A 72089-nucleotide genomic window follows, 5' to 3' on the forward strand; every position below is an offset into this window, starting at 1 on the left:
TATTAAAGTTGATCTAAGCTCTGACAGGGTTTCCTTCCCTTTTCTTGGGAAGACACACTTGTGACGTTCACAGACTTCAGGTTTGCTAAGGCAAGCACTGAGGCAAAAGGTTCCACTACCAATCACGCTAAAGACCACACTAGAGGGCTGCAAACCTCCAAAGCTGCCGGGCAAGATCCACAAGCAGCTGTACTGAGCATCTAGTAACTGTCAGTCACTTGTTTTATAGACCGGAAAGTTATCTTATTTTCATATTTATATTTATCTTCAGACCCACCCACTTGAGAGGGTGGTTGAAGTCATTTGTTTCCTTTAGAAACTCCAAGGCTTCCTCAGATACAGAGCAACTTCAAGGCCTCCTTGGTCTTCATGCAACCCTGTCCAAAAAAGAGAAGAGAAGAGGGGAGAGGAGAGAAGGGCAGGAGAAGGGAGAGGAGAAGAGGGGAGGAGAGGGGAGGGGAGGGGAGGGGAGGGAAGGGGAGGGGAGGGGAGGGGAGGGGAGGGGAGGGGAGGGGAGGGGAGGAGAGGAGAGGAGAGGAGAGGAGAGGAGAGGAGAGGAGAGGAGAGGAGAGGAGAGGAGAGGAGAGGAGAGGAGAGGAACATCACCCTTGATTATGCCAGGTTCAGACTAAATGAGAAGTCTGTGTGGCACAATGGAACAACGGCATCTGCATCTCAGATGTTTGGAGTCCAGCTCTACCAGAACCTCTGAACAGGATTTCTGTTTCTTTGAAACTTGGCTTTCTTTCATCTTAACAAGGAAACAAAGGATTCCTACTTCACAGAGAGCGAGGAGGACAGAGCCCTGTGTGGCACCTGCATACAGCACCACCACCCAGTGGCGGCTCTTTCTCTGTAAGCTTGGTGCAAATGTTTGAATCAGCATGATGCTCCCAAGCTGGGCCAGCCACCCTCTCATTCTGCTCCTCCCTGAAACTTGCCATAGTGTTGTGCCTTCTCGAGGGTTCCCTGGTGCTCTGAAAACTTACTATTGTACTTAGAAAAATCCCTGTGTGTTTATCTTCCCTTTTAAATTGTACATGCAGCTAAAACTATCTACCTAGAAATCATAAGCACATTATCTCCCAAAGCACAGTATGTCATATATAAAAACAATTCTTAAAACACAACTGAATTAATCTATACATTGTCTCTTAAAGTGCACCAAAGTAAATTGTAATAACCTTTAAAATGTCACCAACCTCCTTGGGTTTTGTTTTTAAATAAAACTAAACATCTACCAACTGAGATGCCTAGGGATTGGACTCCAATATGATGGCAAAGAGCAGCAGTGTCTTGAAGGAAAGGAAAAGGAACTGATTAACTCAACCAAGCTTGCCTCAGCAGCATTTTAAAAAACACCTACAATTCAAGTTAACTGCAGGCTCCATGAAGCACAATCCTGATTCATGCTACGAAAATAAAACCAGTCAACTAAACAAACATCCCCCCAAAGTTTTCTTAATCTAGAGGTAACAAATATGACCACTTTCTTGCAGTTTATCCTTGGTTTCGGGATCAAAGTACTTACCATTCTTTCTTGACAACACACACATACACACACGTGCATTCACGCAGGCACGCACGCACACTATAGAAAAAAACAATAAAAGTTTAGAAGCCATATGAAAAGAAAATTCAGTCAATAGAGAACCATAACGACTCCAAATGTCTCCGAGTTCCAGTATTCACAACACCGTCCGATGCTCCGCACACACGTAGACAGCACTGGGGCGTATCCGTCGCCTTGTGTGACCAGGGAGGCGTGGCAAGAACTTGAAAGACTTGGGCATCATGTCCAAGCAGGCATCATGAAATTTCTTAATCCTCCAGTAGTATATCAGGGGGTTCAATGCAGACTTGAGGTAGCAAAGCCAGAGTAGCCAGGTGCTAATCTCAAAGAAGTTGTGCTGATAGTAGAAGTGCTTACTGAAGGTCGCCACAAGGCTGTACGTGGTGAACGGGGCCCAGCAGATGATGAAAACAGCGAAGAGGATCAAGATGGTGGTGAAGGCACGCGTTTTAAAGCCCATGTCGATGCTCATCTGGAAGGGTCTCTGCAGACTCATGAGACCAAGTTTGCTGGCCTGGCTGAGGCATATTCCTTCTGGGTAGCTGTGAATCCTCAAGGCATTGTGCCGAAGGGTGTTGAGGATGCCCATAAATGAATACAGTATCACCAGGAAAGGTATAAAGAAAGAAATGAGTGAGATCAAAATCACATAAGCCTGGTATCCAGAATTAGTTGTGTACCCAAAAACGCATTGTGGGGCTCGGGAAGGGATTTGCAAATCAGGATTCCCCACAGCCAAAGGGAAAGCTACGGAAAAAGCAGTTGCCCAGGAGACTGCGATAAGGACCTTAGCTCGGTATGGATTTAGCTTATCTTGCCTCTGAACTATAATCAGAAACCTATCAATGCTAATAATGAGCAGGATAGCAACCCCCTCTATCACAAACAACCAGAAAAACATAGCAGACAGCCTGCAGAAGAATTTCCCAAATATCCATCTGGTGGTAAGAATAGTTACCAGGGCAAACGGCATGTTCAGTACAGCAAGCAGCATGTCTGCAAAAGCCAGGCTGGCAAGAAGGATGTTAATGGCAGAACGCATGGCAGCTTTTTGGTAGACCATGAGGCAAACAACCAAGTTGCCAAGAAAAGACACAAACAGAATAAATATCATTATAGCCGAAAGGATGATCTGGAGAGCTAAGTTTAGGCTCTTAAAAACTGCTGGTGTCGGGGTCATGGCTGTGCTGTTCACTGCTAAGGAACTAAATCCAGTGCTGGTCATGGTTTCCAGACTGTATCTAATCAGCGGAGCAGGGCTGGGATGCTGAAACAGTGGGGATGTTGTCATATTCACATGGGAGTTTTCATAGACGACAAATGTCGTGTTGGATGTCCCAGCATGGGATGCAGTCAACACCGCTGAGACAACCATGGTGTTAGGAGGGCGGAAGCTTCAGGCAGAAATGTGGGTTCTCTCCAGGCATTTGGGTACAGCACTGTAGGGTCAGGTTCCACTGATGGGCTCGAATACACATTCTGGAAAACGAACAAAGTTCCATCTTCTGTAGGAATCCTTTTGCCTGAAAATAAGCCCAACACGGAACACGAGGTGAGATTAGTATACACATTTCACTCTGATGTGTCACAGCATCCGAGTACCAGCAAAGACTGTACATCTCTTCTTAGCTTCTGAGGTCAGAAGAGGCTAAGCATGTTTGGAACAGTATGGTACAGACACATTTGACTTTTCAAATATTTCATCCTATAGGATCACTCTTTTACCTTCTAAGCCTCTAAAACTGTGTTCTCTAACCTAATCGTCACCAAAAGATTACTGTCACATTGTCTTAACTAAATATGATGGAAATTTTATAATATTTGTATTATAAATACAAATATTATCTTGAAATACATTAATGAACCAAAAACAGAAGTTCAAACCCATGGTTGACGCTTTTTGAAACATTGCAGCAGCTCTCTCTAAGGTTCAGACCATTGAGGAAGAAGGGACAGAACGATTATAGGAGTCATAGGTTGGAGAGGTCCAGAGAAAAACTGTCCTAGATGTAGCAAGCACACTGTGTTCACAAACTCTCAGTGGCTATGGAAGCCTGCAGACCCGTACAAGATAAAGCCACTCAACATTCTAGCAGGGAGTAGCAGTGGGCTCCTAAGACCCCCATTTCTAACTGGGGAGCTCTGGGCAACTGGTAGCCTTTGTTGGGGGACAAACAGTTTTCTCTAAAGGTGTGGTTCTGTGTTCTACATCCAGAAGTAAATGGAGAGCACACATTGGCCTCGATGGGTTATTGAATCAAATAAAGAAGACACAAGTTTGGAGTATAGGGAAGGGGTGGTGGATTGAGAGAAGGAGCTGGGGTGAATATAATCAGAATATATTGTATGAAAGGCTACAAGAATTAATAAAAATATTAAAAAGTAAACTTCAAAAAATGGCATTAGCATCATAGCTTTCCAATCACTATTAAAAACCATTTCGCTATTTCTCTTAGGAGAACAAGTTTCAACAGCTCTTTCCTATGGGTTCTTATTCCATCTTTACATTAGCATAAAGCTTGATGGTAAAAATAACTTAACCTCAATTCCCAGCTTAACATGTGGTAATAACACACTTTAGTTTTGACAACGCTTAAAAGTAAGAATGGGGTGATTTTCAATTAAGATCTGAAATTGTTCTTTGCTTTTCTTCCCTGCTTTCTTCTCTCTACCTCTTTCTTGTTCCCCCTCTTCCTCCTTCCTTCCATCCGCCCCTCTCTCCTCATTTCCCTTCCTTCAGATCTTTGCTCATATCCATCGCCCCTCCAGGAACTCCCCACCAAGCACACTAGAAAAAGTCTTTCAGATAAAGGAATAATTTTTCCGAAGCTCTTTCTTATATTCTCTCCTTTCTTCTAAGCCTGTCCATTTTGTGCTTTACTTTTATTGACTCTGTGGATTGCACACCATGCGTCCTGATTCCACTCATCTTCCAGTCCTCTGTCCTTGCAACTCCCCCAAAACAGAACATTTAAAAGAAAAAACTAAACTAAACAAAGCAAAACAAAAAACTATATGAGAAGAATCTCATTGTGGAAGCTGTAGCGTGCTCTGTTGAGTCACACAGTTTACTCTTTAGTCTATTCATCTTTACTTGTATTTCTTGTCATGAGTCACTGGTCTGGCTCAAGGCCTCTGGCTTCTGCTACATCACTAGTAATGGGCTCTCATGGGGGCTTCTCTTTGCTATCCTGTTGTTGTTATTGTCCTGTGTCTTAGAGATCCTGCAGTTTTGCATCTGTAGGCTTGTTCCCTTTACATGCTCCAAAAGTTCACAGATGAGATCCATAACTCATAGCCCTGGTTCTGGATCTCGGTTGTAGCTGTGTTGGTCAGCTAGCTACCTAATTTTCTCTCATCCTCACTACTCAGAAGAGCTCTCCGGCACTGTCTCGACTAGCTCACCCAATGCAGCCTACGGCAAGAAGTAGGGCCAGTTCTCTTGCTTTCAGACCCTCAGATCCTGCCCCCCCCCAACTTTTATCACTAGGATCAGTTCTACTGTTTTGCCAAGGCAAGGTACAGGACCCTCTCTATTGCTTGCTGTAGGGGACATACAAGAGGGTCAGGTCAGCTCAGCTCTCCTGCTCTCAGGGTTGGCTCACCTGAGACCCTGACAATAGTATCAGTCGTTGTCATCTGGCACAGGTAGCAAAGGGTGGAAGGAGACATCATCTCTCCCTCACCTGTTCCATCACAGGGCAGATGGGGGACATCTCTGCTGCTCTCACGCCTTCAGGGCTGTCTCACCTGCATCCCAACAAGAGAGTCAGCTCTAATTGGTGCCCAGATGGAAAGCAAACACTACTTTCTCACACACTGTCCTCAGTAAGGGTCAGGGCTAGCTCTCCTCTTGTGACCCCAGGGCAGCTCTCTCACCTGCCACAGGTGATAATGGATAAGCAGAGGAGGGCACCTTTCCCTCATCCATGGCACCATATGGCAAATGGGGGGAGGGGGCAGGGTCAGCTTTCCTGCTCTCATGCCCTCAGGCTCAGCTCACCTGAGTCCTGGACCACAGGGTGTGCTTCCCAGGTGAGGAGCACACCAAGGTGAGGGGTAGGGCCAGCTTGCCTGTTGTATTGTCCAGCAAGAGGCAGAACCAGCCCTCCCAGGGTCAGTGAAAGGTGAGACCGGCTCAACACAGCATGATTCCAACGATCCCTGTGCTAACACATCACCACAGACTCCAGCTGCAGCAAGACCATGGACCCAGACATAGACCTCAGCAGAATCTCAGTCCGGACACCACCACAGCACTGGTTGCAGCACAGGCCCCTTTGATCAGCATGGGTACCAACATGGATCCAGGTGGCTGGCCAGACATCAGGCATCTACACAGTCCTCAGTGGTGTCTGGGGCCATGGACACCATCCTAGCCCCCCATCTCTGCTAGACATGGTCCTAGGCTGTCGCCTGTACCGGACATCTCCATGTGACAGTGCCAGCCCTCCAGATCAGCATGGCCCCAGGTGAGGTGCAGTCCCCAGACACTGACATGGTTCAAGGTGGCCAACCAGACCCTGGTCACCCGCATGGCCCTCAGTGACAACAGGAGCCCCAGACATCAATTCAGACCCTGGCTGCTATAGGGTCACAGACCCAGACCCTGGGCATTGGTACAGTCTTTGATGGTCTCAGGAGCCACACACATCAACCCAGGCCCTGGATTCGGCAGGGCCACACACACAGACATGGCCCTCGGCCACAGCTCTGATCCAAACAAATACCATGGCCTCAGTTGACAGCCCTGGCCACCCAAATCAGCCTGGCTACTGTAGTCATAGTCCTGGGATACCAACATGGTCACAAGTTATGGCCCATACCCCAGGCCTCCATGTGGGCCCTAATTGCAACATGGTCCAGGGACATCAATACAGACCCCAGCTGCAGGCCTGCCATTTGCATAATTTTTCTGATATGCAGGCTTCTATTTCTTCTCCCAAAGATTTATAGTCTGTTAGCAATTTGACAAGAGATGCTAACCAAGTAATAATGATGGAGTTAAGGACAATGGGAAGAAAAGTACCTGAATATCCAGAACATATTCAGAAATTTTACAAAGATATTTGCTCCTCATTTCTCAAAGACTTGTTTACTTTTTACTTAGCCTTACTCCCAGTATCTCACCAATTTATAGAGCCCTCAGTCTTTCGTAGGGGGAATTCCTTAATCTACGATCCTATCAACCACATTCTGACATGGCTTCTCCCTTATGCTGTCCTTAACTAGGGGGTAAGCTCTTTAGTTAGAGAGGACTGGGTTTCTGAACAGATTCCTTCAACAAGCCCTTAAAGCGAAAAAAAAATTAATACACAGAAGATTAAAATAAAACTACAATTCACACATTACATGGCCTTAGACTTAGCCATTGATATTTAAGGGTAAGTGTCAACATTTCATTCATCTGTTTCGTGGGGTGTGAATGGAAGAGATGGGATCTCATTTGTGAGAGCCAAGACTTAGTTCCCACGGCCAATCGTGATTTTCCTACCATCTATAACCCACTGTCCTATGTCCTTGTTTATTTTATAAATAAGAAAAATGGCAGTCAGTTTACATAAAATACTGATTTTGCTGTTTCTCCCATTTTACAGATTAATTTTTTTTTGTCATTACCAACTAGATCTTAAATGACCTCAAATATTCAGTTGAAATTACAGATCAACCTTGACAAAATGCTACATGAAATTAATAACTATCAAAGTCTATAATCCCAAAGGGGCAGCAGGAAAAGGAAGAAAGATTATCATAGTTTCCCACCATAATCAAGTCAGTCTATTCAGAGAGACCCCACATACGCAGTGTTATTATGTGCAGTACATAAATCGCTGTTGTACAGACCTACCTCCAGAGAAAGCCCTTCATAGACAGATACGTATGATAATCCTAAATAAACCATGTTTGGCAAACTGTGTTAAAATGTTTAAACCTGCATTTCCAAGATGACAAGATGCCTCAGTGAGGAAAGGTGCTTTATATATATACACCTACAGTAATTAAATAAGCAAATGTAATACAAAATTTTAAATTCTATTTCAACAACCATCTATCGGATCTGCAGTAGTAAGTTTGAAGTAATGTCCCTAAGGCTGGGAGGATAGTACTGGAGCCCTTTGCCTGGCATGCAAAGGCCCTAGATTCAACTCCTGAAACAACAAAATTAACTGACTAAAGGTAATTAGATTAGACTTAGGGCTTTTTTGGTTATGATGAAAAACAATTCAAATAGGAAGAAACAAACGAAAAATATTAAACTGTGCTTTTTAATGTTTTATAGTTCCATACTCAACCAAAGTGTCTTTTTGTTTTCTAAGCCTCCCATCAGAACACAAACTTCAAACTCAATTCTCTCAATTACCACTCAGCCTTCAGAGATTTATTGAGGGCATGCTGTGTTCCAGCCACTAAAAGGAAAATGATTAACAAATGCTTTTGGATTTGGAGTTAAAGAAAACAGACTGACCGAGGACACTAACTGTATTTTGAAATCCACTTTGAATGGATTTTTGTGAATATATAGATAAACTAAAATAAATAAGACGTATAAATTTAAAGTTCATTAGTAAATAATTTTTTAAAATGTTTTTAGCCAACAAACCAACCAACCAAGCAGATGCTGCTTAGGTAACTGGCCTAATAAAACAGAAAAGACAGCCTTCATCTCTAGAATGTCCAAAAAAAATGTTGTTTTGAGGAAAGCGAATTATCTGTAAACCTTCAGAGAAACTGATTAGCAGTGACCACAGAAAGCTCAGGTGAGGCTGAAAACAAGAAAGAGATGAAAAACTAAGATACTGGGAACCCAGCCAGGCCCGTCTCCCCTCACTGCACAATCAGAAACAAACACCTATCTCCCTTCAAGAAGCTCAAGGCTGTGGCAAATCTTCAGGATGCAAATGGCATCAAACAAGAATGCCAACACTCCACCGGAGTACTAGTTCTTCCTACTAGTGCACCTCCCTGACTGTTGGAATCTGAACCAGGCTACCACTGATGCAGGAAGCAGCCGCACCTGGGGGCAATGGATGCTCATGGTCCCCAGTCCAGACCACAGAGGGAAGTTCACTACCACAAGGAGGCACTGACCCATTCCTGGGGATAGATCCCCCAAGTACTAAAAGCCTCTTAAAAGTTCCACCACTTCTCAACAGTGCTATACTGGGGACCAACCCTCAACGTGAATTTCCATGGGAACAAACCTTAGTGCAACCATAACATCACCCTATAACTAACTATACAGAACAAAGGCAAAAAGTTTTGTGTTAGTACACCTAAGGAAGAATAAGCATTCAAAGTAAAATTCATGTATTTTCAAAGCAATCCAGTTTAGTTTAATTTTAGGAAGATAACTACAAAAAACAAATCTAGTAGCTTGGTCCTTTGCCTCTCATCTCCTCATCAGTTTCTCCAATTGCTATAGAAATACAGATAAGTAACATGTGTGTTTCTATGACCCAAATCAAACTTCTGAGTTTTAGCCTTACATCTATATGTGTGTGTCTATGTAGCGCGCCAAAGCATGAGTACAAGGACCCACAGTAATCAGAAGAGGGTGTGATATTCCCCTGGAGCTCTAGATACAAGCAGTTATGAGCCACCCAGCCAACCTACAGGAACCCTAAGAAATTCACTGGGGTCTTCTGCAAGTGTGTGGTCTTAACCATTGAGCCATCTTTCCATGCCTATGTACTGTCATTACATTCTGATGAGACTCTTCTCCGGCCTCTGTGTAACCCAAACTTGACTTTCATCTATCACCTGTTTTCAGTCTTAGTGAGCAGCCATTGCATTGTTTGCATGCTGCCAATTTGATATAAACCTGTGCATATCTCAGAAAACAGAACTTCAGTGAGAAACTGCCTCCCTAAGACTGTCCCGTGGACATGTCTGTGGGGCACCTTCTTGGTAGGGGAGGACCTAGCCCGCTATGGCAATGCCATCCCCAGGCATGTCATTCTGGATAGTTTAAGCAAATAGGCTGAGCAAGCCGTGGGGAGCAAGTCAGTAAGCAGCATTCCTCCATTTTCCTGCTTCAGTTCCTATTTTACAGATTCCTGCTTTGGCTTCCTTCCATGACGGCTGGTAACAGTAAGCTAAAATAAACTCTTTCTTCCTCAGGTAGGATTTGGTCTGTGTTTTATCACAATAGAAAACAGAGTAGGGCAGTCACGTACCACTTCCCCAAGCCATCTCTTCTTCCCACATGTTCATGCATGCCACTTGGAGAATTAATTCTTGGGAGGCAGATGTGATTTGGGGTTGAGGTGGGGTAAGCTGGAGTAGATACATTTTTTCTTAACCCAGTTAAAAATTCAGAATTAGTGCATGCTCAGCAAAAATCTACTGAGATATTAACTTCTGTCACTGCACTCAGAATCTGTTATCCTTTTTTTTTTTTTTTTTTGATTTCGTATTATAAAATCCTTAAAAGAAGATTTGGTTTTAGAGTCTTGCTTTTGGAGAATCTACTTTTTTGACTCTCAATTGCTTTTCAAGAGTTACTTAATGAAATGTTTGAAGTGCTTTATCTATTTGGAAAACAAGCTGCAGATACCAGGACAGCAATATTGATGGAACAGATGAGATCAAGTGGAATCTGCCTTCCCAAAAAAATGAGCCCAAAATGTAAATAAAAGAAAGGAAAGATATTAAATGAATAATCTAGAAATGGAAGTATGAGGTTCATACAAACTAGGAATACGGAGTTAAGACTAAACCTGACCAGTAAAAAACATTTAATAATATAATAAAAATCGTGGCATTATAAACTACAGAAACAGGAAACAATGAGGAAAGTGACTTGGGTTGAAAGTAGGCAACTGCTCCTATATTCCCTCCTGGGCTCCAAAAGTCCCCTGAACCTGTGATTCTTTCTCACAAAGGTTCCTCTTATTCCACTTACTTCTCAACAGTTACTGTCCATGCCCACTTTGGGGTGTGGGATCTGCTTTCCACAGGCTTCTCACAGTATTTCTGTAATCTAGTCCAAGAGGAGCCAAAAATCTCTGCATTTCATTCCTTGACTGGCCACCGGGTTCAAGGAAAGTTCTTCCAGGTCCTGCACAGAGCTCCTTGAAAACGCTGTGTGACTCAGCAAATAAGTGCTACTCTTTATTCCCGCCCCTATAGAGCAATCAGGAAGGGAAATCATGTGATGAAAGTCAGAAAAACATGTTCCTTTCCCCCAGCCTCACTTTCCCTTCCTCTCACTCTTGCTACTCTAGGACTACAAGCCCTAAAATAGCCCTCCATCTCACTGGCTTTGCCTTGAGAACTTAGCTTCCGGGAAACTCATCAAACGTATTGACTCATATTCATGTACCTGACCTGTGACCTGAGAGTCAAAGACCATTCATTTGAACATTTCTTCTCATCCTCCGCCAGCACTCAACTGTAACTATCCTGTCACTTCCCTCTCGGCGATTTTATTATAACAGCCCCCTCTTCACTGCCATATCACCTCCACGGTCTCACTTCCTCAGCCTTGCCTCTTCTTTTGCATCCACCCACCACATTGTAACTAGAGGAACAGTCTTATTCTATTGAAAGAGTCTCTCTATGTAACCTACCTGTCCCAGAATTCAAACTAGCCTTGAATCACAGGCTCTGCCCCCTGAGTACAGAGACCGACACTCAGCAACACCACATCCAGCAACTTGAAAAACTTTTTAAAAATTATTTTTTGAGATTAAAAAAACCCATAATTTTTCTTCCCTTTCCTCTCTCCAAACCTTCTCATTTACTCTCTTTCAAATTCATGACATCTTTTTTCAGTTATTATTGCATACATATATGTAGATACATATATATTCCTAAATCCATAAATACACCCTCAGTCTGTATAATATTACTTGATGTATGTTTTCAGGGACGAACTTTTAAAATTACAATCTTTTGAACACTTTATAAATCCCAACTAACTACAACAATAGTGGTAAATCTCTTTTCAGTTCTAAACAATATCAAGTTATCCAATAAATTCACAGCGGATAAAGTGTTTAGGGACTGAAGAAGACAGGGGTGCTTAAGAACCCCACTGTTAACGTCACAGTTCACCATGTCCAGATAGCTCTCTGAACTTGGTGCAAAATGGGGGACTCCCTTTCTCAGCAGGACTGCCTCTTTGTCTAACCTTAGGAGAGTGTCCCTAAACTCAGATGCCTACCATTGCTTGGCGGATGACCCTGCACAGAGCTACCTGAAAACTGAAAACGCTTTATGACTCAGCAAATGAGTGTTACTCTTTTTTCCTACCTGTATGATAATTTGGTGCTGTGTTATGATCAACCAGCCCTTCCCAGTTATAACCCTAAGAACTTTAGAACCGTTATATACCTTACCCCTGGAAAATATAATAAGCTGTCTCTCTGAAGCTCACCACCCAAAGTTCTTTCCACTATACTCATGGCCTTCTGAACCATGCTATCGCTTCTCCTCCCTTTTCCCACAAGGGCCTGTTGCCAATGACCCCTGAGGAAAAGGAGATTCACAAAGGAGGATCACCTACAAACCACATGTCACAGTACGTGACAGACAAGCATTCAGTTGGGAACTTCCTACCGCTCTTTTCTCTCCCAGATTATAGGTAATTCTTTTGCTTCTTAATAGCACCCTTCATCAAAGATCTTTTCCTGAGTCATGTGACCTTAGTCACATCATGAATAAACACTCCATCTCCATGAAGCTGTTGGTCTGAGAACAGGCCAATAGACCTGTTGGTCCCTGTCTCCAAAGATCTCCACTTTTATTGGGACATTCTTAACGTTCTACTTCCTTTAGAATATCGCTTTTTCCAGACATCCTTCTCAAGGCGGCAGCCTGGAGAAGGTGTAATATCTCTGCTCCAAGACCACTGTAGATTCAACTACTGATGAAGGCTGTGCTTCAGCGACGACTCCCCAGGGACAAGGCACAAGGTAAGAATTTTCCCTAGGTCTTTAGCTAAGGCCAAACAAAGACTTGACTTGTTTTTTTGTTTTGGTTATTGCTTGGCTTTTTGATCCAGCAATTTTGACTTTCTTAAATTAAATATATTCTGTAAATATAACTACCTACTAGTAAAATACTATCTCAGTATGATGCTCTTTATCACAAATATATATACATATAACATATGTATATATATGTATATATATATCAGAAATATCTTAAACACTTTCAAGATTTAGACATAACTGCAAACTTAGCAAGATATACTTGCTGTAGAATAATTTTTTCGAACACTGTGAAGATATTTTGCTCTCATTTAATAAAGACCCAACTGGCTAATAGCTAGGCAGAAAGAAGCTATAAGAAGGAGAGCCAGACAGGGAGAATACTAGGAAGTAGGGCAGAGTCACCACCAAGAAGCAGAGGAAGCAGGGGATGACTATGCTGTGCTGAAAAGGGGTACCACCACATGGTAGAGCATAGATAAGAAATATGGGTTAATTTAAATGGTAAGAACTAGTTAGTAACAAGTCTAAGCTATCAGCCGAGCATTTATAATTAACAAGTCTCTGTGTGGTTATTTGGGATCTTGCTGGCAGGACAGAAATGTCCGCCTACGAATACTTCCAAATAGAAGGAATAGAAAATAAAAATAGAAACAATTTCTGCTTTACATTTCACTACATATATTGCAACCTTGGCCACACATCAGGGAGATTTCAACCTAAAGAAACAATATTTTGGTGCCTTATTAAATGAGTAAGAGATGTTTAAGTAGCTTGAAGCAACAGACTTGCAAAACATAGAGGAATGCTTATAATGTAATGTTATTTGCATAGGTACTAATACTGTATATATAAATATACATATATATCATGAATATTACAGAGAGAGAGAGAGAGAGAGAGAGAGAGAGAGAGAAATGTGAAATATGGGCTGTTCTATTTTTTTGCATGAATTTTATTGTGCTTTGGTTACTCTTATGAGAAAAGAGAAATAATTGCCTTCTCCATAAATATGCTCAATGCCCTTAAAAGAAAGTATTAAAACAAAGCCTCAAAATCATCATTTAGTAAAGCCTGAGTCTAGAGGTTAGACAATTGCTCTCAGATACCAACATGCCTGCTAAGCACAAGGAGCTGAATTCACAGCCCCAGCACCCAACCACACAAAAAATTGAACGTGGTGGCACACACCTGTAATCTAAAGGTTAGAGAGATGAAGACAAGAGGTGCCCCAGAGATTGCTGGCAAGCCTGCCTAGCTAAATCAGTGAGCTCCAGTTTCAATGAAAGAGGCCCATTCACAAACCTAGAGATTGATAGAGGGAGATACCTGATGTCAACTTCTGACGTCTACATGTATGCACTGCGTATGCACCTGCTCTCTCTCTCTCTCTCTCTCTCTCTCTCTCTCTCTCTCTCTCTCTCTCAAAGAAAGAAAAAACATCCTAAATCTAAAACTGGGAGTGGTGGCTCAGGCTTGAAATCCTAACACTCAGGAGCCTGAGGCAGGAGTACTGCCTTGAGTCTGAGACCAACCTGGGATACCTAATGAGTTCCATGACAGCCTGGGCTATCCAGCAAGACTATCTCAACATAAGTATACCAAAAAAAAAAAATTCTAAGTCTATGAGAACCATTCATATAGCTGAGTGAGCCCTCTGACAATGAGGTTAATACAGGAACTTAGCCACCTCCCTGACAAAAACATTCTAACAAATATGATTCACTTTCTACTGTGCTACAATGTCATTAAATACACAAATCAGATGTGAGATAAGGAAGAATCATTCAGCTTCATGACACCTCTGCTGAACATCTTCAGAGTGCCCAAGACTGCAGAGACAGGTTCTAAATGCTTTGCTTTCCTCCGTGGTACAGGTGTCCCTACAATGGTGCACGCCACAGCAATCCACAGCAGAGCACAAACCCCAGGCAGTGCCCACCCCTGGTGCTTTCAGCGCTGAGTTGGGGGTGGGAGCTTGGGTGAGGACTGGATGGGGTTGGGCTGGAGCTGGGTGAGGGCTGGATAGAGTTGAATAGGGTCGGATGGGGTTGAGTGGGGTTGAGTGGTGTTGGGTGGGGATTGAGCAGTGTTGGTTAGGGGTTGGGTGGGATTGGGTAAGGGTTGGATAGAGTTGAATAGGGTCAGATGGGGCTGGAGCTGGGTGAGGGTTAGGTAAAATTTGGGTGGGGTTGGGATGGTGTTGGGTGGGTTTGAGGTGGTAAGGACTGAGTGAGGGGCACGTACCAGCCACTGACTTCCTATTGCTCCTCTGACTCTCAGTGACTTCAGCATACTCCCCAGCTTCTATATTCTGCTGATTCTCCTGGAGGGACTTCATGTCACCAACTATCAACTGCTGTCTCCATTCCCAGTGGCGTTCTCTGTTTCCTATCATTGCACCCACCTTTTTTTTATTCTCAAAATCTTTGTCTACTAAAAGATAAAAAAAAAAAAATGCTACTTATTTCTTGAGGGTGTAATTAAGAAATAACTACTCTTACTCTAGAATAGGTACTTCTTCTATAGGACAAATGTTCTTTCTTGAGATACTACATTCTTTATTCCACAAAAATAAATTCTAACTGTACTTCTTGATATATTTTATATATGTGAATATATATAAATACAAACATTTTAAGGATTTTAAGTATATTTTGACTGCTACTGCCTCTCTCAAAGTGACCAAATTGGGTTTTAAAAAACTTTATCTGAGCCGGTCCTAGGGAAGAGAAAATTCTAATTTCTTTTGTCATTTTTAAAAGCTCCTTTGAGGCTTTCACAGACATCTTAGAGTTCACAAATCATCTTAAACTATATCTAAATTATAATGATAGATATTTAAAATTTTATTTTTGACTTTATAATATAGTTACAACATTTCTTCCTTCCATCAATATCCTCCCTTCATACATCTCTACACACTCTCCTTCAAATTCATGATTTCTTTTTTTTTACTAATTAATAATATGTGTGTGCGTACTGTACTGAGGAGAGGTCTTTAATGTGAAATCAGAAGCCATCTTTGTTTCTTTTCCCTGTTACTTCTTCTTTGCAAAAATACACACGAAGATTAGCCAGCCTGCAGGAGCTGACTACTAAAGGGCATCCGGTAAACAGCAACCATCTGCTTGGAAGCTTTCCAGAAACAACTGCCAGGATCTACAGAATCGGAATTTCCTTTTGCAGGACATGGAAGTGATTTCCATGCACATGAAATAGAACAGATCCTTAGGCTTCTGGCTAAGCTGTTTCAGTCACCAAACATCCGTAGCACCACTTACAGAATTAAAACTGTTATACCTTCAGGACAGGCTACAGAATATCCCTCACTTTTTCTAATTTGCCATGAAATCAAGGAGTGTGTCCTTACCAGTGTCTAGGGGTGGAGTCAGCATTCATGAAAATGGCCAGATTGTCCATATCTGTACTCCAACAATGGGCTTTAGTTTTTCAAACACTGCTGCTAAAACTGGAGAAATTTAAGAGAAACACAGTTGGGAGGAGCAGAATCAACCCTTTTTTAGTGACTTTGACACTAGTATTTGGGGATCACAAACACTCAAGAAATGTGCACGAAATGCAAAGAGCTCTATCTCGTGTTTTCATATAAATCAATTCTTAACAAATCCACAGATGGACATAATAAATTAATATTAAACCAATTGTTGAGTCTTTTTGTTTCAACTCAAACCTATCTTTTCCAGGTTTTAAAATGGTCGCTGGGTTTTGGAATCTCAACTACACATCCAACCAAGAATCCCCCCCCCCCCCCCGCCAGAGGAACTCTGGTTTTGTTTTCAGATAACACGCAGCTAAAAGAAACAATGCAGGGATCCCATGTGTCCTGCTTCTCTGGGGCCTTGTAGCACTAGACAGTTTCACAACCAGAATGTTAACAGCGATGCAGCTCAGACACACAACAACTCTCACAACATCAGCATCAGTCTTGTTGACCTTTTGCGGACACATACCCATCAATCCTACTCTCCTACCATACCTGTGCTGAGACAAACATTAATCTTTGTTCTTAGTTTATAATTTCATTCTAAGAGTGTGATCCTACTGAGGAACTAGGAGTTAGACAGATCCATGTCAGGCAGATAGACAGAAAGGTGAGCCACAGATGGATAATAATGATGGCAAATTTCTTCTGGCTTCTTCCTCACCCTCCTGACAAGACAAAACAGCTTAAAACAAAGTCCTAGTAGGCTTTTTCTCCCACCAATAGGAGAAAGAGCAAAGTCCTGAAAGATATATGAGAGCTAGACAACATTATTTCTCTCTAGAAGCAGAAGGATCTATTCTTCACGTAATATTCTTCAGTTTTACAAAGATTAATCTGAGTTCGAAGCTGTCTTAATCCATTTTGCTGGTTTCTCACAATTCTTCAACCTAAAGATCCAGATTATTTCTCCAGCATAAGAAAAGCTTCATTACATATCTGACCATTCTAGATTTCCATCTGTTGCTGTGATAAAACAGAGACCAAAGCATAGTAAGGGAACGAAGGTGCTTATATGGCTTATAGGTCACAAGGGAAACCAAGGCAGGAACGACGACAACTCTACAGAAGAATACTGCTTCCTGGCTTGCTCTCGATGCTCACATTCAGCTCTATTTTTCATATCTCCTAAGACCACCTGCCCATAGGGTGGCACCATCCACAGTGGGCTAGATCTCCCATATCAATCAGCAGTCAAGAAAATGCTTACCAGTTAGGCTGATGGAGGCATTTCCTCAATGGAGGTTCCTTCCTTCAAGGTGACTCTAGTTAATGGCACTGACAGAAAACTAAACTACTGAGTCAACTTCTGATTATCTTTCTATATCTTTCAAAGTTTAAAGTATTATGATATCAGGCCACCTTGACTGGGCTTCTCATTTGGCATATTTTCTGATTTTCTTTTCCATTCTGTGTTGCTGGAGATTTCTTTCTTTCTTCCTTCCTTCCTTTCTTTTCTCCCACAAATTAGACTTTTTATTTGTCCCTGTTAAAAATCTGAACTTTAAAATGGTTCTTAGCATGGTGGTTCATTATCTGTCTTAGTTACTATTCCATTGCTGTGTAGAGACACCACGAACAAGACAATTTATAAAAGAAACCATTTAACGGGGAGTTTGCTTACAGTTTCAGAGAGGGTTGCCATTATCATCATGGTGGGGAGCATGGTGGCAGGCAGACATGGCTCAGAAGCAGAAGCTAAGAGATTACATCTAATCCACAAGCAGGAGACAGAGAGAAGGAGACTAGACCTGCCTCAAAAGGCCACTCTCAATGACACACGTCTTTCAACAATGTCACTCCTCCTAATCCTTCCTAAACAGTTCCACCAACCGGGAATCAAACATTAAAATACATGAGCCTATGGGGACCACCCTCTTCTACTCCCTGACCCAATAGGCTTGTAACCACAACACAATGCAAAATCTATTTAATCCACCTTTAAAAGTTCTCATAATCCTTCAGTCTCAACAAAGTTTAAAACTCCTAAATCCAAAGTCTCTTCTGAGACTCAAGGCAAAGGCAATCTCTTAACCACAATCCCCTATAAAATCAATAGAAAAAGAATTGTACTTCTAACACACAATGGCACATTTGTTACATATGCATTACCATTCCAAAAATGGAGGGAAAGGAGCATAGTTAGGAAATACTGGACCAAAAACCAGTTGGACAAACTTCAAATCCTGTAATTCTACATCCAATCTCAAAGGGTACCCTGGATCACCCATTCCTTCCAGTTTTGTTGACCCCAACAGACTTCTTTCTCTTAGGCTGGTTCCACTTTCTCTATGCAGTTTTCTTCAGCAGACATGCCAAAAACTCTGCCATCTCCAGCATCTTAGAATTTTCAGTGAAACCCAGTCTTCACTTACACAGCTTCATGCAATGGTCCCTCTGAGCCTCCATGTAGGGACACACCTTGCAATATCTTAGCAGCTTTCCTCAACGGCAGAGGACAATTCCACAACCCTTTATTCCTGTATCCGTCTTGATAAAGCCAGAAGCAGGTGGCCAACATTGCCAAATTCTACTGTCTGCTGTGTCTGGAATCTGGCACCTTCCTTGAATTACATTTGCATAAGCTTTGACTTGTTGATGTTTTTTACATGAAGAAAATCCCTCAGACCTTTTTCTTTCACTGCTTGCAGGATTAGCAGATTGGGGTCTCATCCTAAGGGCACTACTCTCTTTACTCCATTTAGTACCAGGACTTATTTTAAACTTCTCAACAACATGGGCACAGAATTAACTCCAACATTAAATTCCCATTGCTCTATTTCTCCTCAAACTGTATATTTTATATGTTTTTTTGGTCCAACTAGTTTTTTCACTGTAGAGTCACATGAATGATTACTAATAACCACACAACAGAGTCAGTATTGAGCTGTCTTGAAATCTCTGTTAATGAAATCGGTCTCAAACTCTTTAATTTAGCCTCAGCCAGATTCTTAGGACAAGGGTTAAAAAACAGCCACATTGTTTACCAAAATATCACAAGAATGTATCTAGGCCATTATTGTTTCCCTCTAAAACCTCTCGATCTGACCCTCCATGGTCCAAATTTCTCTCAGCACTATTGTCTTCTAAGCTCCTACTAGGATGTCCCACTAAGCCCTACTTAAAGCATGCAATCACTTTTCTAGTTCAAAGTCCCACATTCTTCTTTATTTCTCCTAGAAACATCATTGTCAGGCCTGTCACAGCAATAAACAATGCCAAGTACAAACTTTTCCCTTAGTTACTGTTCTAATGAAGTGACAAGACACCATGAAAACTTATAAAAGAAATCATTTAATTGGGGTCTTACCTATAGTTTCAGAGGATGAGTCCATGGTCACAATGGCAGGAAACATGGTAGTACACAGGCAGCATGTCACTGGATCAATAGTTAAGAGCTTATATCTGATCCACAAGCAGGATCTACAGAATGAAACTGGATCTGTCATGGACTTTTGAGACCTCAAAGCTCAACCTCAGTGACACACCTCCTCCACACCTCCTAATCCTTCCTAAATAGTTCCACTTATAATTGGGAACCAAATATTCAAATATAAGCCTTCAGGTATCCAATCTCTTCAAACCACCACAATATCCATCAGCTTGTTCAAATGTAGTACCTGTCTCATCACCAGTAGGTTTTCCAGAACCAACACCTTCACCATGGAGTTCCATTTCAAATATGGGTTTCTTTACCATGTTTACTTTACTAACAAAGATGTTGTAAAGAAGATAAAATGACTGGCAAGCCCTTTCTATGTCTTTCCCAATGTTGTCTGGAATCAAGTTATTAACTACTTCTGTTACATAATTTGACTGCACTTCTGGGGTCATGATTTTCATCATCTTCCTAGAGATCTGGCAGACCTGTTGGGGCTGTGCATAGAATGTGCTACTGCATATCTGGTTGTACTTTTTGGTAAAATCAATGCGGGGCAGATTGAACAAATAACTATCAGTTGTCTTGACATCAACAAGAGTGAGCTTCAATCATGGTCTGTTCCACAATGGAACACATTTTGTTCATGCCAAGGAACTTAATTAGGCAGCTTTTGCCTTAGGCATTCTCAGTAACTAGCTTAAGTTTTCTAAATGCATCTTTATCACTCTGTAGATCTGCAAGGCTCACTTCAAACACATGACCCATAGGCCATCTGATGAAATTTTGGTTTCATGAGTCCTTGTAACTAGTTTTTTCTTCCCAATATTTCTAATACTGAGCCTAGCTAGATCTTTCACATCATAGCAATCTTTCTTAGAAACTGAATCAACCACTTTCTTCTTGGCTCCTGTCTTGCCACTTTTTCTGAGGTGCTTGTTCCTGCTAACAACCACAGTGCTGCTAAGAGAGCTAGAAAGGGTGATTTCTACAGTCATTGTGTTTCTACAGCCTGGTGTGTTTAAACACTTGGTCTGCAGCTGGTGGTACTGCTCGGAAGATGAGGGAACTTCTGAAAAGTAATAGTCTGTCCTCACTTCCTGTCCCCTCTCTTTCCTGGACTGCTCATGCAGTGAGAGGCCAGCATCACACACACTACCATGCCTTCCTCACTGTGATGAACTGTGACCCTTCTGAAACTATAAGCAGAAACCCTTGCCCCTTTAAATTGCAAAAGAGAAAGAACTAAGCCAGTCATCTTTCTAGTTGCCAGAGAACCCGTTCCCCTTTCCCCTGGTGTCTTTGGTGCTCTGGTTGTTCCTATTTTATGATTGTCTCTCAACTTTCAGATGCTACCTTATGGAAAGTCCTCAGAAGGTTTCATTTATAGTCTCTCCTATCCTTGATTGGGCTCTCTTTCCTTCCAAATACTAACAAGACTGAGCCTACTTAGCTTCTGAGATCAAACAAGATTAAGTCTTTTGAGGATCATATAGATGTAGACAATTCCTTTTCTTCCAGGGACATTAATTTTATTTCGTTCCCACTTTTCCAAGACACATTTTTTTTCCTATCATATCTTGTGCCAATTTCTAAACTAGATTCTTTTCCCTTGAAGGCCATGACTGTGCTCTGTAGATTGATACACAGCGGTGTCTTTCTGCTGGTTTCTAGTGGACAGTTGGCAAGAACACTGTATGTAGAGACACTGGAACTGCTGAAAGACAGGCTTTACTTTGGGGTGAGCAGAAGCTATTCAGGAGTACAAACACACCCCTTCTTGCCTTAATTCTCCCCAAGTAGTTTTTGTGATTTCTTAGGGGGGAAAAGATTGTTTCTAAGTTTTTAATTTGAGAATAAAATGCTGGATTTCCATATTCTAATAAGTAACATTGTAGGCAGAGGGAACACAGTGTTAATAGTTGAACACAGCTCAACTATTCATTCCATCACATCCACTACTACACCTACTATTGTGAATCTCCTCTAGACTTAAAATACCTCGTATAGCCACTGAAACTCTATATTACAAAAAAAAAAAAAAAACCCTGGGGTAAACATTCTCTAAAAGACTATCAGTTTTAGAAATATTCTCATATCTCATACTAAGAAATTACTGAACCAATCTGTTTTTATTTTTTTCTCCATTAAAAATCTCCAAAAAGCCTCTCCTTGGCAGACATTTGTCTTTAATCCCTCACTTGGGAATCAGAGGTGGGAGTCTATGTGAGTTCAAGGCCAACCAGGTCTATACAGCAAATCAAGATAATGTTAAAAGAGTGGAGCGGGGAGGAGGAGGAGAGGAGGAGAAGAAAAAAGGAAGGAAGGAAGGAAGGAAGGAAGGAAGGAAGGAAGGAAGGAAGGAAGGAAAGAAGGAAGGAAGGAGAGAGGGAGGGAGGGAGGAAGGAAGGAAGGAAGGAAGGAAGGAAGGAAGGAAGGAAGGAAGGAAGGAAGGAAGGAAGGAAGGGAGAGAGAGAGAGAGAGAAAAAGGGAGAGAGAGAGAAGAGGAGAGGAGAGGAGAAGAAAAGAGAGGAGAGGGAAGGAGAGGAGAAGAGAAGAGAAAACTTTATAGACAACTGGGGAAATGGCTCAGTGGGTAAGATCACTTGCCATACAAGTGTTCGTATCCCTACAGCCAGTGTAAAACATAAAAGCCAGGCAGGGTGTGTGCATAGAACCACAATGTTGATGGACAGAGACAAGCAGATCCCAGGAGCTTGCTGGCCAGCTAGCTTAGTCCAAATGGTAAGCTTCAGGTTCAGTGAGAAATTATGTCAAATAAAAAAGAAAAGTGCAAAGCAGTAGAATGAGACACTCCAAGACACCAGAAGTCCTCTAGTCTTTGCAGGCACACACATGGGAAACTCACTGGCAATACACTGGCACAATACACAAATACACATACACACTGCAGAAACAGACAGTCTGGGTGAACAGAAAATCACTCTGCCATAAAAAAAAAATGTTTTTTCATTTCTCATCCCATACATGAACCTGATCTTGAGTCTGCCCTGTGAGTTTGTTTCACCTTTGAGATAAAAGGATGGAGCAATGGCTATGTTTTATTTAACTGAAGAGTGTGCCATAAGATGGCATTTGAATATTTGTTGAGTCTACCAGACATTGGATTTAAATAGAAACAAGGTCTCATCTGAATACTGGCATTACCTGGAATGTAGATATAAAAGAAATGATTATTTTTTTAAAAATCAACCAAAATATGGTAGCTCTAGTATTCTTCACACTAATTTAAAGTGGCAGGGAAAAGGGTATTCTAGACACAAAACTATTTCAGAAATAAGCCATAGACTTATTTATCTCCAATTTCATGTGTGATTCACATATTCTACATATGCACATATACTTGAGTGACTTTTCAAACAATGGCAGTGTTTGAGTTCTGGGAGAACGTTACACGGAAGTATTTTCTGCTGAATTATTTTCTTTTCACCCTCTTCCCTGACCAAGTAGTCAACAAAAGCCATTTTCCAAAATCATTCCTCCACAGTTTCCCCTACCAGTAAGCGAAAGCGAAAATCTCCGTGGCTCTGCCAGTCCGTCTCTGAAGAGCAGCCATGTGAACCCGTGGCTGTCTCAGGGTTGCCACGGAGGGAACTCCAGCGCACCCTCTGCTCCTGCTCTCAGCCCATCAGCTCACATGCAGCAATGCTGCCACTCAGCCTACCTCTACTCCCACAACCCTTATTCACAACAATATCTACTGAGTACTAGATTTCAATGTTCTTTCTCTACTAACTGCTCAGGGCCTTCATATTGACCAACTGCTAAACTGAATTCATTAAAAACACTGACGGCTCTAGAGGACGGGCATCAAGCACTATCCTCATTTAGAGATGAGGATCTGAGGGACAGAGAAAGCAGGTACCATGCCCAATGCCTCAGAGTAAGAAGCAGCTCTGGGCTGAGAACTCAGGTTACTGAGCTCTTATCAGTGAAAGGTTATCGTATAAAAATAAGCAAAAGCCAAGACTTATACAAAATACTTTTTAAAAAGAATACAAATAGGCCTACCAGTTCTTAAGTATCCTCTATATATCAGTCCTTAGCATATAGAATCAGTGGTGGTTTGAAAGAGAACAGCCCCCATAGGCTGATATATTAAAAGTTTGGTACCCAGTTGGTATACTGTTTGGGAAAGAATAGGAGGTGAGACCTTGCAAAATAAGATGTGTTTTTATCCTGGCGGATAAGGATGGAGGTTTCAAAAGCCCATAATATTCCCAGTTAGCTCTTTCTCCTGCTTCAGACAAGGTTTGGAGGTCTCAGCTATCACTATAGTACCATGCCTGCCAGCTGCTGCCATGCTATCCACAGCCATGCCTGTAAGCCTGCTGCCATGCTCCCCACAGCCATGCCTGTAAGCCTGCTGCCATGCTCCCCACAGCCACGGTTATGAGCTCACTCTCAGAAGCTCTGTGATAGCTAGTCTTGGTTATCAACTTGACTACACCCGGAATTAACTAAAACATGAAGCAGCTGGGTACACAGGTAAGAAATTTTTTTTCTTAATTAAATCATTCAAAGTGAGAAAACCCACTTTCAATATTGCATCTTTAAAAGTAGGAAGTTCCACATTCAATCTGCTGTACACCTTCTGCTGGCAACCTATATAAGGGACATGGAAGGAAACCTTGTTAAAGAGGTTTCATTAGCAACTAAGCTAGAAACCATACTTAAGATACTTTGGTGGCTGCTTTGGCCCTACTTCTAAGAATCTGCCTAAAGCTAAATTGAAAAGTTTTGGACTAAATTTCATTGGCACAGGAGATTTCAATACCACCTAGTATTGACTCTACTGCATGGTTATTAGTGATCACTCTAAATCCGATCTACAATACAAAATAGCAAATGAGGCAAAAAGAAACACAAAAGGTAGAATTTGAGGAGAGAAAGAACAATAGAAAATTGGATGTTGGAACCATGGTTTGTGCTGGAAAAGTTGAAGAGAAATTGAATACAAGGAATAATATCCACAGGGTAAGACCCCACCTGGCTAAACCTGCAGTCTGTGAAAAGAACAGGCCTAAGGGATTATCTGTTCCTAAAGAGCAGCAACAAAGAAAATGATATACAAATGTAATCCAAGGAGGGGCCAGGTCACATCCCAAGCAGGCAGTGGAGCTGAACTTGACTGCAGCAGTCTCTTGGTTCTGCTTTTAAAAGTCAGGGAGTATAAGAGTTATGAGTTTGTGGACTCTTCCTCCATGATTAAGAAAAGCCACTGATTCCAAGATTGTGCCTGGGGTAGGCAGGGTGTCCCAGCATGGAGGCCTGGAAAGACCATTGAAAGAAACAGTGAGAGTGAAGCATAGATTGTACTGGAGACCCTAAGACGTCTAAGATGCCAGAGCTGGATATCGGCCAAGGAGAGATGCTCACAGAGAGTGGGACCCAAGAGAGAGAAGTGTCTGCAGTCAGCAAAGCTGAACATCATCTAAGCTCTTTGACACTGGACATAGAGCTACAAAATTTAGAATTTATTTGCTGGTGGATGGTCTTGCTTTGTTTCTGTTTTGTTCCAATATTTTCTCACTATGTCCCCATTCCTCCCTTTTATATAGTAACATATATTCTATGTCATTGGGTATTTGAAGTATATCATTTGGGTTTTAATTTTATACGGCGTTACAATTAAGAGATTGCCTTAAGTCTCAGTCGAGACTTTGGACTTTTTAAACAACTTGAGACTGTGAAAACCTGAAAACTGTTGATGCTGGACTGGATGCATTTTGGATTATGATATAGTCACAAGCCTACAGTGGGCATAGAGTAATTTCAGTGGCAATGGTCATCATAGTCTTAGATATTTGGATGCTTGGTTCCCAGTTAGTTAAATTGTTTGGGAAAGATTAGGAGGTCTGGCCTTGCTGGAGAAAGTATGCCACTGGGGAGTGGGACTTGAGGTTTCTCTGCCTCTACTTGCAGATAAGGACTGAGCTTCTGCAACAGTGTCATGCCTGCCTGCTGGCTGCCATGCCTCCTGACATGAGAGTCGTGAACTCTAACCCTCTGCAACTATAAGCCCACACAAACTCCTTTCCAATAAATTGTCTTGGTCATGGTGGATTGTCACAGCAACAGAAAAGAAACTAAGATGGCATCTAATCCTGACAAAGTTCTCCACAGGCAGCAGCTACTATCTCCATTTTGAAGATAAGCAGACAAAAGCTCAGCAAGAGGCAAACTCGCAATCACAGTACCAGTCGTCTTGGCACCACCGCTCATCTCTTTTCAAAATGCCTTGCTGCCTCTCTCACCGTCCAAGGAGAAAGTAACTTTTTTGTCATCACTGGAGCAATCTGCAAAGTTAAAAATGCTGTCTCTACATCTGACCTACATCCCTGGCCCAACACCGTGTGGTTTTATTTTTAGAAAGGGCTTCCCTAGAGACTTCATTTTTCTTGAGAACATTATCCTCTGAGGGCTTAGGGCAGCATGAGAGCAGACAATGTTTTGTGCAGAGTTAATGAAATGACCAGTAAAGAAAGAAGTAGGACAATAACCAAGCAAGGACACTTCTCTGAGTAAAGCTGCAGTTCGGATTTAAAACGGTCCCATCATAGTCAGGCCAATATTGCACCAATATATATGTTACCAGGCAGGTCCTATTTTAGCTCACAGGGTTCACAGTTAGGTAAGACTGTTGATAACTTTCATTCCCCCAGAAGTTGCATAGTGTGTTTAGCACCTTCCAGTACTATGGAATCCAGCCAGCAGGAAGGAAGCATCCTAGTCCCATCAACTTGATTCCTACGATCAAAGTGGATAATACCTTCAGCAATTGGGTCTTACCATCAAGAGATGGTGGACATCCAAGAACCATAGCAGTAGCCTGTATTCAGGGTGGGTGTCCTGGGATGCCCCCGACCAACAATTAAAGAAAAGGCATTCCACACCTCCCATTTTAGCTTCGTATTTGACAACCTGTGGATTCTGAGAGAGGATCATGATGTCCTGTGTGTAGGTGAACTCCAATCAAACTCTTGTGTGTGTTTAAAAGGACACTATATAGCAGTGGATTTGAGGGCCTGTAAAGATGACTTAGCAATTAAGAGCATGATCCGATCTTCCAAAGGATCCAGGTTCAAATTCCAGCACCCACAGGATGGATTACAACCACCATCCATAACTCTAGTCCCAGAGGATCTCTGAGACCCTTTTCTAGCCTCCACAGATACCAGGCATGCGTGTGCTACATAGGCATACATCCAGACAAAATACTCACAGATATAAAAATCCAATTAATTAATTATTAATTAAACATTTAAAAATAGATTCCCTTGTGACGTTTCCTAATGTCCTTAGTATTAGTTATTGCTCCCCCAACCCTGCCTCTACCCTACCCTTTCTGCTTTCTAATTGAATTTAAAGCCTGATAAACAAAAGGAAATGCATGGTTGGGTTCTGTACCAAGAACCATGGCCAGAAAGCTCAAAGGCCCCTGAAGTAAATTTACTGCGATTCTTTTGTTAAATGGACATATTATCAAGCTGCCCTCTATATGCATATTTCTACCACAGAGTAGTGCAGCTCTCAAAGCTCATCACAGAAGTTTTGTTTGTGCAGCGGAAGCCTACAACTGGCCTAAGTACAGGGAATGTGAGCAACAAATGGAACATATATCAAACATACCCCCACCCCCTGTAGTAGGAAAGCTGCTTAGTCATTTCGGCTGCTTGGCAGCTCAGACCCGAAATAACCACACAGAAACTGTATTAATTAAATCACTGTTTGGCCCATTAGCTCTAACTTTTTATTGACTAACTCCTACATCTTAATTTAACCCATTTCCATTAATCTGTGTATTGCCCCATGGTTGTGGCTTGACAGCAAGGTTCAGTGTCTCTCTCTGTTGGTGGCTCCATGGCTTCTCCCTGACTCTGCCTTCTTTCTCCCAGCATTCAGTCTAGTTTTCCCCACCTAGCTAAGTTCTGCCCTGCTATAGGTCGAAAGCAGTTCTTTATTAACCAATGGTATTCACAGCATATACAGGGGAATCCCACATCACCCCTCCAAAGCTCGAGGGTCATCTCTAAAAAGGTATGGAAAGACGGTAAGAGTCAGAAGTCAGGGGGGTTCAGAGAGGAAACAGTACTTTCTGCCTATGATAGGACTGTTAACTCACAAACTGTATAAGACCTACATAAAATCAATCTAGCCAATGTTCCAGCTCAGAAAGTGGAGGAACTCAGCGGCCCCAACCCCTGTAGCTGAGGAGCTATTGGCAGAGGGATGACTCCTGGGGGAAGGAGTCAGTTTCTCTTAAGGCTGTGGCCCCTGGTAGGTGGATCATGCTTCAGTGGATGTGGTCCCAGACCCATGAGTCTATGGGAAGTACAATTAGACATGGTAGGTTCTTTTTTTAAAAAAGGAAATGAAGTTAGGGCAGAGTAGGATAGGGTTGTGGGGTGGATCTGGGAGCTTTGGGGAGCAAAGGGGGGGATAAATATAACCTGAACACATTGTGTGCATATATGAAAATTTTCAAAATATTAATAATATCATTATTATATTTTATATTATATTTTAAAAGGTAAATCAAAGTACTCCTAGCCTAAGGGAAAATCATGCTATCCTTCAAATACAGTATTTTAATTGAATTGTCTTGATGGGTTCTCGAAATGCAGATGTAAGGTTAGAGTCGGGAAGGGTTTGTGAATGAAGAACGTCTTCAATTCTTCAGCATTTTATGTGCATACTTTAGAGTTCTGAAGACAGTCTAAAACTGTCTTATTCATAACTGCCTTTCAACTCCAGTTGGTAAGGTTGCTCCTCAGCCTTTGTATGATGACTTGTAATAATGAGATGAACTTCACTTCATGTAAGGAAACAAGACATCTTATTCCCTCTGCACATTGCAAATAAGGTGCTCATCGTCAGTGACTGTGGGGCATCACGAAGAAGAATCCGACCTTAAAACAGTAACTTCCGTAGGTGTGAGAATGACGCGGATGACTGAAAGCGGCATGCCTCTGCTCCAGTCAGAGGAAGCATCTAAAATAGTTGCACCTGTAGGAAAAGCCTAACATGGGGGCTGCCGGGGGTTGTGTGAGGCTGTGAAAATCAGTAACTATTTCTCTACCGATATAAAGTGTGCTGTGCAAGTTAAAATAGCCACAACTCTTGCCATGACTCTTAAAATTGTGTAGAGATGAATAGGAAAATGGATTATTTTGAAGTCATTAAGGTAGTAATTTATCATTCTTAATGATTAAAACGATGTTACACGTTAAAGGTTCCTTAAAAATCCCATAAAAATAATGTTATAAGAAATTCATATGCAAAAAATGAAAAGAATAATTTGAAACAGCATTCAACCCCACTAGAATACAAATTTTAATGAAAATGCCTGTTAATTTCTGTTCAGCAAATCTTCAATGGTTTGTGCTTAAAATGAAGATAAGAGGAATTAAAACAGATACTCCATCAATGGAAATGAACTTTAACAGTAATTCAGAAAACTGCATCAGGTACCTTACAAACATCCCCAGGACTTCTCTTCTGACAAAGGCAAGCTATGGCAAACCAACAAACAGGCAAATAAAGACCAGGAAAATGAGAAACTCTTTAAAGACATCAAAGAGCTACCAGAGCAAGGGAACTTAAGAAACCAAGATTTCAAAGATTAAAATATAGGAAAACGTGCGGAGGCAACTCTGTAATCGGTCACACGTCTTCCCTATGCATAAGCCAATTCCAAAATGCCAATTCAGAGGGATTCCCAAAACAGCCGAGAAGCTGAGAGCGCGAGAAGAGGCAGCTGAAAGGCTCACGAGAAGCTGAGAAGCTGTGAAGTTGAGCAAAAGAGGCAGCTGGGCAGCTGGGAAACAGCAGAGCAGCCTAGGCTGGAAGAGGGGCTCAGGCTTATGAGAGCATATGGCTGGGGACCTGGGCGTCAATGAATGACTCGTGAGGGATGAAGAAACCAATGGGTCTATAGGAGGACCTCACCCTAGTTTCTCTTAGGGCAAGTCCCTTCACCTTAATTAAATTTCCTAATCAAAGTCACTTTTTTAAAACATAAGCCAAATGTCAAACACACTATAAAGAGGTTGATTAGTGGTCAGAAGGCACTGAGAATAAAAAAACCAACCCAGGGCATAGGCTCCTGCAACAAGACTATGATATGAATGGATATGAATCTTGATTGGTTTCCAAGAGCCTGAGTGTTAAGGGCTGCATCTCCATAGCCTGTGGCTCAGTTGGACAGTAAAAGACCTGTTAGGAGTCAGCACCTAATGAAAAAGAAGTTAGGGTGCTGTGTGTGCCCTGGAAGAGGCTGCTGGAATACCAGGACCTGCCTTTCCTTGAGTTTCCTGGCCACTGTGAAGTGACCAGTGGTGCTCTACCCTGAGCAATCATCCTACATGTCAATCACAGCCTCCGAAACAAGAGAGCCTAAACCATGGGCCTACTTTCCTACATAGAAGCTGCTGGCTCACATACTCTGTCATCGTGAAAGAAAGTTAGCATATGACTCATAATTTGAAATACAGAGAGAGAGGAGAGTGTGTGTGTGTGTGATAATTAATTTACATAAAAACACAAGCAATTGAGTTAAAAGAAAAGCAAAAGAATTAGCACTAAAACATTCAAATAGGAAAAAACAAAAATCATAACATATATAAAGATGTTGTCTCTCACCAATCAGCAGCGAAATACAAATAAAAACAGCACAAACCCCAAATGACTAAAGTTGAAGAAGTAACAGAGAAATAAAATACTGTGTTCAGGATGTAGTACCTACAAGACTTCCATGCATTGCTGTTGGGAGTGGAAACTGATGTGCTATGCTAGCTACCAGGTACTAAAAATATGCTATCTTATCATCTCTGCCATGCAGCAACCCCATGAAGTACTGGCTGAACAGAAATGCTCTCACCCATTATCATCTCTGCCATGCAGCAACCCCATGAAGTATTGGCTGAACAGAAATGCTCTCACCCATTTAATGGCACAAATGCTTTCTTAGCAGCGCTGTTTGAAATAACCAGATAGCAGAATAGCAAGATCTAGGAGCAGAAGAATTAATAATAAATCATCTATTCAAATAACAAAATATTTCATGACCCCTAAAGTGAGCAAACAACTCAGTACAACTCCTAGATGAATCTAACAAGAGTAATCTGAGCAGAAGACGCAGACACAGAAATACACTATGCTGCATAGCAAAGGCAGTGCTAACTATGGCACTAGAATGTGATGGGTGGTTCCGCTAGAGGAGGGAGTGATAAGGACAGGGAAGAGACGTACAGGATGTGATGACTGACTCCTGAGATGCTGTAACATTCCTTCAATCTCGGTGGTATATAATATAACTCCTTTTTCATCTTTCAGTAAGCTGTCCTTTATGGTATGTATATCTTCTGGTCAGTATGTGAAACTTCTACCAAAAAAAAAAAAATCATTAAAACATGGCATGTTTGAGCCTACCAGTAAGCCATGTCCTCAGTTGGCAGAGCAGCAATGGTGAGTTTGAGGTCAGTCTGAGCTTATGCAATGAGACGGTCTCAAAACAACAGGGCGTGGACCTCCAGCTCAGTGGTAAAGTGTTTGCCTTGCTCACACCAGGGCTTGAATTTCAGCCTCAGAAATAAAAATAATGTATTAAAATTTTCAGAATTTAACTTCTCAGAAACAACCTTTAAGAAGTCCTTTTAAAGCCGGGCGGTGGTGGCGCACGCCTTTAATCCCAGCACTTGGGAGGCAGAGGCAGGCGGATCTCTGTGAGTTCGAGACCAGCCTGGTCTACAAGAGCTAGTTCCAGGACAGGCTCCAAAACCACAGAGAAACCCTGTCTCGAAAAACCCAAAAAAAAAAAAAAAAAAAAAAAAAAAAAAAAAAAAGAAGTCCTTTTAAATGCTCTTTAAAGGTTAACATAGTTAAAGTATCTATATAGAATTTTGAGACCTTGGATCAAAGAATTCATAACTGACACCAAAACAAGTGTACATTAAAGAAAAAATGATAAATTTGACCCATCAAAATTTTAAGTGTTTACATTTTAGAAGACATTAAAATAATGAAAAATCTGGGACTGACCTAGACCCTCTGTGTTACAGTGTGTAGCTTGGTCCTCTTATGAGATTCCTAACAGTGAGACCAGGGACTGTCTTTGACTCTGTTTCCTACTTTTGGGACCCTTTTCTCCTAGTGGGTTACACTGTACAGCCTTAACAGCAGAGGAGAAACCTAGTCTTACTGCAACTTGATAAGCCATGGCTGGCTGACATTCATGGGAGGCCTGCCCTTTTCTAAAGAGAAAGGAGGAGGAGTGGATGAGGGTGGAGATGGGAGGAGAAGAGGGAAGGAGGGGAACTGTGATGAAGCTGGGGGAAAATCAAGCAATAGACTGAATGTGCTTTCAAATCACTTATCAAACAGACTTGTACCCAAATCCTACAAAGAACACTAAGGTCTTAGTTAGGGTTTCTATTGCTGTGACAAAACACCATGACCTAGAAGGAAGGAAGTTGAAGAGGAAAGCATTTATTTGGCTTATGCTTCCATTTAGTAGTTCATCATGGAAGAAAGTCAGAACAGGAACCCAAACAGGGCAGGAACCTGGAGGCAAGAGCTCATGCAGAGGCAATGGAGGAGTGCTGCTTACTGGCTTGCTCTCCACGGCTTGCTCGGCCTGCTTTCTTATGGAACCCAGGACCACCAGCCCAGTGATGGCATCACCAACAATGAGCTAGATCCTTCCCCATCAACCACTAATTTAGAAGATGCCTTATAACCAATCTCACAGAGACATTTTCCCGGTTGAGGTTCCCTTCTTTCAGCTAACTCTAGATTGGGTCGAGTTGGCACTAAATTAGCCAGTACAGCTTCTAATCAAGCAGTTCTCCAATAAAATGAACCAAACCAAATCAAAAGCGAATGGAAAATATTGGTAGACATTATCAGAATAATAGGCAAACAGCTATAAAGCTGAAGTACAATGTTCCACATCACTGCAATTAGGCACATGTATATTAGTATTACAGTCACCAGAATGACTACAGCGAATAAATGAGCCACAAAAATGTTGGAAGGGATCTGGAGAGAGGGTCACCCACACACTGCTCTAAGTATGGAAAATGAAGGAACTGCTTTGACAAACAACTGATCCGTTTCCCAAAAAAAAAAAAAGAAAGAAAGAAAAGAAACAAACTTTAAAAACTTAAACATTTCACTCCTAGGTATTCAGCCACAATAGGGAAAGGCCTGTCTAGTTTATACAAAAGTTTACCTGGGAGTGGTCACAGTAGCATTACTTCTAAGAACACCAAACTGCAAACAACCTAAAGGGTCCATCAGTTCATCAATGGATAAACAAGCATGGCAGTGCAGCTACACATGGAAAACTGTTTTTAAAAAACCAAGAGAAATAAACACACATGTGTGCTGTGTTATACATGGAATTCACAAATATTATATGCACAGATGCTCAGTCACAAGAAACCACATGACACAATTCCATGTACCTGAATGTTCACACAGGCTCAGAGCTGTTCTGTGAGTTTGACACTGCGCCTTTGTCTTTCATTCTCTAACCTCAGTTATGGAAAAAAAACAAATAGCCACTCTCAGCCATTTCTTTCCAAATGAAAAGTCAGGTAGAATCCCTACTCTTCCACCCCACCTCAGCACCGTCAACCAGGAACAACTTCTGACACGGTGTAACAGAACTACACAGTGCGCACTCCAGAGATCTTCAGGTCACCATAATAGGTGGACTTCTTTTTTGTGTTTTAATTGCTCCAAAGGTGTAGACGGTTCTATCTTCCCTATAGGTTTTCTAGAAACATCCTACCATAAAGGTAGTTTAGTTTATTCCTAGATCCCCACATGATAATGTGATATAACAGCAAGTTTTATTTCCAACTAATTATTCCTGATAGATCGCATCAAGCCAATAAATATGTCTCAGGTATCAATCGCATTTAGTCATTATGAGTTTGACCCTGGTCTATGACATGTTATATTCTAAAACCAAACAGGACTGGGGAGGTGGTTCAGCTTGTGAAGAACCCGCTGCACAAGCATGAGGCCTCGAGTTCATGCCCCCAGCACCCGCATTAAAGGGCAGTTGAGGAGGTGCCTGTCTGTAACTTCAGAGCTGGGCAATGTGGAGACAAGCAAGCCCAGGAGTTCATGGCTCAGCCAGCCCGACTACATGGAAGAGCTGTGGGTTCTGTGAAAAATACTGTCTCAGAAATTAAGTGGGAGAGGAACCCAGGAAGGCACTGGGGATCAACCTCTAGCCTCCACAAGCACACACACAAATACACATTTCTACCCACAAATATGCATGTCCACCTCCATACACCTGTACACATACCTACATAAACAATACACATAAAGAAAGAAAAAGATAGAACAAACAGGTGAGGAAATACTGCATATCCAATGCACTTGTTCCTACTACAGATCCAGACAACACCTTGGAGAGAGTTCAAGCATAACCTCTGAGAGTTATGTTGGGATAGTTGAGTAGACTCCACACCTCACCATCCCACCTCACCCCAGTCACGAGGCACATATTCTGACATGGTACAATAGATATTTCACAGCAAGCGCTTCGAAGACCTTCCCATCACCAGAGCCCTCAAATAACCTCAATTTTTATATACAATAACTGGTCAATAAAAAAAGGATAAACCCTTAGCCCACTGATTTTACATTGTGCAACTATAACTCAGTATCGCAGCAATTTCAATGACAAACACAGGGAAAATACAGAATTATGAGTTGCTTTTCCTGAGCAGGAAGCTAGAAAAGCAACACAAGAGGAGAAGAGCAGAGCTAAAGACCACACTGCTCCTTATCTGTCACTTCAGAACGGGGCTGAAGACTGTGCGAACGCACCCAGAAAAGTGCCAGGTTGGTGTGACCTCGATTCACCGCCATTTCTCAAAATAACTCTAGAAAGCTTAAGAAGATTCTGAAAAGTCTGAGGTCATACTTAAAATACTTGACGTTTAAATTTTTACAAAAGATGACTTTGGCTTTAGTATTCAAAGCTGTTATGAGACAAAAACATGATATCCAAAAAAAATACCTCAGCAAAAGAGAAACCCGTTAAAAGAAAATCTGCAATATTCTTTTTCAACTTTAAAAAAATCAAGGTAGGACAGTGAGATGACCCAGCAGGTGGCAGGAGACATTAGACACCTGGAGCTGTTATGTGACTTCCTCACGTGCATGCACACATGCACGCACACACACAAATATTTCAAAACTTGAAATAAATTTACAACGTATTTAAAAATAAAAGAAAATTAAAAGCTGAATTCCTTTTTTCTTTTGGTTTTTTAAAGACAGGATTTCTCTGTGTAACAGTCCTGGCTGTCCTGGAATTCACTATGTGGACCAGGCTGGTCTTGAACACAGATATCCACCTACCTATGCCTCCCAAGTGCTGGGATTAAAGGCAGGCACCACCGATGCCCAACTTAAAAGGTGAATTCTAAACACCAAAGAAATATATCTCATTAAGTGTCGCATAAATCTCAAGAGAAAAAAGTTTGAGGGAGGCCCAGTACTTGCCTGTCACCGAGGTTCCCACCAGTAATGACATAAAAGGTACCGCCATTCAACAAGACTTCTGCTGCTCAAAGACAAAAGAGCCAGTAAATGCTGGGCAAATTCACAAGTGCTGATGCAACTGATGTGAGACAGAAGACCCAGAGCCTGTAGGGAATTCACTGGCTCCGTGTCAAGTGTGCACACAGATCGCAGAACTGTGATTTCTGAATTGCTTCTGCACGAAAGAGGAGGAAAGAAAAAGCACTAAAGGCCATTCTGAACACTGCTATAGTTGTGTCCAGACAAGTTTCTGCAAGTTTACTATATCTTATTCACGCCCTTGTCATGTGATTTCCTAGCAGAATGGCCTATGAGAGTAACTGAGGCTACAAAGGGATGTATACGTAAGCATGTATGCATGCACCCAGTATATATTCAATACTGGCAAGACCCTCTGCAACAACATGGCCCAAGCATCAGAATTTGCCTAACAGCTAATGAAATAAATGTGAAAATTCTCTTGATATTCGTGGTTTCTGTTATGCAAAAATTTGAATAAGAAAAAGAAAAAAGATTGAATGGACCTCTACAAAATATGTCATTTACTGAATGACCATATCCTCATTCAAATCAGATATAAAGGAAGCTTTTCCTTTGAGCCAAACTGACCTACACAGTGGAGCCCTGGAGACAAGCCCCTTTCCTTTACCTGCCAAAAGACCCATTTTCCTGGAATCCCCATATAAGCCAAAAATGGGATTCTAGTTTAGGATTAAGTCTTAAACTAGATTCTAGTTTAACTAATCTAGTTCTAGATTAAGAGATGATTTTTATTCTGGTGCTTTTTCATGTAATGTAAGGAAAGAATTGGGACAAAAAGATTTTAATACTAAGAATGCAGCAACAAATTATTTCCTAAAAGAGCACAGCAGAGCAAAAGCTCAACTCTCATTATCAGTGATGGGCAGTCATCACTGATGAACAGAACAATGACCGAAATGGAACTCAGCCAATTGCAGTATTATCATTAAAGATCACTAGTGATGGATACCTTTATAGGGATATGTGCATATAAGAGCAGATACCCACATGGGCCAGGGGCTTTGGAAGCCCCTGGAGTTGGAACAGCAGGTGGCTGTGTGGCTCCTGACATGGATGCTGAGAGGTCCTCTGCAAAAGCAGTCTGTGACCTTAGCTGCTGAGCCATTGACACAGTTCTGCAGGTGATTTAAAGACTCTGTCATGTCAAGTGGCCCTCATATTTGGCATCTCACGGTAAGGGAGAAAAGCAAGACAGCTAAGCCTGAGAGACAGAGAGAGCACAGCTCACACACCAGCAAGAGAAGGTCAAACTTGAGCTGCAGAAATGACCCATCAGTGAAGAGCACTGGCTGTTCTTCGGAAAGACCCAGGTTCGTTTCCCAATACATGGTGGATCACAATTGTTTCTAACTCCTGTCCCACGGGATTCAATGCCCTCTTCTGACCTCCAAAGACACTGCACACACATGGTACACAGGTATGGGTGCAGATAAAACACCATGCATGTAAAATGAAACAGATAATTTTTAAAAAGAAACTCTTAGAGAACCAAACTCACATTTAAGAACAACACAGTTCATTTATTCTGCATGTAGATGTGTATGCCTGGGTATCTGCATGCGTGTTTGCACACATGTGTGCAGGAGCACATGCATGTGTGTATTCATGTAAAGATCCAGTCTTCATCAACATCCTCCATTTTATTTATTGAGGCAGGGTCTTTGGTGGAACCTGGCACTGTCAGCTGCAGTTATTCTAGGTAGCCAGCTTTGCCCAGGAACCTTTTGTTTTCTGCTGGGATTACAGGTGGATACCATGATTGCCCTACTTTTGCAAAGGTTTTGGGGATCCAAACTCTAGTCCTAACACTTGGACAGCAGTGCTTTATTTATCGAGCCCCCTCTAAAGCCCCATAACAGACTGACTGTTGCAGTAAATACTACTTTTGTGACAAGGACATCAGTACACTCATGAGAACAGAGATATCACAACTTAATCTCGAGAATTGTACTTCTCAACACTACTGCATTTTGGATTAAAGCTCCAACCTATAAATCTTCGCCTTTCTAAGACATGACATACTCAAACCCAGCACCAAGAACAACAAGAAGAAAATAAAATAACAAATAACTATTTCTTAAAATGTTTAGCAAGGTGTAATAATTTGAAATAAGCATAGAGTGATTACTTCTTCTCAAAACTGAACTGCCCAAAGAGTCCTCCAGTTATTCACCATTAACTTCTAAGGATAGAAATAAGGCAACACAGACCAGTTTCAACTTACTACCATTTTTAAATCAAAACACAAAAGCCAGAGTTAAACCAAACTAAGTTGGAAGATGAAGGAAGATGAAGCCAGATAGTTTTCTTTAAGGTCAAACATTTGAATCATATATATATATGAATCAACAGTTAAGAGCACTGCCTGCTCTTCCAAAGGTCATGAGTTCAATTCCCAGCAACCACATGGTGACTCACACCATCTGTAATGACATCTGGTGCCCTCTTGAGGAAGAGACCTGGTCAGTCATCCTCATCAACTTAGACTATGAAACCCAATATGGACAAGTTCAACAGAACCACCATATACAGGTTGCCCATGCATGCTTTTGTATTGCCAGGGCATATGTGGATTCATTCTGGGTTAAGAAAAATGAGGTCTAATCAAGGAAGAAACACTGAAAAATCTCCTACAGGCATAGATGGCCTAGATGATCCAGTGTTTTAGAGCATCTCTGCTGCAGTTTCTACAGTTCAGAACATTCTGAGTTCAAAATCCATTTTTCAGACAACAGGAAGTTGACTAAGAGTGACACCGAGCAAAGTTTAAGCAAAAGCCTGCCCCCACAGTGACACGCTTCTTCTAACAAGACCAAACCTACTCCAACAAAGCCACACCTCCTAATAGTGCCACTCCCTATGAGATAATGGGGGCCAATTGCATTCAAACTACCACAATGGAAAGGAATCACTGTGTCTTCTTACCTTGATAAATTAACATAGGTAGTGTTTTGTTTTTCCAGGTTTTTGAGACAGGTTCTTCCATAGCCAATATTATCCTCAAAACGTGTAGTTGAGGGCAACTTTGAACTCAAAACCCTCCTACCTTAATCTCTTGCGATCTGGGGTTACACACATACACCACCATTCCTACCTAAGCTTTTTATTTTCAAAACCAAAACCCCATGATGGTTTGATTGTGGTTTGCTTATTAATCTGCACCACAAAGATATCCAACCTTACATGTGTCTCTTTACCTCAGAAACAAAACCGCTTCTTCAGTATAATCAAGTCCCCACACCCCCACCCCAAAAAAACATCCTCCCGCAACAATCTGATTCAGCTATGCCCAGATGAAGATGGCACCCAAGCTAGTGGGGGTGCAAGCATGTCCCTGCTCAGGAGCTCACTTGCAGCGGAGGGAAAACACTACTTCCAGGCAATGGTAAAGGCTCATAGAACACCCTTATAGAACAGCAAATCAACCTAAGCAATGGAAGCAGTGAGAGAAAGAGGAAAGAAAGAACAAGGACACGGCGTCTTAGCTTTAACTGGCAGTTTAGCAAAGCCTGGAGTCGTGTGGAGGAAAGCCTGTATCAGATCGTCTTGTGGGAATGTTTGCAGGGGGTTACTGGTTAATGATTGATGTGGGCCATCTCAGCCCACTGTGCACAGCTCCGTTCCTGAGCAGGCTGTCCAGAACCATATACAAAGGTAGCTGGACATCAGCAGAAACTAAGGCAACAACAGGGCTCCTCCTGAGCTCTGCTTCAAGTTCCTGCTTGAGTCCCTTCCCTGACTTCCTTGGTGATGGGCTGCGACCAAGAAGCTAAACAAATGAGACGTTTCCTTCCCTGTGTTGCTCTTGGTCAGAGTGTCTTAACACAGCAACAGAAAGGAAGTTAAAATACACACCCACAAAGAAATTCAGGTGCAGAAATTATTAGACAAGGAATACATGAAACAGTAAGGGATTGATAGTAAGCAGATGTGGGGAAGTGCCAAATGATAATGTAGAAATTAAAAAATAACTGGTATTAAAGCTAAGTCAACGAAATGGCTCGTGAACTATACCTTAGAGCAGATACTTCCCTGGATGCTCTGAAGAGACATATGTGAGTGAGACGTGAATGAGAAGCAGTACAAAAGATGAGACAATGAGAAATACAGACATGTAAACAAACATGCAACTGGAGTGTAAGATGATCAGAAAATAGTATTCATATGATAACAAATAGAAGTTAACAGAATTACAAAAAATGCTAATATTCAAATAGATATTATTTGATCCCTAACAAGATCATATATGCTTGTTTTTTATTCCCACTCAGAAACAACAAAATGAAATTTATAACATACATGTGCCCACACACATGCACCCACACAGGAAACTATCTTGGTGGCGAGAATGTCTCTAAAACATCTTGGAAGAGCTCTGTTTCCCCAACAAAGGAGGCAAAACAGGCTTGGGTGCTTAATTCTCCATGGCAATAATAAAATGTAGAGGGTGCTGGAATCACATTTTGTGATATGCTGAAAGTAATTATCTGTCAGAAAGGAATTTAATACCCAGAGGATCTCTCTTCAGGAAAGAAGGTAATTAAAATTATTATTATAAACAAACTCTCCCCACACACTCACTCAGCAAAGGAAAAGTAAAGTATATTTGTTAGACAAAAACAGGTCCTCAGACAGAAGGCCTGATCCACACACAGAGAAGGCAAGAAAGATGGTCATGGCAATTACACATAAGTGCTGGATACAACACCAAAAAGATAATTTTAGAAGAAGGAACGCTAATTAAAACATTGACAAAAAATAAATTGGAGGTGGGGTTATATACATTGCTCTTAGGAACTGGTGATTTCAATAAGGAAGGCTGAGGTCTTATAAAAAATGCAGCATAAGTGGCTTAAACAAGAGAATATTTCTCACTGTTCTGGAAGTTGAAATGCAAGAGAAAGGTGGCATCAGGATCAGTTCGTTCCTAACCTGTACAACCTTCCCGAGTCCCTTGGCACAACACTTTCATGTGGCCTCTCCTGAAGGAGGGAGATCTCTGTGTCTGGTCTTACAAGATTGGGGTCTACCCGTAAGAGTTTATTTAACCTGAATTATCCCAACACAGACACAATCTCCAAACACATTTACACTGTGTCTGTGTGTGTGTATACACACACACATTTGGGAAGATACAATTCAATTCCACAATAGGGAACAAAGATACTAGTCATCACAGATGAATAAAAATGAAGTTTCATAATAAAATTATCTGGGTCATCACTAAAAGAATACAGAGCTTCCAGTCAGTGCCTTAAGTTCATTTAGTAAACAGAAAATTAAAAATGAAACGGGGGGGGGGGTGTCAATCTAGCCAAAAAAAAAGGTTAAGACAGGAAAGAAGATGCAAAAAAGACAGGAGAAATACATAACTATTGATCATAATTAAATCTAAATATAACAATCTTCACTCCAAATACAAAAGACCAAATTCTCCAGTTGAAAGCAGACTCAGATATATCGTATTAACAAGAGACACATCCAAAACCATAATGACATTCATCCAGTTTCAATTGCAGAAAGTAGTATAACATAGAAAAGCAAACACAATCTATGGGGAATAATGTATTGCTTCATTAATATCAAAGGAAAAGATTTTAAGTCAAATAACAGTACCAGAGATAAAGTCATCACTTATGACAAAAAGGTTTAATTTGCCATAAAAAAATTTTAAAATTTGAATTTGTGTTTATAACAGTCCTCAAGAAGCAAAACATTAATTACCCAGATGAAAATTATAAATCCATAAATAAAATCTCAGCAGCTGAGTGACTAAGCAGAAAACTTAATAAATGTAAAGAGCTGACCAGTTAGAAACAAAAGAATATAGATTACATGAGTGACATGTGAACCTTTATTAAAGCGGAGCGCCTTCTGGAACCCACAACACTAACAAGCATCAAAGAACTAGTACGATACGGAACAATTTTTCTGAGCATATCTCAAACAGTAATGAACAAGAACAGCAATATGTATTCAAAACCTCAGTCTTAAGGATTTGAAGCAAAACAAATAATAACAGGACCAGAAAGATCACTTGGCAATAGGTGATCACCCAGAGGATGCAGGTTTGAGTCCCAGCACCCACATAACCATCTAGAACTCCAGTCTCAAGGAACATGATGCACCTTCTTGCCTCCACTGGCACGGCACACATGGTACAAAGATGCAGACACGCAAAACACCCATACGTGTAAAATTATCAATTGGTTCATTAAAAAGACACCACAGAAAATACTTAGAGCTTCATGGGGTTTTTTTAGATATTCCGATAAAGAGCTCAATGGTGATATGTGGGAAATCTAAAGTCTTAAATAAAAAGCAGGTCACTGGGATAAGGTTCTTGAGGATGGTATCTTTTTGCTGGCTTTTCTCTGTCTCTCTCTCTCTCTCTCTCTGTCTCTCTCTCTCTCTCTCTCTCTCTCTCTCTCTCTCTCTCTCTCTCTCTCTCTCTCTCTCTCTGCTTCCTGGCTTCCATGGATAATGGCTGCCTCTCCTCCAAAGGCTCATTACACCATGAGGTTCCCCTCCCTTTAGGCTTAATGCAATAGAGACAGTGACCTTGGACTAGAACTCCTAAAACCATGAACAAAATAAACCTTCCTTCCATTAAGCCATTTTTATTAGGTCTTTATCCTAGCAACAAAAAGTCTTACTAATCCAGACACAGTTCTTCATGATATTAAAGAAAGAGGGAAACAATATTCATCAAAGCAATTTTTAAAAAAGCAAAATAAACAAACAAACAAAACACCTTGTTTTTAAGTGCAAAGCCATGGAAAAACACCAGTTTGGAAGAAAACAGTAAACTAAGTTTGACTGTTTGACTTAGACAAAGAAAGAAGCACCTGTTGTATGGTGGAAGAAAAAAAACTGGTCCAGAAAATGATATGGGGTGCTGCTCACTTTCCACAGCTGATGCTAAATTCTAAAACTAAGGGATGAGCATGAAAATGCAGCAGTGATGGACCCCTTAGAGTCACATTAGATGATTAAAGACAACTTCAGTTCTGAGTGTGAGGCGGGAACTCACTCATGTTCTTTTCCTGCCCATGCCCATTTTGCATCTCTTGTTCTGTTACTGAAATAAACACATTAACAATAAATAAATAACCAATATGACACTTATCTAGTTTTCAAAGATAATTTTTGGCCAAGTTATAGTTTAATGTTGTTGACAGAGCGAAGAAGGATCAATATAATCATGGATAAAATATACGCCCACACGTGCAGGCACAACTCAAAGCTAAGTTCCGTGCATCTAAATCTTACAAACTTATAATCAAAGTTAAGAGTCCAAGCGCTGGTTATCACAGGAAAGAGAAACAATCTTTAAGTTTTAAACATGACCACATAATAAGCAATGTTCATTTAATCTCAGAGCAGTTATGTGTGCCTCAGAGTGTGTAAACCTACGGTAGCCAAGCATGAATGAGGTAAAGGTGACTGAAATTGATAAAAGGAAACCATTCTTGCTGCACACTGTCAACTGCTGTATTTCTTTAGATAGCATTTACAGCTGTGACGAACACTAACGAATGGTCTGGGGATTAAGACTAAGTCTTTGTGAACACCCAGGACTATTTCGTTTGGATAAAGCGCTAAAAAGAAAGGTTTTGAAATTCTGGGCCTTCTATATGAAGAGGAACAAACCTTATAGAGGAGGGGGGGAGAGACAGAGAGAGAGACAGACAGACAGACAGACAGAGAGAGAGACAGAGAGGGGGGAGGTGTCACTAGAGTTTACACTGGAAATAATAAAGTACCTTTAGGTCAATGTCCTTATTTCTCCCACAAAACTCTGCAGTTAGGCTATTACTCAACAAAAATAACCTCAGATGAGTTCAAAAATTGAGCTATATAAAGATATCTCCTGGCCTACAGAAGGGAGAGGAGGTGATGGCAGAACCTGGAACAGGGGCAACATCATGTCTGTTATTATGACATGTATGCAATAAATCACGGTGCATCCATGGAAAAGCAGTATTCAACACTCACAATATTGCACATCATTCCATGATATGGGAAGTGGCTATAAAGCAATATGTAAAGTTAGAAATTAAAATATTTTATAAATGTATATGGAATATACAACAAAATGAGAACAATAATCACCTCTAGGTATAATTCTTTTTGCTTAGTTGGATTTTCTATAGTAATCATGTCATTTCTACTATGAGAAAACTAATATAGTGTGAAAGTGAAAAATACAGAGTAAAACCCTTAAATAGGAATATGCATGGGATAAAGAAAGAGGAGGAAGACATCAGCGTTATTTCAGCTGTAAGTGGGGACAAAGTTACCCAGATTATAGAAAACGGGGGGACCTTGAATTGAAAACTCACAACACATCATGAAAGAATTGGACAATGCAAAGAAGGTGAGCAAACACTGAGAGACAACGAACTGAAAACTCAGGACTGGACTCTCGCTACTGTCAGACACTGAGATTTTAAGTGATGTTTGGGTTCATGTGGGTTTAATCAAAATGGAGCAAGCAGAACGCTCCCCTCCTTACCTGGGTCAAAATGGAGACAAGCTAAAATGATGGAAAGAATGGTTTGTATTATACACATACAGGCAAACATTTACGTCTGGAAGGTCGTGGATGCCATGGCTCTTCCGACCCCAAACCTCTTTGTACCTGCATCCTTCCAGGGATGACACAGGAGAGCAAAGAACTGCAGCAGACACCTGCAACCTGGACCAAATATCTAGCACACCTAGTTGATTGATTCTTACATCATTGCCAGTCAAAACCTAACTATCATCCAAACTGTAGGCATTTTTAAATCCCTGTTGATCTTTCTCTAAAATCTCCTAAGCTTTTTATTTTTTTACTTTAAGAAAGTAGGACACGATGAGGGTGTCTCCGTTCAGGAGGTCACCACCACCATGCAGAATGATGTCTGCCTCTTCCGACCTCCTCCCCAACGTGGATTTCTCCCAGTGCTTTAGATACAGACTGAGCTCATCTGGTCAAGTAAAAAGTTAGCCAATAACCTTTGGTCAAAACTCCCCAAACAGTATGTAAAACACACAATAAAAGGATAAGAAGAGCTTCAACTGGAAATTACTTCTGAACCAATCGGCAATATTGGTCAGGTGATTGATACAGGATCTGGCTGGTTACCTTCCTAATCTCAGTTGGGCCTATTAATTTCAATAGGTGACCAGCAGTTACCCTCTCAATAGCAAACACACACACTCCTCCCCAAACCCACGGAGCTACATTAAAATCTTTCCTAAGTGCTCCTTACATTTACAATCATCATGAACTTTCCAGTGTACTAGAGTTTTGTTCTTTAGCTTCCTAAACCTGTCGCACAGACAGAAATGCACACAAATTACATTCATCAGCTTTGTCTTCAATCTGTGTAGAGGCAAAGGCATTTGATCCTATGTGCCAAGCTCAAAGACAGAAGCAGCCTGCTGTCAACTTGAGAAACCTTTTTTTTTTTTTTTTTATAATCATGACATGCTGCCTTAAGCCAACTAAACACTAAAGCATGCTGGGCTTCCCACACTGCAAATTATGTGGAATGTTCCCCATGTTTTGTGGTTGCCAAAGTACTGGGTTTGTGTATCATCCAGTTCAAATCAAAGACACATCTGACCTTAAAACAGAGATTTCCCAAGTAAATTAACCGGTAACTGACCAAGATCCCGTCAGCTTCAAACAGCTGTGAACCTTCCTAGACAAACGTTTCAAATGTGAGTTTCTTAAGGTAAAGAGACATAATGTAAATTTTGTGGAACTTTTAAATGTATCTCAAGAAAACACTAAGAACTCACAGGAATCTTGCCAAAAGCAGAGGAAGGGGAGGTTATGATGAATGCTACTTGCAACAACGTAAACAACATTTACAGTAAATGCAAATGGACTTCCCAAGTACCTAGCAAATTAAGGCAAAAATAAAAACCCTCTCATGGGTTATTGCTTCCACCTCTAATGTTCATGCAGATGCTGAAATTCTGAAGCATCAGTTGTGGAAAGTGATTTCTAGAAGTACTCCAAAGGAGGAAGATCTTGTTATCCTTAAATGTGACCGCAGCATTGTATTATGGGTACAGTTTGCCCAACCATCAGTGGGCCACTGTCAAATCAAACAGCAAAGACCATCGACATTTAAGATGCTTTCACAAAAGGGAACACAGAACACCCCCCACGTTTGCCTCTGAGGTCAGCTTTCTAAGTTCTCAGCATTTGAAGCATCACCAGTGGTCATTTCTGATGTGCTTTAAAAAAACAAAAACAAACAAAACTAAACACCATCTTGACGAACTAAGTTGTATCTAGAAATTACCTACCTACTAATGGCAAATTTTTGAAGCGGAGAAATGCCTGATTCAACCACCCAGTTGTGGGATCATGTTAATAGATAAATGTGTGTTTAAGATCACTGGTATAGGGCATGCTGGTCCAAGCATAAGAGTTCAGGTAAGTGCTAGAAAACAGTATTCATTGGCTAAAATGGTCAAAGCTAACACACCCTGAAAGAACTATATTTAGCTTCTAATCAATTAGATCTACTGTTCTTAGTGGACATGCACCATTGAAACCCTTGCTCGCTTCCCTGTGACCAGACGACAGAGATGGATGACAGTCATGTGTCTCACATCATTATAACGCCTACATAAATCCCTATGGATACACAGGTGTACAGAGAAAGGGTCTCAAAAAGAATCCTCATAAAATGTATATCTCAAGTCAAATACACCTATACAATTCTCAAAGCAGTCACACTAGTAAGTTTAATTCTAGGAACTCAGTCACAGCCATCTTTAATATCAATTCTTTTTTTTTTTTTTTTTTTTGGTTTTTTCGAGGCAGGGGTTTCTCTGTAGCTTTGGTGCCTGTGCGGGAACTAGGTCTTGTAGACCAGACTGGCCTCGAACTCCCAGAGATCCACCTGCCTCTGCCTCCCGAGTGCTGGGATTAAAGGCGTGCGCCACCACCGCCCGGCTTTAATATCAATTCTTACCATCTTGCCTGGAGACCAACCAACTAAAGGGACAATTGTGACCAGAGTTAGGGTTTTAAGGATGTGACTGTCATCTGAGTAAATTTTTCTTCAAGAATATTGACTAAAAATTACCAAAAAACACTTAAAATAATTGTGTTACGTTTCAGTTCCGGTATATATAACAGCAAAGTCACATCCAAGACAAAAATCAATGTTCCCGTTTTTTTGTCAAGTATTCGTGGCTATTTCTATCATTTCAAAACTTCCATGCTACCGATATGGCACTTCCTCCGCTATGGTGACTACATGAGTAGCAAGTATCTTTCCTTCACAAAACTGTCTAGGAAACACATGCCAAAGAACTTACTTTAAACACTTCAGGATACTTTCTGGAAGGGCCGGCGTTTTATTTTTATTGTTCAAAGTGAATTAGGTGATGCAATCACGTGTGTCACCAAAATGTGGGCTAGGTGGTACCATGCAACACAGCTCACAAGTCTGTCAGCACTTTTGATTTTCCCCGGACACCATCAGCTCACCTCAGTAACTGGAGAACACAGCACACAGGAGGGTAGTGAGGCCAGAAGGTGAGCATGTGGGGCTTCCTTCACATACGGGACACGTGGAGAAAGACTGTGCGTGTAGTAAATGAACTTTCTATCAGATTTTATCAAATGGCTACTTACCTCCTCCATGGGCAAAACTGTCTGAAGTAAAGTCATATTAGGCAATAAACCGGGTTTTGTTTGCCATTCTTAGAGACATCAGTCCTAAAAATCCTTAAGAAGTTGGCGCATTCTTAATCAAAGACTTGATGAAAAGCCAACTGGTCGATAAACAAAGAAAATCCAGTTTTTAAAAGATACCGCTAAACCTCACCCCTACCTCACCGAGGAAAAGTGTATCCTAAGGCGGATGCCCGTATTTCCTAAGTATTCTAGACTGTCTAAATATTTCATCAAAGACTAAATGATCACTTTGAAAATTGAGCCAGACCTGGGGAAGATTTCTCATAAAGCTGTGCTGCTGAGCTGTTTAAAACACGCCAACGAACATGCTGAGTCTTAGCCCAGAACCGAGAGCCCAGAGCGGGAAAGTTCCCGAGGGTCCCAGTCCTCCGCGAGGCTGTGCTCAGCGGGGCCCCGGCGGGAGCACCCGGCATCAAGGAGGCCCGGAGCAGCACCGAGCATCGGGCCGCCCCCGGCAAGCCGCGGCCCCGCCGGGAGCCTCTCCGGGGCGCTGGCTGCCGAGTCAACCGGGTGCTGTCGCGGAGACCCGGGAGAGCCGCGCTCAGCGCCACCGGTCCACCCGCTCGCCCGCCCGCCCGCCCGCCCACCCGGGACGCGCTCGCACCTCGCACAAAAGGCGCCGCGGCGGGAGCGCAGGGAGATGCCGGCCGCTGCCTCCTGGAACTTTGCGGACATCGCAGCGCAGCTCCGCGGCTCCGAGCCCCTGGCGCTGGAGGAGGCCGAGGCGGCGGCGGAGAGTCGGGGCATCGCCCGGCAGTGCCTCCGCCTCGCCGGCTGCCGACGGCTCCCGCCCCCGGGTACCCAGCGCTTGCTCTTAAAGGCGCCCGCTGCCGGTTAGGCCGCGAGGTAAGGGAGCAGAGAGGAGTGGGGAGGAGGCAAGGAAAGGGGGAGGGGGCAGCACAGAAGACAGGATTCCGGGAGGCCACAGCAGTCTAACCTCAGACTCCTCCTGGTCCAGGACCCCAGACCACCTCCCCCTATACTACTGGGCAAGAGTAATTTAAGGGAGTAAGTGCTCAGAGCCTACATGGAGGGCGCCTAGCCTCTACTTGCCCGCCTAGGGAATCCCGCTTTTGCTTGAGCTGCCAACACTCTGTTAAGGTCTTGACCAAACACTCCATCTCTGGGTCACATTTGCCAATTGAAAATCGTGGCTCTGTGGGACTGATTTTCCTCCACTGAGTGTACAGTCTTCCTGATGCTGCTTCTTCATTTCCAACATTGTGATGAGTGACTCAACCCAGAGCACTTCAAACTGAAGACCGGCTTGGACCTGGACCTGGACCTGGACCGCTGAAGGAGTCTTGCAGTACAGTGGCAAACATGCCTTACTTCGACCCATGCTCTGTTCTTTCCACAGCCACTTGCCAGGTGGCCTCCAACTGCAATGGCAGAAACACTGGCTTTCATGATCAGCTAGCCTTTCCTTTAGAGGAAAGATTTCATCTTCAAATCTCAATAATTTTGATATGTGGCGTCCACGTGAGAGATGAAACTGATTTCCTAACCATCATCAACATTTGTGGCGAGAGGCTCCGTAGAGGGTCCTGAACACTCAGGGCGTCAGCATTAGCCCTGACTACACAGCCGGCCAGCATAAGGGACCATTCATAGAAAGCTGCTCATCCGCCTCTTGATTCTCACTCCTGTGACACCACTCCGAGGTGGGCAATAACTATGAGGTAATTAGGGGTTATGATACAACATGGGCTCCAAAGCATCAGTCCCAGCGAAGGACTCTGAAGAAGTGAGAGACATTTTCTAATTCAAAGGAGCTTGTGCCATATAGCCCTGACCTCAATCAACTCAGCTCTTCCCCCTCGGGACACTGTAGTGTGTGTGCAAAGACTGTAGGCAAGAGGTGGACGCAGTTTTTGTTACCAGATGGAGAGGACCTAAGCTCAGGTTTTGTAAACGGCATTGAAGGAGGCTAGCTTGCAGCGGGAGTAAAGAGAATACCACCAGAAAATAGTCAGGCTAGTCGGACCTAATAGCCGGGACTTAACTCACAGTGACTTAAGAAAACCTACATACAGAGTGGAATTTATTGACTCATATGTTTATAAAGACTAATAAGTGACCTAGTCGGAAAAAAAAAAAGAGATCTTTTCAAATTTCCTTTTTTAAACATTTTCCTTCCGCTGTTTCAAGGGTGACTCTAAGACACAGTTTCTCTTCACATCTTGCCCGTGTTTTTATTGTACTGGTTCTATTTTCTCTAAGCAGGAATGAGAACGGTAACTCCAGATGTACCTCCACCATCCTTAACAGCTGATGCCTTCAACACGTGAGCAAGCTGAGGCGCGCTGGACCACTGGGATCCCGTGCTTACCTCTGAACTAGCCTTTGGAACCACAAGATGGAACGTACCCTGCCGGGCAGGGGTCCTTTACCTGTGTCTGAAAACAAAAACAAAACAAGAAGAACGACTATGTCAAGGGAATTCGCCGTAGTAAACCAGTTTCCGTCTATACCCAAAGCACACGGACTGAGCTGAGGGCGGTACCTAAAGGAAAGTTAAACTGTTGCTACGCAAAGGTTAAGTACATCGACTAGATGAATAGATACCCACTGCAATGCTCTTTGTCCAGCACCTGCATGTACCACCACAGGTACGGATTGCCCACCTGTGTCCTTTACCAACACTCTTAAGATTGGAAGAGCAAGAATATTTATGGTCCTCGAGGCACAAGTTTCTGAACTGGGTAGATGTGTCCTCAGTAGCCACTGGAAGCATCCTCAGTGATGTGTAACAAACTGTGAACAAACTTTATCTGATGCGTTTTATTTGGTTATTTTTTTCCCTAACCTATGGTCCCTTTGCCAACATTCATCCCAACCTATATTAATGGTTAGGCTTTGTATTTTATTTGTATCGATTCTGGAAGTTTGTAGTCATTAACTGGAAAGAATAAAGTCCATGAATAACCACATTTTCGGTGTCCCAAGGACAACAGGGCCCAACTTCATTTGTATGCTTTAATAACTATTCCATCTTTTCGGGGCTAGAATGGAGGAGTTGATGCTTTCCTACCCCAAATGCCTGCTTCCAGGTTGGGGAGATGGCTGACCTCAGTTTGGTCCCCGGGGCTGATGGAAGAACCAACTCCCAGGAAATTGTTCTCTGTCCATCGCACAGATGTCACAGCACGAATGAACCCACACTCATTCACACACAGAACGTCATAAAATTAAGATGTCGGCTTCCACTTGTTTCTTTCCACACATAAAACTTTCTATTTTTCACAGACCTAAACCATTTCTCTTTTTATTTGTAGATATTATAAAATTCTTTACACATCACATTGATAAATCTAGAAGATAGTTTAGGGTAACCAAAAACTTCCCTTTCACTTAAGAAATAAAGAAGATCTCAACAGCCGGCTTGTTTGGGGGCCACACGACTGTTCTTGATATCAGCTGTGTCTTCCTTCTAAATGTCAAGAAGCAGTCATGTAAATTGTGATCACAGTCCTAACGAAATTAAATTGAGTTAAGGAGACATAACCCTCCAAGGCATAAACCAATTACCGGGCATCACAATGTATCGTGTAATTTGATGTAAAAACCAATGATGAGGGAGGCGAGATGGCTCCACCAGCAAAGCTCTTGCCATGCCTACAGGCTCATCAGCACCCACGTAAAAGCCAGGCATGGCAGGATGAGCCTAGAATTCCAGCCTGGAGAGCAGAGATGGGAAGACCCCTGGAACTTGGCAGTCAGCCACTCAAAATGGAGCAGCGAGCTCCAGGTTCAATAGGACAGCCTATCTCAGCAATAAAGTGAAGAATGATGAAGGCCTCCCGACATGTGGAGGCCCCCACATCCATAGACATCCACATGTGTGCACACATTCAGACACATTCAACGTGTGTAATAAGGTCCGTATGATAAGAATAAGTATCAAAATAAGCACTATAGGTGGGAATAATCTTGGAAATGCTTTTTGTTTGGTTGATCCTTTTTTTTTTTTATCATCAACGACTTTAAAGACTTACAAAGGCAAAAGGAAGGGTCCAAAGTAAGAGAATAAAATGAGAAGATCTTGATGGGGAAAAGATATTGCGATTTGTTGAAGTAGAAAAGAGTCCTGGGTTTTCCTGGCTTAGAAAAATGTCTCTAGCAGTCCTGAAACCGTTTCACTGGAGAGAAACCACTGTCATTTTCTGTTTGTGTTGGGGCAGAGCACAGGCTGGTAATCTCACCTAGTATATTGTATGTGCTTAGCAGGTGCTCTACTACAAGGAAGGACCCGTAGACTCCACCATTATTGCTTTAGACAAAATAAAAACCTATATTCTATTTTTAAATATCTATCTATAATCATCTATCTGTCTAAATATTTTTTTTTCCTGAGACGGGGTCTCTTCTTGCAGCACTGGTTGTCCTTGAACTCACTCTGTAGACCATGCTAGCCTTGAACTCACAAACATCCACCTTCCTCTGCCTCCCTAGTGCCGGGATTAAAGACATGCCCCACCACAGCCTGCCTATTTATTATTTTTTTAATATTATTTGTTAGTACTTTCTATAATGTATGTTTGGGATTATGTAAATTTTGCCTTATTTTCAGTCATGTTAGAAATAAATTCAAAAGCCTTGTCTCTGAAACCAAATATATGAAACAAATTTTGTGGCAAGATATTAAGCAAATAGGGCCTTTCCAAAAATCAGTTTCTCACTGGGTAGGGTAGCAGCACATAGTTGTTACCCTGGCAATCAGAAGACTGATGCAGAAGGATCATGAGTTCTAGGACAGCCCCTGTCTTAAAGGAAGAAAAAGAAAATCTCCATATGTGCATTTACAGCATAGCCAGGTACACATGGTAAGGCCTATAAATGGTTGTTCTAAATACGAGCTAAATTGAGAATTTTCAACACTGCCTATGCATTGGAATCACCAGAAACCTTATTAAAATTAGCACCTGGGGTCCCACCCTCAGTGATGCTGGACAGAAGTAAAGCAGAAGCTCCCTGGAGATTCAGATTCTAGCATGGCTGAGCCCCCAGGATGTTCACAGGGCAGAACTCACCTGGAGCTGAGGAGCGTGATGTGTGTGCTCCTTCTTTCTTACTCAAGTCTTGACTGATCTTTCTCTTTCTGAGCCAGTGCGCGGTAGGCAGGTGGTAGACGTCTAACTGCATTCTGCTCTTCATTGCCCCGGAAACATCCTCAACTGGGGTGCAAACTGCATGTGCTGTAGCTCAGCTGGGAACACAGCATGAGTCCTAAGTCAAAATCTCATCTGTGCTTTCCACGTGACTATAAGAGTCTTGGGAGGAGTTAATAGGGGAAGAAAAGACCACCAAAAGTCCCTCGGGAAGAGAAGAAAACCTAGAATAAATGGTCTTGGAAATCCACACTCTGGATAGTAAAAAAAAAAAAAAAAGATCACTCATTAACTTTGAGCTATTTAGATCCTGACTATAAATATAATGTACATACATACATACAGCCCCTTCTAAATATAGCACTGCCATGCTTTTCTGCAATTTTTTTATTCATTAATTCCTCTGAAGTGTGCATAGCTGCATTAGTTACTTTTCTGTTGCTGGGATTAAACACCACAACCAGAAACAATTTAAGAAGCAATGTTTATTTTGGATTCCAAGAGAGAGTCCATGCTGCTGCAGGAAGCTGAGAGTTCACACCTCAACTGCAGAGTAGAAGCAGAGAGGGCAAACTGGGTGTGGGCTGAGCTCTCCCTCCATGAAAGCTGCACCTCCTAAAAGCTTCGTAACCTCCCCAAACAGCGCTAGAGACAGGTATTCAAATACATGAGCCTATGAGGGGCTGTGAACCTGCTCCAGCCAGCTGGGCCAAATCTCCACAGACTGAACCAAATGGCAAAGAACTGAGTGAAATAACCAGGGACTCGAGGCTTCTGTGCTCAAAAGTATTTAAAAAAAAAAAAAAAAAAAAAAAGTACCTCTCATCTTTATTATTAAAGAAATCGAAACATGAGGTGATGTTTCCAGTTAGCTTAAGCAAATAGAAGTACAGTGAGGGGAATAGAGGGAATATATCTCGTATTATGTCTTGTCATCTTGGCTATGTGGAAAAGAACCAAGAATATTCTGCCCAGGCCTTTATCTTTCCCACTGAGATAATGTGGACATGGCAGGAAATTCCCTTTATGTCCTTGCTTTCAAATGCATTCATTTGCCATAGTTTATGAAATTCTTTCTAGAAAGCCACTTTGTGGGAAGAACATTCTGCCCTTGGCCCCATTCATAGTTCACAGTAAGTTCACAGCTTTCTGACACAGGTTCCCATAAGAGACATTTTTCAGTCAATCCACCACAATGACTAACGCACTTCCCCCTATAAAGACAGTCCCTTTGCATTAGAATAGGAGAACATCCATCAAATGCAATATATCTTAGAGGCCATCATCTAGAACCCCTGGTAATTTTGTCAATGTAAATCCAGCTGAGTTGATCTTTGGTTCAGGAACAATAATAATAACAACATAATTTTAAATATTTCTAAAGAGATATAGCAACTAAAAACAAGGGCGAAAATTTAAATTGTTAAGTCCAATTGATGAACCAGACTACCTCCATCTTGGGTTTGAAAGCCATCTTATAGTAAAGACATAGTAGGTTCATTCCTGTTTATGATTAACCTGTTTCTCAAGGATTGGCCTTGTTTTTGTTTTTTAAAAGTTATGACTACTTTGTAACCATGGCCATCTTACAACCAACCCTACCTTTGTTTCAAAGGATTACTATGACTTCCTTGTTATAATCACCTTGTTATGTTCTGCTTCTGGAACCCCATCTATTTGCCTGCCAAGTCCCCCATTAGGAACCCCTACACCTGAGCTGTAAAAGCCCTTACCTTCCCCACATCCAATTCTGACCTTTTGAACCCCCATCTTAGGGAGAGGCAGCCTGTGTAGTAAAATAAGAAAGCTTTCTTTAATTAATCTGGCTATGAATATTTAGGTTCTTGACACACAAATATGCCACTTTTAAACATTTTCTTCTCTTTCTTGTTGTCTCTAAGTTGGCATACTAATATCGATACCACAAATATAAAGCATATTCCAAACTTTAAAACATATTCCCAGTCTTTAAAAACTCAGTCTCTTTAAAACATCTAAAGTCTCTCTACTGTGGGCTCCTGTGAAACCATAAAAGTTAAATACATTTTTAATCTGCAGGATTCAGCCAGCCATGATAAGCTTCCTAGGAACAGACCACCCAAAGGAAGTTCTTAGCTTCCAGCCATTATCACCTGCCAGTGTAGGACTTAGCCATCAATAAGTTGAATGGAGGGAGGCATGAGTCTCAGTAGTTTACCCTGTGGCAATACCTGGTTTCAGGAAGGGCCACAAACTGAGATTACCCAGGCACCCCCCAAGAACCGACCATCCAAAGGAAATCCCTAATGTTCCAACCAATGCAGATAGGATCACCAGCCAGTACACTCTCACCAGAATGTCCCCAGCAAATGTCAGCCAATTAGGTGTCCTGAACCTTAGAAATCGCTCACCCTCACCTTTACTACTATGAAAACCCAACTCTGACAGAGCTCGGGGCTCTCCAATTATTTCAATACATTGGACACATGGAGAGACTGAGTTTGCAAACTTGCATAAAATAAAGGCTCTTTGCTTTTACATACGGGACTTGGTCTCCTTGTTGGTTTTGGGGGGACTTCACGGATCTGGGCATAACAAATCCAAGAAAAACCAGGACACAGTCACAATCTGAACAAGCAAGACCAAGTTCCAACGCTGTAAACAACTCGGTATCCAGTGTTTGGGGACTCACGCCAGACTCGAGTCCCATTTCACACCAGTATAGTATGGTTGGACTGCTGCACACTAGCCCGACCTGGGGCCGAGGCAGGGAGAGGCACCAAGTCCAGCTGGAGTGGAAGGGAAGATCCTGAGCAGTGTGTTGAGAAAGAATACCCAAGAGACTGTGTCGGAGGACCTCTCATTTACCAGGAGAGAACAGGGCACTGTTATTTCCAGGAATAACCGGTTGGAACCATGTGATGGTTTGTCATAGGCTGGAGCAAGAACACGGGAGTGGGGGTTGTTCCATTTGCATTTTCGGGAGCAGCAGAGCAGCAAGGGCCGGTCAGGGGAAGGAACCTTATGAGGTCATATAGAAAAGAAAGGAAGTCCAGCCCGGAATGGTTCAGCAGTCAGATAAACAGCAGCCAGTCCTCGTAGCCTTGGAAACGCTGGCGCTTATCAGTTGCTACACACAACAGGCTTGTCTGCACCCAGGGATGTCTATCTACTGGATCTGTTGGTGCCCACACCAGGCAGGGGAGTGGCTAAACTCCCGTAGTTCTCAGGATGAGAAAATCCGGGGTTCTAGACATACTTTGACCCCTTCTTAGCTTCAGGCCAGTCCCACATATTCACAGTCTTCTGGGGGCTAGAGGGCCTTTGAACAGCTCTATTTCTCTAGCTTTGCCATCTAAAGTCCACACAGCAGGTCTTTCAGGCTCAGGCCAGGTCTATCTACAACTGCTTCGGTCCTTGGTGGTCCTCTTATAGTACTGGTATCTCCAAAATGCTGATCTCCATAGCAACTGGACAGCACCTTCACTAATGGCTTCTTCCAGGCTTTCTTTAGGAACTTTAGCCCTGCCTTACAGTGCCAAGTTTTTTGACTCCTTCATACCTTTAAAACAAGTACCACCTGGACGGCTCTTACATATGACCAAGTTCGACTGCTAGCGTGAGATACACCCTTGGCCCCCTCTGGGCCCCAGCTTCTGCTCGCTCACCCTGAGATTTCACATCTGTGATGCTGAGCTCTTCTTGATCACTGCTGATTTCTCAGCCCTGGTTGGCCAGCACTGATTGTCACTCACTGTTCTGCATGGAAATGAAAGACAAAGTCATGATAATCAATAATGAATTGTGTGGGAGGCATAAAAAAAGGGCAGTGGTGGATGTAATGAATTAATTCCCTATCAAATTCGTAAGTAAAATATAAACTCAGAAAGTTAGGAAATTAACACATCAGTATTTTATTTTGTAATAAAGATCAAAAGGGAAAAAAAGTGAGGCCATTCAAAAAGTCGGCATGGCTGAGTTTGTGGCGTGGGATAAGTGCAGGACAAACCTGGACTGAGGCTTGACACTTTTCTTACCAGACCCTTAGCTTTTTGTTTGCTTCTTTCTTCCAATAACTTTGTTTACAATATACCACAATAAAACATGTTAATTGCACAAAAATATGTAATTATAAAAAATGCTTGTGATCAAAGCTTAGAAATAAGATCTTGGGCAGTTAGGAATTACTAAAGAACAAGAAGATTCCAGAAGAGAAGAAGCCTCTGATGCTAATCTGATCTTGGCTCTGCCTTCAATGCGCTGAGTTGGTTCCAGTAATTACATTACTGGGTCAGACTGCCTCATTTGGAGTTTGAATAGATCACCAGAAAGAACGTTTCAGTTTTCAGGTTTTGCTGCCATTATCCTAGTGTAGCATGTATGCTTTGATCAGAACTATCATCTTTCCATGAGCACTCCCTTGGGCCCATCAGCCCTTTGCCACTATTTCTGTAACACCTACCTACACAGCGGGATTGGGCATTTACTGAGAAGAGTGGCCTTTCCTCACGATCTCCCCACCATGAAGGGAGAGTGCTCTATTTGTTCCTTCCTATCTCCCAACAAAGCGTTTGCTCCTGAGAGTAAAGTCAGAAGGCAGGAGAGCTGATGAGGCAGAACCTAACTACACCCCTATTGCACTTCTGGCCCAAGATAAGAAGGCTTTCATTTTTTTTTTTTTTTTGGCAGAACAAGGCGCACCTATTCCAGACCCCTTCTCCTTCCTGCTGAAGCTGCGCACCTTGAACTTTAAAGAAAAAAAAAAAAAACACAACATCAACAATAACCAAAAAAACCCCACATTCTACAGGAAGGTGTCACTTTTGGATTCCAAGTTTTGGAGGATCTTCTTGCTCTGAAATAATTTCCCTGACTACTCACCAAGGCCAGCTGGCCCAGGTCTGAAAAAGCATGGGATAAAACCGGACTCGCTGAACATAGCGGACAATGAGGACTACTGAGAACTCAAGAACAATGGCAATGGGTTTTGATCCTACTGCACGTACTGGCTTTGTGGGAGCCTAGGCAGTTTGGATGCTCACCTTACTAGACCTGGATGGAGGTGGGTGGTCCTTGGACTTCCCACAGGGCAGGGAACCCTGATTGCTCTTTGGGCTGATGAGGGAGAGGGACTTGATGGGGGAGGGGGAGGTAAATGGAAGGCGGTGGCAGGGAAGAGGCAGAAATCTTTAAGAAATAAATTAATTAATTAATTTAAAAAAATAAATAAATATCACTTTCCAACTTAAAAAAAAATAATAATTTCCCTGACAGAGAGCAAGGGTACCAGCTTCAGAGGGTGTTCCTGACAGTTTAGACAAGTGACTAAAACCAGACACTAGGTGATTCCTTGTTAAATAAAAGAGAACACAGAACAAGTTATTCTACTATATATCAATCAACACCTATTAGTTCCATCAAGCTCTACTTGTGACTCTCCATTTAGAAATACATTTGTATAAAATATGAAAACAGGATATTGTGACTGTAGATATAGCTCAGTGTATAGAGAATGTGGCTGGGATGTGCGAGGCACTGGGTAGCAGGATGTCAGATCAACTTCTCAAGGAAAATCAAGGAGCTTGAGTTTTTTAATTGGTGTATTTTTCTATCTGTATTCATCTTCAGTAGTCAACTATTACACATGTCTTAAACCATTTATGGGTTATGTTTATCTCTTTATTAGATACCCCTAAGGGACCTAGACACAAATAAAACAGCTATTCTCACCAAGAATTACTCCTGGTAAATTTAACTCAACATTCCTGGATGTTTTGTTGTCTGGTTATCGTTTTCATATTTCTAATACTATTAGAAGTTATGATTAAGTGTTCACGTCTGATATATATTTCTGGTTTTTTATAACCATGTCACTTAACGTACTTTTTCTGATATATTTCTCCCAGTGAAATTTAATTATATGGGCTCAAGGTTATGGCTTAGAAAAGGCTCATGAGTGACTAACTTCAACCAAACTATTACAGGACTCATAAATCTCTACTGTCTGTGCTAAATAAAACCTTGGGCTGTGAGGAAAAATTCATTGTGATATTTTTTATTGTTATTTATGCAATTTGTAACTGATTTTTGTCAATTATTCCATGCTTGTCATTGGAAAGTAGTAGGAATCTATCATCTTTGAAAATTAAATTACAGTGAGTTTAAATTAACAACAAACATTGATTGAGCACTTTTTTGTATAAAGCCCTGTGCTGAGTAGTGCAAGAGAAAACCAAGGGCAGAAAACAAGATGGCTGCTTTCCAAAGAGGAGTTGTTACTCTGCAGTAGTGAAAGCAATCACTGCAGAGAAGACCAAATGCAGAGAGCTTGTGGAAAGGAGATGCCTTGTTCTACTGCCAAGACTTTAAAAGCCTTTAAGAAATGAACACTTGACTTGGCCCTCAACAAGAATTAACAAGAATGTAACACAAGGACATGAGAATAGAACAAAATGGACTTCAGCAATCTAGTACCCTCTTGCATGCCTGTATTATGAACTACTTGCAAGGCTGAGGCAAACCAAGGAAAGATACAATCCCATTTCCACAAAACATTACACACACACACATACAAAGAGCTCCATTTTATACTCCATTGTTAGTATAGAAGTACATATATGTATACCATTAATAGGATGAATTTATAATCTCTTTAATATAAAGATTTGCAGTATGTTAATGAAAAACTAAGGCCCCCATAAGAAAAGCAAAGTAAACATATTTGCAGAAGAGGAAATGTGTATTCAAGCTCAATATTATTCAAAGAAATATAAATAAAAACAATAACAATTTTAAAAGGTTTATTTTGTTATTTATTATGTGCATGTGCTTGTCTCAGTGCGTTGGTGTGTGCATGTGAGCTCAGCTGTCTTTGGAGATCAGAAGAAAATATCAGATCCCCTAGAGTTACAGGCAGTTGAGAACTCTCTGACGTGGATTTTGGGAGCTCAACTGTAGACAGAAGGCTCTTCTCTGTCTAGTCTGGTCCCACTTAACTGTTTTCTCTCCACCCACTGGATCTCTGCAGGCACTTATGAAATAACCACTCTGAGGCTTATTATCAGTACAATTGTTTAGTCAATGGTTTGGGCTTTTTATTGGCTAGCTCTCTCATATAAATTAATCCATTTCTACTGATCTGTGTACCGATACATGACCGTGGCATTACCTCTGTTCTGGCATCTTTCCTTTTTGGCTGCTGTTGGCATCTCTCTTCTTGGGTGGCTACATGGCATCTCCCTGACTCTACCTTCGATCACCCTGTATCTTTGTTTACACTTCCTGACTAGTTATATTTTGCCTGTCCATTGGTCAAAACAACTTTATTCATCAACCAATAAAGGTATCACATATACAGAAGAACATCCCACATCATCTCCCCTTTTCTATCTAATTAAAAAGGAAGTTTTTAACTTTGACATAGTAAAATTTCGTATAACAGAGCAAGTATCAAGCAAGAGTTATAGTTATATTATTCACCTGGGGGCCTCCTCTAAAACTGCATACACCCATAACTGCTGAACCCTCTCCCCAGACTCAGATAATAGCATTTTCAAACTTTTCAAGGTACAAAGCATATTAGAAGACACAATTTAGGAAATTCTCAGAATAAGAAAATGGACATTCATAAACTGGAACCAATTCTCTAGAGTTCAATTAGAACATAAAAGAAGAATCATAAAGCAGAGTTCATCTTTTGTCCTAAGTAATGCCATATTTAGATATATGTTATAAGAAAAGAAATAAAGGTATAGTTACGGCTCACTAATTCAGCCAGGTTTTTTCTTCCTGTCCCTGTCAGGAAACTCTTCTTGGTCACTATTAGACCTCTTTTTCCATTTCAGACCTGTGTCAGAAACCAGAAACCACACTTCCTATGTGCAGAAGTAGACCACCAGTTTCACGTCTGACATTGATGCTACAGCTATTTTCCACCTTTCAAGTCCTTGACATAACTTTTGTTCCTGTATGTTTGGGTGGGATATAGGAATCTTCTAGAAGACTACTTCTATTTCATGCTGGTCTTAATGTTCTTCCCCAAATCAAAATTCGATGCTCAGAGCTTCTTCTCTTCCCTCCTCAAACATCTCACTCGTGCTGGGGAAACCCCAAGCTCCCAGAGCATTTCCATACCAGGAGGCTCCTCTCCACAAACTCTGGTCTGCCTGCCACTGTTTCACACTGGCCCTCAGGGCCCACTGTGCCCTGCAACTAAATCTTAAAACGAGGCTTCCTTCTCCTTCAGATCAGGAGGACTGGCCTTTGAGACTCTCAGATACCAATAGGGATTGTTTCCATTTTTATTTCTAGCGCAGCTAAGAGAGCATAAAACAAAGCATGAAGTGTCTGACTGAACAAACCTTAGTGCTTCTACTTTGCATCACTGGTTGAAGACTCTTACGTTTCATATTTGTTCATCCCTCACAAGCATATTCGTTCCATAGGACCTTCATCCTCAGTCCTTCTCTCTCAAATTATCCAGGTGGAGTATTCATGCTTTCTCAGGCCTCTTCTCTAACAGTTGATAGACTTTTGAAAAAAGATTTCATATTTTACCCATGTACATCTACTATTTCTTCTTTCCTCATTAATTTTTATCTTGTGTATATGAGTGTGAATGTGTGTGTTCTTGTGTGCACACACAGGTACCCAGGGACCACAGTGCTCCCATGGAGGTCAGAGGTTGTGGTTGTTTCCTCTTACAAATGCAGGCTAGCTGTCCAACCAGATCCCTGGAATTCATTCATCTCCACCTTCCATTTCCTTGTAGGAATGCCAGGATTATAGACATTAGCTACTGTGTCCAGGTTTTACGTGAGTTCTGAGGATTTGAATTTAGGTTCTCATGCTTACTGGGCAAGTGCCTAAATGCATGGAGCCTCCTTCCCAGACACTCCTCATTAAGTCTTTTAAAGTTATACCAAATCTGGATTCTCTTCTTCTTCCATCCTACTTCTGATTTCTTTTTTCTTTCTTTTTGTTGTGTATGTATATGGCATATGTATATGCATATATTCTTGTGTGTGTATGTGTGTGAGTGTGCATTGTGTTTGTGCATTTATGTGTAGACAAACACATGAAGCCAGAGGTCAATGTCAGGTGTATTCCTCTATCACTCTCTGCCTGATTTCTTGAGAATTTCTCAATAAGCCAGAAGCTCACAGGTTCAGCTAGAGTGGTTGACCACAAAGCCCTAGGGATGGATCTACCTGTTCCATTCTTCCAGCATTGCCAATACAGATGTGTATCTCTCAGCTTGGATCTGAATGTGGATGCTAAGTATCTAAACCTGAGTCCTCATTCTCATATGTCAAGCACTTCACCAATGGAGCCATCTCCAAACACCTCCTTTTATTTTTCAAATTATTATTTTTTAGGCAACAAGAAATAAGCTTATGTGTTTATGTGTACCATGTGATATCTTCATATATACACTGTTTCTGGTTTATCTTAGAGCACTCGAAACACAAGATTAAGTAGACAGAATCTCCTTGTGCATAGTTAGAAAACCCCCTGATACTATACTCATGGGATCAAGTTCCAGTACTTAAGGTAAGAATGGGCACAGAGGTACCACTTCTCTACGCCAAAAGAATGGTATCTTCCTGGAGACACTTTGAGCACTCCCTTCCCATTTGAGCATGGGGGAAAACCTGAGAAATGCTACAGTTAAGTGCCAGCTGTTCGATTACTGGATGACATTCTACACACAGCTATGAGACAGAAACAAATCCCAGCATTTGAGAGCTGCAATACACTCCTCCCAGCTAAAAACATGGCATGAATTTCATGCTTAAGACTCTGTGGCTTTTCATCTTACTTATAGCACTAGTTAAGACCGTTTTAGTGGTGAGAAGCAGAAAACAGCTCAAGGGCAGAGCCGAAGCCAAGAAGTAACAACCACTCCGGAGCCTCTCCCGCCTTCGTCTGTCTGCTGGCTTCCTGCCTCTGGAAGCTGTGATTTTTCACTCTTCCATTCCTGGAGCAGCTTTCAGAGGTGTGTGCTGTCATTTTGGTCATAGGAAGTGACTGTTCTTAAAGATGCTCGCTTAAACCCCGCTTGATTGAGAAACATCTGTGTTATTCAACCAAGAAGAACCTAAATTTAGAATCTCCCATAATTCGTTAAATTTTTGCAACTCTACATTGAAAATAAACACTGAACAAAGAAAACAAGCAGGTCCCTGAACATGGCAGGAAAGAGGTCTAAACTCACTCTATTACCAGCCTTGAATTCATAGTGAACAATACAGGATCGCTGTGGTCAGATTTCAGTGGGTTAGAGATCACTGCTCATTTCATCATTGTAAAAGGGTATAAAAGACGCAAAGTGATTCTTACCAGCTAGGGGCATAGCTCTAATGGGAACCTCCATACAGCGTTAGGGAATCCACATGCTGATTCAGAAGGCTAATTCTTCCTCAGGAACAAGCTTCCTTCCTCCAGTTGCTGCCAACAAAAGAGGAGGGAGATTCCCAGAGTCTGCGACAGCATCCATTTGGGAACCTGGAAGAATCTTAGGGAAGATATTTCTTTTCTCCTCACATTCGACTGTTATGTTCCCAGGCTTTTCTTTGTTTCTTTACACAGTCACCACAGAATCTGAAATTTGCTTAAGAGTCTGGAATTTAAATTTACCCGAGTGCCCAAACAAGCTCTCATCAGCTTGCCCAAGCAACAGTGTTGATGTAGCATGATATTGAAGGCGCACGTTCTCTCACCACCATTAGTCAGGAAAATGTAAGGTAAGACCATCCATGTTGAACAAAGAAGACCCAGGGAGAATGGAGGCTGAGCAGGCTTCTGATGAGATCTAAGACATAGCTCATATCCTGATATGCAAATACAGCCTAAAAGGGCCTCAACTCAAACTCCCGAAGTTCTAGTTTCAATGTCATATTTCCACCAAAGGACAGTATCTAAGCAGCACCACTGTGTCTATGCAAGATTACCAAATAGGGACATTTTGCTATTTTTCAATAATACATAACTTGGAATTCAAATGCCTTTTCAAGCTTTCTAAAATAATACAGATGGCACACTTGTACTGAGTCCTACTTTTTGCTCATGTGGCTAAGGTTACCATAATCAGTACTGAAGGACCTCTTTGTAAAGATACGGCACAAGTGGGGGAAATTGTGGCAGGTGAAAAAAATATGTCATGCAGAGAGAGCTTAAGTGTGAAGTTGTATTGAGAAGGTATTGGGAGAGTAGAAGGGGGGGGAAGAGAGAGAGAGACAGAGAGGGAGAAAGAGGGAGAGAGAGAGAGAGAGAGAGGGTGGGAGGGAGGGAGGGAGGGAGGGAGGGAGGGAGGGAGAAGAGGGGAGGGGAGGGGAGGGGAGGGGAGGGGAGGGGAGGGGAGAGGAGAGGAGAGGAGAGGAGAGGAGAGGAGAGGAGAGGAGAGGAGAGGAGAGGAGAGGAGAGGAGAGGAGAGGAGAGGAGAGGAGAGGAAGAGGCTGAGATGAGCTTGCTTGGCAGGAAGAGAGATAGTGGGAGTGGGTGGAGTTTGTCTCTTCAAGGGACCTTTGCACCTGTGTACAGTTGGAACTGCTTGCTATAAGCAGAGGGGTGGCTGTGCCAGGTTTCCAAGGTGCACTAGGATACCTACATCCCTCCCTTCTTTTTCATTAAAAAGGTGAGGAGTAATGCATGGCAGGTTTAAGGGGATGAGGGCATTGAGTTCTTGAGACTACTTCCTGCCGATTTGTGGGTGTTGAAATCTTGGAGGACCTGAGGAAGCTGGGATGTTGCCACGTCCTGGCGTAGCTGGTTGTTTCACTGCTGTCCAGACTCTGTGCAACTGTCCAGTGTTTGACCTGGTGAGGTGCTGGCAGAGCAAAGGACAAAGTTAAGTTAGAGGAAAAAAAATTTAGGTCATGGTGATTGAGCGGGGGCGGGTGTCAGGACCAGGGAAATGTTGAAAGACCTGGTCTGCTTAGTGCCTGGTAATTGAGGGAGGGGTGCATCTGACCTGTTCAAGGTAAATCCTCCAAGTCGACTTCCTGGAACTTACAAGAATTTTTTAGTTTGTGAAAATATAACTTTTAGACACATTAGCATTTTTACTGTTTATAATCTGTACTGACATTTGTTTTGTAGAAACGGCAGTGCACTCATGTCAGAAATGACCGTGACAAATGTTTTTTGCACAATGAAAAGTATCACTTAGGTCTCTAGTTAGAAAACAACCAAAGAGAATTTAACATCTTGACCTTGCAGGTGTGTAGTGATAGTATTCTGTCAGAGCCAGATTAATGGCTTATCAGAATCGTATTGGTTAAGGTTAAGACTATGGACCCTGGGAGTCCTAATGTAACAGCATAATGAGAGAGAGAAATCTGGAACATGTTTTATTCTTTCAAAGATCTCAAATCACTTGTCTTTGTCATCATTTAAGCTTTTTATCCTCAGATAACTTTATAACTTGCATGTACACACTTCAATAACTTACATTTATATACCTTAAAACACCTTCTTAGACCCTAAAGCGTGTTTAGATCCTCACATCTCAAGCCCTCATGTCTTTACATTAAAAAGCTTAAAGCACATTTCTTTCCCACCATTATGACATTATCTTAACACTCAGGAGAAATCTGTTTTGTGAGTCTATCCCTTTTTTGAGTCTGTTAATGAGGTAGGAAAGGGAAGCCTGTGACCTGAATTTTACACAGAGAACTCAAATGGCAGTTGGCAAAGCTACCAGTCATCAAACTGCATCAGGGATCTTGAGAAGAATAAATTATTTTTTATTGAAAGTTTCCACCTCCTCCCCTCCCCCACTTCCCCTCCCCCACCTTTCCAGTCCAAGGAGCAGTCAGGGTTCCCTACCCTATGGGAAGTCCAAGGTCCTCCCTACTCCCCCCAGGTCCAGGAAGGTGAGCATCCAAACAGGCTTGGCTCCCACAAAATCAGTACATGCAGTAGTTATCCTCCTGGATATTGGAAGTGGACAAGATTGCAGGACAGGGGTTGGGAGCATGGGGGTGGGGTGGGGATAAGGGGAGATGTGGAGAGCTTGGGGGAATGGGATGGTTGGTATGGAGGAGGGGTGGATGTGGGAGCAGGGAAGTAGATAGTTTAATTAAGGGAGCCATTTTAGGGTTGGCAAGAGACTTGACTCTGAAGGGGTTCCCAGGTGTCCAAGGAGATGTCCCCAGCTTGTTCCTTGGGCAGCAGGGGAGAGGGTGCCTTTACTGGCCTTATCCTATAGCCACACTGATGAATATCTTGCATATCACCATAGAACCTTCATCTGGCGATGGATGGAGATAGAGACAGAGACCCACATTGGAGCACTGGACTGAGCTCCCAAGGTCCATATGAAGAGCATAAGGAAGGAGAACATGAGCAAGGAAGTCAGGACCGCGAGGGGTGCGTCCACCCACTGAGACGGTGGGATTGATCTAATGGGAGCTCACCAAGGCCAGTTGGACTGGAACTGATGGAGCATGTGATCAAACCGGACTCTCTGAATGTGGCTGACTGTGGAGGCTGACGGAGAAGCCAAGGACAATGCCGCTGGGTTTTGATCCTACTAAGAAGGATAGATTTTACTCAAGTTATTGATTTAAAAATGACAGATTTGATTGGCTACCGAGACAGCCACTCCCCGGGGTCCACTATGGTTGTTGAGGGCAGGGGCTTCAGAAGATCCTGTGCACCAGGAATTTATAGGAAGACCAGCCTACATTGCCTTAGGGAATGAGGCAGTTGATTCCTCAATGTCTTGTTGACCGTGGTCTGAAGAGATCTTCAGCAGTTGAGATGAAAGGCAGTTTTGCTCAGTGGCTAGCGTTTTCACTTGATGAAGCAAGTTACCTGATAGAAGTTCCTCTGTGCCCATTTATCTTCTTTCGAGGAAATGGGGGTTGCTTCCAGGAGCTAACCTATTTCTCTGTTATAAAAAGTCTTTTAATAATTAAACATTTAAATGCCATATTCTCCAGATCCCTGAGCATTTGAGGGCTGTCTGTTGAGTATGTTTGAGTTATGACTATAGTATAGGATCTGCCTGAAGAGCTGGGTCCAAGCTGAGAGGTTGTGGAGGAATGTTTTACCCAGAGTTCTCCAGCTTGACTGTAACTGGTTTTAATTTAGCAGGTGAGATTATACTTGAGAAGGACAAAGAAGAAAAAATTGTTTGCGATAGAAGCTTAACAGTAAGACTGACAGTAGTGAAGAACCGCTTACAGGAGATCTAGGTTAGCCTTTGCTAATTGGAATAGATCTTTACAGCCTTAAATTTTTATCACAATATAGAACATATTTTAAAGCAGAGCTGAATCACAGTCTGTTGTAATAGATTTAACCACATATTTGTCATTATTTAAAAGTATATACTATTGTTTATCAATCAATATCCATAGATATTCTTCTGCTCAATGTTTATGATAGATTTTAGGAAGTTGTCTTCAACCTCTGTATTTGCTGATTTCAGCAAATGAAAAACATACATTTTTTTTTCTTGGTCAGGGGCATGGGAGAGCACATGATATAAGATTGTGGCTAATCACTGACTTAGGTTGTAACAGCTGATTACATGGGAAATGCAAGGCAAATAAGGATGATTGTTACACTGTTCTCTTAAAGGCAGATTAAACAAACAGGGCAAGTACATCACCGGATTTAAATCTTACATGACCTCAGGGTGTATTATTAACTTTGGTTGTGAGGTTCACCAAAAGTTCCAGTGTCTTAGAATGTAAGAGATAGTTTCATAATAATGAATCACCATGAATGACCTAATCTGATCCCCCGGAACCTTCATTAAAAAAAAATCAAAGTGCTGGAGAGATAGCTCAATGGTTAAGAGTACTGGTTTCTCTTGCGGAGGACCCAGGTTCAATTCCCTGCAACCACATAGAAGCCCACAGCTGTCTGTAACTCCAGTTCCAAGGGATGTGACATTCTCACACAAACAGGCAGGCAAATCACCAGTGCACACAAAATAAAAATAAATAAGTCTTTAAAAAAGATCCAGCTGCACCAAGACACACATCCATGATCCCAACACTCCTACAGGAATATGATAAGTGGAGATAGGAGAATCGGTAGGAATCCTGGGAACCAGGTAGCCTGGAGTCCACTACATTGCAGAAACAAGAGTGGCCCTAAAACAGAAAGGTGGGAGGTGAGAAACAACTCCCCAAAACTGTCCTCTGACCTCTACATGCACACCATGGCACTCACATGTCCCCACATAGTCTCATTAAATTAAAAATTAAAAAACTAGAAATGTACATAATTGTTTCATAAAAATTAACCTTATAAAATAAACAAGCTTTTGTTCCAGTCCATTAACAGTAAAACATTTATTTTAAATTCTTCCTCATTATGGGCCAATGCAATCATGTTCATAAATAAGCACTGAGAATAAATAAGGTTCACCAACTTATAGGAAATACCAAGAACATTGGGAAATGCGGGGTGCACTAGAGATAATCACACATCAGCAGAACGAAGTAGCTCTGCATCTACCACCTGAATTAAAAGGAACCTCCAGGTCTAGACATCCTTCCCAAATGCTAGAGGTGGTTTTTTTTCCCAGCATATCACGCAATCCCCCCTCTACATAGACCATTTTTTCCATGATTAATTGGGAAGATTATCAAAATTAGCTAAGTCTGCACTAGCACACCTGTCATCTCAGCTACTCAGGAGCCTGAGGCAGGAGGATCACAAATTCAAGAACTGTTTCAGTCATGAAATAAGTGCAAGGCCAAACTGAACAATATAGTAGGAACTGAATTAAGGAAAGAGAGAGTTGGGTTCTGGCTCCGAGGTAAAGTGCTTACTTCGTTGTGCAAGGCCCCAGGTTCAATCCCAATTAGAGAGAAAGAAATATTCGTGCTGTGGAACAATCTTTGTACACTGTAAATATGTATTACTCTCATTGGTTAATGAAAAGCTGATTGACTGATGGTTAGGCAGGATTTTCAGGGCAGAGAGAATGCTGGGAGGAAGAAAGGCAAGAGCCTCAGCAAGATGCAGGAGATTAACATGCCATGCTGAAAGAAGGTACCACCACATGGCAGAGGGTAGGTGTAACACGTGGGTTAATTTAAGTTGTAAAAGCTGGTTAGTAATAAGCATAAGCAATTGGCTGAGCATTTATAATTAATAATAAGTTTCTGTGTGGTTATTTGGGAGCAGGCTGGTGGGACAGAAGTGATCTGCAGTCCTGATGAAAAACTCTGCCTACATATTAGTGAAAATATTTGTTAAGTGCATTAACAGGAATGTCATCAGCATGCTATTGTTCTGACCACCATAATCTGTGTCACATTATAAAGACAATGACCAACATTTTTCTGCACTTTTAGTTCTACCTTTCAACTAAGGGGGAAATCCAGTTCCCAGTTAATAACCACTGTAGCCATTGGAAGACAGCTAACAGGTATTTACCTGAATGGAGCTGATGTGAACCTCAGCCATAGCTGTATGGAGTGAGGACAGGTGCATGTTCTGATCTTTGTGCCTAGGCTTCGGCTTCCTTGGGTGTCCTAAGAGAATAAGAGGACCCCAGGGCCAGGCAGTTCCACTGAGCAAAAGCCAGCAGGAGAATCAGTTGTGTGCAACAGACGGAAAACAGATGGTCTTTGGGTTAACCGTGATAGGGACCCAGAAACAAAACTGGCATTTGCATATTTTCCCCATGCTTTTGGAAGATTAGTAATATTTATTTTTACTTTATGTGTTTTTTGGCTGTATGTATATATGTCCCCCATAAATGTGCAGTGCCCCAGGGGGCCAGAAGAGGGCAATTGGATCCCTGAAACTGAAGTTATAGATACTTGTGAGCCACCATCTTGGTGCTGGAAATTGAACCCAGGTCCTCTGGAAGAGCAGCCCATGCTTTTAACCACTGAGTTCTCTCCTCCCCCCATTTTTTCTAATAAGAATAATGTTAAGTGTAAAGAAAAACAAGAACGCACAATACAGAAAGCCTTCCAGCTTGTCTAGCACACCAATGTATATTTCTACCCTTTAAAACTTCAGTTCTTTCATCGTGGTTTTCATGACTCTAGACATGCTTCAGTCATTCTTTAAATGCCCATTTGTATGTTCTTTTACCTAATATTTTTTCAGGCAAATGCTATTTTGGATGATTTTCCACGACACCACACATGGATCTTTCTTTTGATGTATTCTACTCTATGAATATACAATAATTCCACTAATTTCTAATTTCTGAATATTTGTTTCTCCAGTTTCTTCACATCTGAACAGCTTTTCCTGATGCATGTGTGTGATTGCTCAAATAGCATGCACATTTTGAATCCATGCTTCTTGTCAAACTGATTACCTCACCCCCATAAATGTTGACAGGTTGATAGCCCTATTCAGAGACGCCTTGTCAAATTGGTAGCTCCACCCACAGTATACACAGCGTGAGAGAACTCAACCCTCGGCATTAGCCATACAGCAGTATCACCAGACTGGCTAGCAGCTGAAAGCTTATGTATCACACATATGTTAGGAAATTTATGTGGCCATTTAAAATTACAATATAAAGAAATAATCATGTAACAAGTATAGTAATGATACCTTAAGAAAAACATCAAGTTGCAAATTATAATATAGGCACAATGTTCTTTTAAATATATATATTTTTTAAAATTATCCATTTTATTCATGTGTATGGGTATTTTGTCTATACATATGTCTGAGAGACCAATTTCAGGCAGTGCCTGAGGAAGAGGAGTTGCAGAGAGTTGTGAGCTGCCATGTGGGTGCTAGAAATCAAAACCAGGTCCTCTGAAAGAGCAGTCAGTGCTCTTGACCTCTGAACTATTTCTCCAGCATCCCCAAACTCTTTTAGTAGAAACTTTCTGAGCTTTAACTATGTCACCAATAAAATGAAAATGGAACACCATCTTAATGTATTAGCAACAAAAAATTAATATTTATGAAAGAAATAGACTACACAGTTTCTGACAAAATATGAGATTCTGTCATTGAAGCCGATGCTCAGATTATCTCCAAAACCTCTCAGTTAGTGGTAGAACTCAGGCTTAAGTTGTAGGCCTAAGGACCTTAGGCACTTAAGGTACAATAGAGAGGCAAGGTTAGCAGAGCACAAGTTTGCTCTGTGCACAATAATAAGCATGGAGATGACGGGCACACAGCCATGGAATAGCCCACACAGGTTTCCACACAACCTCCACCCCCATCGCCAGCCTTTCAGTCCACAAGTGCTTACCCTTTGCATAGAACTTTCCCTGAGTGCCAGCTTAGGACAGCTTTTCCTTTTCTTACCCTTCATACACCTGAAGAGTGGATCATTCCATGCCTTGCACTACTGTATGTCAACTGTGAGAGATTCGGCCCAAATCGCTGTCCTACCTGCTTCCCATTTAATTTCCTGGGCCCTGATTTCTTCCTCCCAAATAAAGACAATTCAATTTATCTTAGATTATGTACTAGATTTCTTTCATTGTGCTTGACACAAATTGCAGCTGCAATAAGTGTTTGTTAACACTGTTAATATTGGCGGTCTTGTTTATACTGCTCCTTATAGGCAGTGACGAGAACTTATTCCAACCAAATTTCAAACCCAATTCTTTTTCTCAACAAATTTATCCAGATTTACCTATATTTTACAAAGCCGGCCCTTAGTACTTTTTCAGACATACTGTTATACATTTATGTTCAAATTCACAATATTAAAATAATAAAGCACCAAAGGTGACGAACGCAAAGACAAAGATTGGATTGGGTAGAAGGTGAAAGAGTTAAAAAATAAATGAGCACACATAATTCTCAAAGTCACGTTCTAGACCTGAGACATCATTAATCAATTCAGAGCATAAGGAAAGGCAGAAGCATCTTTCCAGGAGAACAATGAGATGGTGCATGTGTGTTTGTGTGTGTGTATCTAAATGATCTGACTTAGATCTACAGCATCATAGGTATCACGTTAAACAAATGTGTACCTATTTCTTTTCAGAGAGGCAAAGTCCTTGTGTAACATGTCCACATTTGAGTCATGTGACAAACAGATGTTGCCCTTCTCTCTTCACTGACTGAGCAAGTGTCACTCAGCTTGGATCCGAACAAAATGGCTGCACTCAAATTTGACTTAATGATGTCAGAAATCTCAAAGCAGTGTGCATTAAGTGAAGCAAAACATCACCACGGGTCTCAGGGGTGTGCTCACTCGGAGGACAGGGACAGTAACGTACAGCCACATTTGTACTGGGGTTTCTCTCCTTTAGAATCATTCCAGTAGCCTAAAGACCTCCATTGTTCCCAACAGCATCCCGCGCATGTTTTTTTAGCACAAGCTTAGAAGAAATGCAATGCTTGTTTTTGAAAACCATTCTCCTCGTTTGTGACTGGTAACAAGCTGCACCAGGACAGGGCTGCTAATTGGCAATTTTAAGCACACATGGGGCCAACAAGGTCTCCTAAGTGGTGATCAACAGGCCTGATATATAATGAGAGAGAGGGTGCCTTGGGGATTAACAGTAAAATGTGTCCATTATCTTATTTGAAAGAATAAACCATGGGAAGACTCCGTTTCCATACTAGAAAAAAAAAAAAGCATCCACTGTATTTGCACAGCTCCTTACCTAGTATTAAATAACAAATTGGAATTTATTGTATAATGTTATCCTAACCCCACTAAGCACTTTGATGTGGAACTGCTCAAGGAATTTAAATTCATTGTTGATCTAATTTGGATGTTGATGTAGACTGGATTAAATGGCGAGAGCGGATGTAGGAATAAATACATTGACAGGCAGCATCATTTATAACAGAATCTCTGCACCATGCCGGACTTTGACTAAGTTTTAACCTCATTACTAGTCAATAAGCAATTGTGCATAATAAGCTAATGCCTTCTGGATGTGCTCAGAGACGTCAGTCTTCCCATTGAATGCAGATAGGCTTACGGGGACAGGGAACAGAAAAAAGGGAAGGGTCCTTCTGTGTTATGAGGCATAGGTAACAACACACAGGTTAGGCACTTCCTACACCACTGTGTATCCGAATGTGGTTGTCAATAGCCCCACTGACAAAAACTCCATGCTCTGAACATCATAGTGCCCAGGAAAGTAGAAATCTGTAACCTTATAAAGCCTACCTTCTAGATAGCAAACTCTTGGGAAACAATTACAAGAGAAGAGACATCCAGCACCTGCTGCCATCCTTCACCTAAGGGGCTGGGGCTCTGGGGTCAGAATACTACTTGCAATAAATTTGAACAATGTAAAAATAAGTGAACAAAAAATTTCATGAATCAGACAC

The 72089-nt window shown here is 41.8% G+C and overlaps 1 protein-coding gene and 1 pseudogene across 3 annotated transcripts; both read right to left on the bottom strand.

Moving 5' to 3' along the window:
- Positions 1-513: 513 nt before the first annotated feature.
- On the bottom strand, positions 514-47507 carry Gpr63 (G protein-coupled receptor 63). 3 transcript variants are annotated; one of them, XM_057790468.1, is made up of 2 exons: positions 47351-47507; positions 514-3096 (listed from the first exon to the last, which is right to left on the bottom strand). In XM_057790468.1, exon 2 carries the CDS (start codon positions 2946-2948, stop codon positions 1689-1691), a length of 1260 nt encoding a protein of 419 aa, XP_057646451.1. In that variant the 5' UTR covers positions 2949-3096; positions 47351-47507; the 3' UTR covers positions 514-1688. The 3 variants fall into 3 exon arrangements, with proteins under 3 accessions (XP_057646451.1, XP_057646453.1, XP_057646452.1); XM_057790470.1 differs by lacking the exon at positions 47351-47507 and adding an exon at positions 43549-43591; XM_057790469.1 differs by lacking the exon at positions 47351-47507 and adding an exon at positions 5179-5271.
- On the bottom strand, positions 19577-20392 carry LOC130887778 (40S ribosomal protein S3a-like; annotated as a pseudogene).
- Positions 47508-72089: the final 24582 nt, after the last annotated feature.

Source organism: Chionomys nivalis, chromosome 16 (genome assembly GCF_950005125.1).
Source record: "Chionomys nivalis chromosome 16, mChiNiv1.1, whole genome shotgun sequence".
Lineage (NCBI taxonomy): Eukaryota > Metazoa > Chordata > Mammalia > Rodentia > Cricetidae > Chionomys > Chionomys nivalis.

Bases quoted from the DNA above. Each gene is read 5' to 3' on its own strand.
- Gpr63 (XM_057790468.1), bottom strand. From the start codon at position 2,948: ATGGTTGTCTCAGCGGTGTTGACTGCATCCCATGCTGGGACATCCAAC.